This window comes from Cibotium barometz, chromosome 47, assembly GCF_041138505.1.
Source record: "Cibotium barometz isolate CiBa-2024 chromosome 47, ASM4113850v1, whole genome shotgun sequence".
Lineage (NCBI taxonomy): Eukaryota > Viridiplantae > Streptophyta > Polypodiopsida > Cyatheales > Cibotiaceae > Cibotium > Cibotium barometz.
The window spans coordinates 19,716,169-19,783,080 of record NC_141092.1 but is presented as its reverse complement, the minus strand read 5'-3'; the positions used below and the strand labels follow the sequence as shown (position 1 = coordinate 19,783,080).

General features: G+C 42.6%; 2 protein-coding genes across 3 annotated transcripts; both read right to left on the bottom strand.

Moving 5' to 3' along the window:
- Nucleotides 1-22,757: 22,757 nt before the first annotated feature.
- On the bottom strand, nucleotides 22,758-26,555 carry LOC147611480 (pentatricopeptide repeat-containing protein At3g26782, mitochondrial-like). Its single transcript, XM_086784570.1, has 3 exons — nucleotides 26,254-26,555; nucleotides 26,010-26,086; nucleotides 22,758-25,568 (listed from the first exon to the last, which is right to left on the bottom strand). Exons 1-3 carry the CDS (start codon nucleotides 26,351-26,353, stop codon nucleotides 23,265-23,267), a joined length of 2,481 nt encoding a protein of 826 aa, XP_086640696.1. The 5' UTR covers nucleotides 26,354-26,555; the 3' UTR covers nucleotides 22,758-23,264.
- Nucleotides 26,556-30,718: 4,163 nt separating this feature from the next.
- Nucleotides 30,719-57,257, bottom strand: LOC147611479 (pentatricopeptide repeat-containing protein At1g11290, chloroplastic-like). 2 transcript variants are annotated; one of them, XM_086784569.1, is made up of 2 exons: nucleotides 56,833-57,257; nucleotides 30,719-35,737 (listed from the first exon to the last, which is right to left on the bottom strand). In XM_086784569.1, exon 2 carries the CDS (start codon nucleotides 35,568-35,570, stop codon nucleotides 33,447-33,449), a length of 2,124 nt encoding a protein of 707 aa, XP_086640695.1. In that variant the 5' UTR covers nucleotides 35,571-35,737; nucleotides 56,833-57,257; the 3' UTR covers nucleotides 30,719-33,446. The 2 variants fall into 2 exon arrangements, with proteins under 2 accessions (XP_086640695.1, XP_086640694.1); XM_086784568.1 differs by having other exon boundaries at nucleotides 30,719-35,756; nucleotides 56,833-57,178.
- Between the last annotated feature and the right edge of the window lie 9,655 nt (nucleotides 57,258-66,912).

Sequence of the window (66,912 nt, the reverse complement as noted above, 5' to 3'; positions counted from 1 at the left end):
GTTTCTCTAGCTATAGCCAAGTGACCATTGCACCCAAGGATCATCGCACCAAATAGGAAGCCTACAGCTTCTTAGATGGTTTCTCTAGCTATAACCAAGTGTCCATCCCACCCAAGGATTGGCACTAGATCACATTTAAAATAATGGGAGGCACATGTGCCTATCAAGTTAGGCCCTTTGGAAAAACCAATTCCCCCACAACATTGCATTGGCTAATGTGCATAGCTTTCAAGTACTACCTCTATAGAAGTGGTTAAAAGTCTTTATTGACAATTTGTGTGGTCACTGCTATAAGTGGAAAGACCACCTAGCTTACTTAAGTTGATTGTATCGAATATCCTTAAACCCATTAAAATGCCAATTTTGGGTGAATCATGGTGTTAATATTGGGACACATTATGTCTAAAAATGGTATCTCCACAGATGAAAGCAAAGTCAAGTTGATTCCCACCCACTAATGTTGTTCTTCTCCATGCAATGTGTATGGGTGGCTAGGGTAGCTGCATTGCTTGCCTCATGCCATCCTCCTTTTGTTGATCATTATCCTCCTTCTCTAGCAATGTGACTACCCCTATCTCGGTCCTCTTATCATCATAAGTCTTTATAAATTTAGCATAAAGTGGTGCATTTATTATCTTTAGTAATTGTTGTGCATACTAATCCAAGCCAATGTCTTCCAACTTTATAAATTTAGCACAGAGTGATGCATTGATTATCTTTAGGAGGGAACAGTATTGGAATGAGACTTTTCCTTTAGGTGTCGGTACATCCCTATTAATTATGATACCTAGCACATTCCCCAAGTATGGGCCTAAGTGTGTCATCTTCTATGCGCATGAGAGACCTTTTTCATTCCCTTCTTCTTAGTCGGGGTAGTGTTGGTCCCTTTAGAGGCTTTTGGTTTCAAAGATTTGTAATCCGAATCCTCATATTCCTTTGCAAGGGGGATCCATCTTGTAACATTGAAAATTAATTATGTTAGCCTCAGTAGATATGGTAGGGGACTCTTAATTGCCTTGCATGCCTTATGTTTTTTTTGTTAGTGTTTTAATGTTATATGTTGATGTTCCTAGATAATCTAAGCTACTCGTCAGAAATGATTTTTTACAGGCATCATGACCATTTATGAGAACTTTTAGTGACGTGAAAAACCAGTCATTTTTCATAGTTAAGAATATTCACGCCTAAAAAATGTTAGTGATTAATAACGAAAATGTGTCGAGATGATTTAGTCAATCTTGATGAAATCAGAGAAAACGAGTTAGTTTTATTTTTCTGTCCGCCATGAAAAACCAGACTTATTTTCATGGTCGTAAATATCTGGAGATATTTATGCCAAGAAAATGATATCTTTTTGATAAATTTGATGATGAAGTTAATAACTCATGCAGTAATAAATATTTTTTGAGTGTAAAAAACTAGACTAGTTTTCTCACACGTGTTTTTAAGAAAATAATCAAGCCAAGAAGTGTTAGTCATTTTGTGTAAGAAGATGTTAGAGAGAGATGTGTTAGGGTTAGTAGAGATGAGAGATGGCATTATTAAAGAGATGAGAGACATTATTGAAGTTTTCTTTAATGTTCTAGCCATCATGAAAAACTAATTAGGTTTTTCATGGGTGTGGATATCTCGCTGACATTTTTTATTAGAGATAAGGAAATGTCAATAGTGACACTCAGGGGTGTGTTAATGTTTACCTTTTATCATTTTCCCCTTCCTATGATGAGAGAAAAACCAGAGTGGTTTTTCATGGCCCAACCTTAACACACATGCGGTGAACTTATATTTTTATTGTCAGAGAGAGATTTGTAAGACGCACAATAGAGAAGTTCATACTAAAACTGACCCACATTATATATTTTAGGGTTTTGGCAGTGTGTGTCTATATGACCAACCCATACTTTGCGAGGTGCTTTGACACATGAATAGAAGAATAAGATATAGAGGAAGCATAGTATAGTTGTTTGGAAAAGACATGTGGTCATTTTTTGAGAGTTGAAGAAAGGAGGAAGGCATTATGCCACATATGAAATAGGCAGGACAATACTTCAAAGCAAGAAGAAAGAGTACAGAGATAACATTAAAACCATAGGGAGTAAGAAGAATGTGTAGACCACATACCTTACAGTGCTGTGATGACTAAAGTTAGACGACGTAGTAAGTGTGTTGATGATTAGTAATGCATGAGTAACACTTGTTAATTCAATCATCTCTTTAGATTTTCATGGCATGAAAGACAATCTAGTTTTTCACATGTGAAACTTTTCTTCAAATTTTACTCTAGATTGATTTGAAGTTAATGAAAAGGTTGTGGAGGTCTGTGGTCCCATACTTGTTACTCATGGCCCGTATTTAAAATTTCTAGTCCTTTTTTTAGCCTGTCTTTTTGCTTCTCTTCTATCTCGCATGTGTTGGAATTAGGGTTGCAGGAATGCACACACAACTTCAAGAAGATGAGGAAGCTTGAGCACAACACAGTAGTGTATTATGAGTGCCAAAAATGAAAGATAACAAGCCCTAGAAGATAATGGGCGTATATACAATGCACGGGGGAAAAAACCTCCTAGTGAGGGAAAAAGTGCCCCGGCGGTCCTAAGTGTGTTCACACACATCACTACTATAATATGGTAACAAATCCCCCCTGGAGTGATGCGGTGAACAAGAGCTAGCACTCATGTATAGGGAAGTGTCTAGCTATGTGGACGAATCCACAAAAGGGAGTAAGCCCAAAGCTTTGCGAAAAGCTTCGAACTTCTCACGAGGCAGAGCCTTTGTGAAAAGGTCTGCAAGGTTATCCTGTGTTGGCACATAAGCCAAACTGATCTCTCCTGCAGAGAGTCTCTCCCTGACATAATGGTAGTGCACCTCAATGTGCTTCGTACGAGCATGGAACACTGGGTTCCGCGCAACTGCCAATGCGCTCTGACTGTCAGTGAAGATGGTGGTGGCAGATGGCTGCCCAACACCCAAATCAGCCATAAGGCGTCTGAGCCAAACACACTCAACCGTAGCTGTGAAAGCTGCCCTGTACTCAGCTTCACAACTAGAAGTGGCCACAGTAGGCTGCTTCTTGCTCAACCATGATATGCATGAGCTTCCAAGCATGAAGCAAAAACCACTCGTGGACACGCGTGTGTCATAACAACCAGCCCAGTCAGAATCTGAAAAAACATGTAAATCTGGCGGCAATGATCCCCCCTTGGGATAAAACAACCCAAGATGCCGAGTACCACTCAAATAGCGAAAGATACGCTTCACTGCCTGCCAATGCTTAATGCCTGGGCTATGCATAAATCTGCTCACCTGTGAGACTGCAAACTGAATGTCTGGCCTCGTAATGCATACATAAATGAGGCAACCAACAGCTGTCTGATAGAGTGTGACATCAAAGTGATCTCCAGCATCATGAAGACTCAACTTCAAACCTGTCTCCATTGGAGTAGCAATAGGCTTGCAGTTTTCAAGGCCAAATCTCCGCAACAATGTTTCAATATACTTTGTCTGACACAAAGCAATACCTCCATCACACTGCTTAAATTGTATCCCCAAATAATGATGCAAATGCCCCAAATCTGACATCTCAAAAGAGGCATTCAAATCAGCCTTAAAATCAGCAATATGACTCTCATTTGGTCCTGTGAGCAGCATGTCATCGACATAGAGAGCAATGATTAGATGTACACCATCCACACGTTTAACATACAAAGTGCTTTCTGTTGGACTATTCTGAAACCCATGTGCAGTCAAATATGCATGTATTTTTTCATACCAAGCTCGTGGAGCTTGCTTTAAACCATATAAAGCCTTTTTTAACCTGCACACTTTGTTTTCCTGCCCTATTTGAACAAAACCACGAGGCTGCGATACATACACCTCCTCATGCAAATCTCCATTTAAGAACGCAGTCTTTATGTCCAACTGATGTACATGCCAACCATTATGAGCTGCTAATGCACAGATGCTACGAACAGTGGTCATACGACATGTGGGAGCAAAAGTCTCATCAAAATCAATGCCCTTCTCTTGAGCATAACCTTTTGCAACAAGCCTAGCCTTATGGCGATCCACTGTGCCATCAGGCTTACGCTTCAATTTGTATACCCACTTAGTGCCAATGGCCTTCTTGCCAGGGGGCAAGTCACATAAAGACCATGTACCATTCTTCATAATAGCATCGTATTCTGCTTGCATAGCAGCCATCCAATCTTCAGAATTTAATGCATTTCTGGCTGAGCGTGGGATAAAACACCAATGTACAGTGCCGTATACACCACAGCAAAATGGTGTGGCTGAGAGAAAAAACAGGTCTCTCATGGAAATGGCAAGATGTATGGTTAAGAGTCAAAGTCTACCACATGGTTTTTGGCTTGAGGCTGTCATGTGTGCCACTTATGTACTAAACAGGTGTCCCACCAAAGCATTACAGGTTGTCACTCCATATGAGGCTTGGCATAGCCGCAAGCCATCTGTTGGCCATTTACGTGTTTTTGGTTGCCTGGCATATGCATTAGTGCCTGTGCAACATCGCAGAAAATTGGATGACAAAGCTGTCAAATGTATTTTTGTTGGATATAGTGCTGAGAGCAAAGGCTATCGTTTGTATCATCCACAGACAAAGCGCATTTTGGTTAGCCGTGATGTTGTATTTGTGGAAGATGCAGTTCAGCCCTTGGTTTCATGTACTAAGGAGACAGATATCAGCTCACGTGATGTCTATGATACATTGTTGCCTCTTTTCAGTGGTGCACAGTCAAGTGCAATACCTCATGAGGCAGTTTTTCAGCCTATGCAGGTTTTAAATGATGGCACAGATCAGCCTATATCTGATGCAGATGTGCATGATGCACTTGAGGATGAGAGACAAAAGATTGAGGGCTCTAGGAATATGCCTAGATGGCTGGTGCAGACTTTGCGTGACAGCAAGTTGGATGCCCCTTTGTCTAGTCGCACTCGTTCTGGCTCTCATGGTGCCTCTTATGCGTCAGATTGTTATGCATTGGCTGTTTCTAGTATGTGCGATGAAAGTGAGCCTGTTTCATTTGATGATTGATACCAATTGTTGGAATTAGGGTTGCAGGAATGCACACACAACTTCAAGAAGATGAGGAAGCTTGAGCACAACACAGTAGTGTATTATGAGTGCCAAAAATGAAAGATAACAAGCCCTAGAAGATAATGGGCGTATATACAATGCACGGGGGAAAAAACCTCCTAGTGAGGGAAAAAGTGCTCCGGCGGTCCTAAGTGTGTTCACACACATCACTACTATAATATGGTAACAGCATGTTGCTGCTTGCCGCCTATGCCTACAAGCTATCATTGCTTGCTTAAATCATATAACACACAATCACCCAATACAAGTTTTCCATGTCATAGAAAACTACCTTGTATTTTCGATTACTCGGATCTCATCATTTTGTGACATATCTATGTGCTAAATGCATTCTCTAATCATCATAGAGAAGGGTAGCATTAAAAAATGCACTCTCTAATTTATTATAGAGAAGGGGATAATCCAAAAAGAAAAAAGTAACTCAAATTTTTCATGTCGTGAGAAAAGTACACTTCCCAAGGTCTAGTGAGTCATTGCCGCCGGCTAGTACATCATGCCTACCTTGCTTTTGTGTTTTATGCCCTGTTGTTCCTTAATTACTAATTATGGATTTGATTTACATCTTGACTTGTCTTTTACTTTAATTCTCTTTCTCTTTCCAGCATTCTTGTGCACCATCACCTATAGATTAGTGTCACCATCGATATCATCATTGCTAGCACACTATCAAGGACTCGTCATTATCTACATCATCACTTTCTAGTGGCCTAGCTTTTCTAGTTGGATAGAATCGTAACCAAGCTTGTGGTTCTTTTTTTGTTGAATTCTTATTTCCTTGATTGTATACACATCATAAGGGGAGACCCTCCTTATCATTATATAACCCCTCAAATAACTAATAGCTTGTACCATGTAACTAATTGGTTTTTTATGCCACATCAACATCACAAGAAATTCTACTAAGATTGCATACATTGCTAATTGCACCAATTAAAAAAACCGTTACATTTTTGTGATACCCCCACCACTCTAACTATACAATAATATGGCAATGAAAATCACACTAAGGGTAGAGCAACTCGAGGCTTCATACCATAAAATCCTAATGCTTGTCTATTCCATCAGTTCTCTCTAGTCTGACTAGAACAATCCTTATGTAAGGAAAAGTGAATGTCTTCCGGGTGTTTTCCCTTCATAATTCTCAAGAAGATTACATTGAGTGACTCCCTAAGGCTCAACAAGATGTCTTGACTCCTCGATTATGAATGAAGGTAATTTCTCTATCCTTGTTCATGATTGGTGGAATAAATTACTCATCCTAAGTTCTTTGTTCTATAATATAAATTGGTTTTATTTTAGATAGTACCTATAAACTTGCATTCACTTTACCAACAACTTTCCAATTTTGATCCTACTTAACCTAGATCCATAGGCTCAGCCTAGTCCCATCCGATTGTTGAGATATCGAGCTCAACTAGTGCTATGGTGAACATTGATGACCCGTATAGGTGATAGCTTCCGCACTTATGTCACTAGCATGGTTGGTGAGATTATGGTCGATACAGTGGATGATAAGCTGTGTGATAGCCACTTTGGAGTACTAGAGTTATGGCATAGTTATAGCACCAGCTCATATAGTCAAGTTCACATAATAATCGGCAGACCACTTTGTATGTTATAGGAGAGTACTTTCCCTTATGTATATACTCTTATCTTTTAGTTATGTTGTTGTAGAGAAGAGAAGAAGATAGAAGAAAATTAGCCATCCATCTCTCTTATGTCTTGCACTCTTTTGTGTGTGTGTGCGTTTGCTTGCAAGGAACTCAAGCTCTCTCTCTCTCCCCCCCACATTCTCTTTATGGTATCAAAGCTCCGGTTCGTATGAGAGCTAAGGATGCAAGCAAAAGGCAAGAACAAGCAAGCAAGGAAGCAGTACATGGGTAAGAGCATCACCATCTCTTTCCCTTCTTAGTTTAGGTACAACACCCCCCGGTAGCTCCAGAAGCTACACATCTCCGATTGAGCAGTTGTCTTCGTAGGCTTGGAGGTGCATGTGTGGTACACAATACTTTGTACTATAATTTTATGGCTAGATTCGTGTTTCGAGTGTGTTTCGATCTCTGTTTTGTCACTGCAAGGTATTTTTGGCAGTTTTGGAAAGTTCTGGTAGAGAACTGTCATCACCGTTCGAAACCTAGTTATTATTGCAGTGTAGTAGTGCATTTTGGGAGTGCAGACAGAGTTTGCACATGTATTTTTGACATTGGTTGTATATACATATACTCTGGTCAGACATGGTGACCTACAGGTTGTGCTGAAGTAACGTTGCAATAGTCACAGAAGATACTGCTGTGTTACAGGTTGTTGCATACATAAATTATCTATTGCAGTTTTTTTATTGTTGTAGGAAAACATATCTGGTGATGGAATCAATCAACGTTGTCAGTGAAAAGCTAGAAAACAAGAATAATTTCCATGCTTAGAAGTTCAGAGTGAGCAATTTCCATATGGGTAAAGGATTTTGGGACTATGTCGAAGGAGGCAATGAGGAGCCTCCTGAGTTGTCTGAAGAGAATGCCACTCCAACATGCCACTCCAACAGACATAAAGGCATTCAAGGATTGGAACCAGGGTGCAAAAGGGAAGTCATGTATTGGCTTTCTGTTAGTGTCACACACATGATTATAGGACACATATAGGATGCCAACACTCCAGTAGTTGCGTGGCAAAATAGAAGAAAAGTATTTAGGTGAGGAATCTTCTTCACAAAACAAAACGCATCAAAACAAGCCTTCTACTCCAATTGAGGCAGAGGCAGAGGTAGAGGTTGTGGTCGAGACCAAGGTGGTGGCCAATAAGGAAATTAGAATTTTGGACAACAGTCCAATGATTCACAAAGCAATCATACACACATGGAAGAGGCCAGTCTAGAAGCAGGGAGAGCCAAAGAGGCCGGGTAGGTGGTTGGCAAAGATATCAAAATACAAATAGCATAGAGTTCTATTATTGTGGAAAACTAGGGCACATGGCAAGGACTACTAAAAAGAAGAATGACATTAAAAGTGAAAAGTTGGAGCAAGGCAACTATGCATCATCTAGTAAATAGGGAGGTGATGACAAAAGTGAGCAGCTTTTTGTGATGCAGCACATGCTCAATTCTATAACAAGAGATGTGTCAAGATCTCAAGATACATGGTATGTGGATTGTGGTGCCTCTAACCACATGACCAATCATGCTGAGTAATTTAGAGACATGCAGAAAATAGAAAAACCAAGCTATGTAGAAACAAGTAATGATACTGCGCATCCCATTGCGCATGTTGGTAAAGTGCCATTGTCTATGCAGGAATTAAAAATGAAGTACTTGGTAGGCGTACTTCATGTTCCAAACATTACAAAGAACCTGGTTTCTATTGGACAGATGGTTAAGCAGGGTCTGCAAGTGAGGTTTAATCCTCAAGGATGTTTTGTGGACGACTTTAAAAATCAGTGTCGCTCGGTTGCAAAGGGTAACAGAAATGGCAGGATGTTTACTTTGGATATGAGCATGCCTGAAGTAAAGGCAACCATGTTTGCGTATGGAACAGGTGTCATTGCATATATTGACATATGGTACAAGTGCATTGGTCATGTGAATGCAAGCCCAAAATATTGTTACAGGTTTGCCAAAGTTTAAGGCTGATGGTATGCACAAAGTATGTGAAGCATGCCAACTTGGTAAGCAGGCCAAACATGCTTTCCTACATGAAAAGCATGTCAGTGCAAGGAGGCCATGCATTCAGATGTATGGGGACCGACCAAGACTGCAATAATTGCAGGTTGCGAGTACTATGTTACATTCATTGATGACCACACTAGGAAAGTCTGGGTTTACTTCATGAAGGGAAAAAGTGAGGTGTTTGCTCACTTTCAGAGATTTAAATCCTTGGAGGACACATGGCAGTGATCCAGGTGTACACAGGTCTACGAGGGTTAGGTACCCTATTGACAGGTTAAGTATGATGGATATACAACCCATCATTATGCTTACATGGTTAAAGCAATACAAGAATTGGAGCCCACTTGTTTTGAGCAGGCACTTGGAAATAAGAAATGGGAAGATGCCATGAAAATGAGGAGATGGCAACATTGGATACAAATGCAACATGGGAGTTAGTGCCTTTTCCTAAGGAAAAGAAGGCAATTGGATGTAAGTGGGTGTATAAAGTCAAGCATAACGCTGATGGTTCAGTGAGCAAGTATAAGGCAAGATTGGTGGCCAAAGGCTATGCGCAGACTTATGGCATTGACTATGAAGAGACATTCAATCTAGTTGCAAGAATGGCAACTGTGAGAGCTGTCATTGCTATAGCTATAGCAAAGGGTTGGTATTTACATCAAATGGATGTAAAGAATGCCTTGTTGCATGGTGATTTGTAAGAAAAAGTTTACATGATGCAGGCATCAGGTTATGAGAGTGATGCACAACCAGATTTTGTGTGCAGGTTACGCAAAGCCTTGTATGGCTTGTAACAGGCACCCATAGCATGGTCAAACAAGATCAGGGAGTATCTTATTACCATTGGATTTTAGATATCCAATGCAAATTTTTTACTTTATGTAAAAAGATAGAGGGATCATGCTATTAGTTATCTATGTGAATGACTTGATTATCACTGGTGATAATGATGTTGACATACATGATGTCAGGAGGCTTTTGAAGAAAACGTTTGAGATGACGAGTGCTACGGTATTTCTTGGGCCTAGAGGCGGTGAGATCACCTCATGGCATTTTGTTATTACAAAGGCAATATGGCTTGGACATGTTGTCCAAGTATGGTATGATAGGTTATAAGCCTATTTCAGTGCCATTGGAGTAGAACAGAAAGATTTTCACAGATACAGGTGAGCTTTTGGAGGACCCACTACATGCAGGTGCATAGTGGGTAGCTTGATCTACATGACCATCACTAGGCTAGAATTGAGTTATGTTGTTGGACTTGTGAGTCGGTTTATGTAGGCCCCTAGGAAGCCACACTTGGATGCGGCTAGATGGATTCTTAGGTACATAAAGTCCATAGTTGATTATGGACTTTTCTATGAGGCTGGTATAGGAGATAGAGCTACATGGGAAGTAGCAGCCAATAGTTGCCTTGTCGAGTACAGAGCCACAGTACATGGGTGCTACTATGGCAGCTTGTGAGGTAGCTTGGTTTCAAAAGCTATCTGGTGATATGGGTGAGCCCATGGATAGGACAATTGTCATTTATTATGATAACATGAGTAGAATACAGTTGGCCAGTAACCCAATATACCATGCTAGAACGAAGCACATTGAGGTGCACTATCACTTTGTGAGGGAGAAGGGTCTAGCAAGTGTTGTAGATCTGGTATATGTCAACGCAGAGGATCATGTGGCTAACATCTTCATGAAGGAACTGGACGCACAGAGAAGCTCCATATTTTTAGGAGCTTACTTAGAGTGCAGTGTGTGGAGTTGAGCTCGAGGGGAGTGTTGAGATATTGGGCTCAACTAGTGCTACGGTAGACATTGATGTCCCACCTAGGTGATAGCTTCCGCACTTATGTCACTGGCATGGTTGGTGAGATTATGGTCGATATGCTGCCAGTGAATGACAGGCTTTGTGACAGCCCCTTTGGAGTACTAGAGTTATGGTCGATATGCTGCCAGTGAATGACAGGCTTTATGACAGCCACTTTGGAGTACTACAGTTATGGCATAGTTATAGCGCCAGCTCATATAATCAAGTTCACACTATAGACGGACCACTTTGTATGTTATAGGAGAGTACTCTCCCTTTATGTATGTACTCTTATCTTTTAGATATGTTGTTGTAGAGAAGAGAAGAAGATAGAAGAAAATTCAGCCATCCATCTCTCTTGTGTCTTGCACTCTTTTTTTTTGTGTGTGTGTGTGTGTTTGCTTGTAAGGAACTCAAGCTCTCTCTCTCTCTCCCCCACATTCTCTTTATAGATCCCATGGGTCTATCCTTTTGCCCCCACCACCACTAGACCTATAGATCTGGTGAAATTATGTACCTAAATTGAAATTGCCATTTTACTCACACACATTGCTTAAAAAAGCACATGCACTTATTAAATATATGCTTTTTCATAAAACCAAAACATCATACAATTCTTTTCACATATCGTGCATAATTTCTAATTTCTAATCACATATCACAAGGTAACACATCAGTGTCACATCATCAACATAAATCTCCTTGCACCATGATCATAATTCTCACTTGAGAAATGGCACGAAACATTGAGCCCAAATACTCTTGAACCATTATGATGACCAGAGGAGCCCATATGTCTCACATTCAACTCAGCACACGTGCATAATCACATACACAAGGTAACACATCACATCAATGTCACATCGTCAACATAAATCTCCTTGCACCACAACCGTAACACGAGGACGGCACGCAAGGCTAAGCCCAAACACTCCTAGATCATTATGATGACCAAAGGAGCCCATATGTCTCACATTCAGCTCAACACACATGCATAATCCCAAGATCCTCTTTTATCAGTCTCACATTCAGCTCAACACGTGTGTATAATCCCAGGATCTGCTTCTATCAGTCCTCCAGGTACCGACATTAGGAGAGCTATATATGTATAGTACTAGTACGCATACTTAGCCACACTAGGAACTGCCTACTTCTTTCACTTCAGAGTTGCTGTTTGGAAATGGCACACCACCCATGAAGGGTTGCGGCCAACCTGAGGCCACAGGGGCTCTCTCTCCCTCCTATCCCATGTGTCCACTGACACCAAACGTGTGTTGGAGGGATGAGAGAGCCCCAAGGGTATTTTCACCCTTTATCCAAAGGTGTGCAACACCACTTTCAGATATATGGGATAAAGCATGCCACATGTTAGCCGAGGAGGAAATGACCTGGCAACACCCCCATGTCATCCAACACAGCTCCCAGTGTAGAATTTGGACAGAGGCCGCAACACACAAGGATGACTTGGCTCAGAGGCACGATGGCTTAATTTAGAGGTCACGACAATACGCTTTGGAATAGAGGCATGATAGCTTGGCTCAGAGGCACGAACGGCTTAGCTCAAAGGCATGAATGGGCTTGGCTTGACCATACCCTACAGCATGTACACACAGAGGGAGTATAAGAGAGGACACATATAGGTGAAAGATTGAACCGGGCTCTAATACCACTATTGGAAATGATGCACCACCCATGAACAGCAACCACGAAGGGTCGCGGGGACAACCTAAGGCCGGTGGCTCTCTCTCCCTCCTATCCCATGTGTCCACTCACACCAAGGGAAAGGTGTGTTGGAGGGATGAGAGAGCCTCCAAGGGTATTTTGACCCTTTAGACGAAGGTGTGCAACACTGCTTTCATATATATGGGATAAAGCATGCCACATGTCAGCCGAGGAGGAAACGACCTGCCAACAGTTGCTTCCTTATCCATCACACCAATCATGCCACACCCACGTTTGCTCGGCCAAGAGGGGTTAAGGTCTCGATGATCACCTTCGTGTGATACATCCCATGGCATCCACATGGAAATCCATGAACCTGTGTGGTACATTCATGGGCTTCCACAAACAAACAACACATATGCATCACATGAATATAGTCTCCAAATAGCTAGATATAGATTCAAGCAACATTTATCATATTCATATTTAAAATAGTGTAAACCATCACAAGCTTGACGAGACATCATAACTCTCTAATTCAAACCTTAGAGCAAGTCAAATTCCTTCTAGCTATATAAATCCTAGTGAGGTTTTCTCAAGACATTCCTTTTCTAACTCCTTGGAGTCACACCCAAATTCTTTTAAGAGATTATGACTCCTAAGTCATTCATCTCAGCTTTTTAAGTATAATCCTTTGCATACAAAGAGGGTATTTCTCAAGTCATCTATTTATTTCCCTTATCTGGGTTTTATCTTGATGTAAAAAATCTTTAAGAAACTTAAGATTATTCCTAACTCTATGTGCACACTTATGCACATAGAGTTAAGAGTCTGATTTTTGGACTCAATCCCACGCCTTGAGCGATGTTGAACCAAGAGCATCTTCTCAAGATGAATTTCTACATGCTTCACAATCTCTAAGACCTCACAGGAGCCAAGTAACCCTAGAAACTAAGCATTTAAGCAATGTGAGACCATGGTGGTTTGCCAATGGATCGTGAAGAAGAGAGGATAAGTTAGGTGAAGCTTAATCAAAGGGGGGTAGCAGCCTATAGTGATTGCAGCCCCACCCATAATGGTACGAATTGTTTATAGGTCAGGTATCACAGATACACCCAACTATATGACATATTATATGAAGTACTGTAAGAAGGCAACCTCGCAAGAGGATCTAACTACTATCGATCATCATCACACCACTATTGGCACCAGCATGATGTTCCTTGTGTGATTATAGCAATGATACCTAGATGTTCCCCCTTGAGATTGACAGTAAGTGTTGGCGAAGATTTTCCAGATCATTCTGGGAACATTGTAGATCTTCTTCCATCCAATGGATCAAGATAGTCATAGATAAGTCCTTGTGATTCCCATCCCTTGCTCAGGGTAGGGTTTGGTTCTCCTTCCTTTGGAGCAAGTATTGAAAAGTATTTTATGTTTTACTCCAATACTTAATTCTTCTTTGAGATCAGTGTTTTTTTTTCAAGAAGGTTCTTGTGGCTTTTGTCTCTATATATTTTGAGGTTCTTGTGGCTTCTTGTTAGCTATGGGTTGCTTTAGGTCTCCATTTTTTGGTGATAATCTTTCTTCAAGGTTCACTTTTTAAGGTTCTTACGGCTTCTCCATATTTTTGAGGTTCTTGTTAGCGTTATGTCTCCATTCTCTAGTGGTAATCTTTCTTTAAGGTTCACTAGAACAACTCCTCTCTTAGTCTCCCCTTCACTTAGGAATCCAAATATTAGTGACACTTTAATAATAACCTTGAGCTTACTTCCACTTAGGAATCCATATTTAAGTGACACCTTGATAATAGCCTTGAGCTTCTAGAGTTGTCATATTGGCACCCATACTCCTCTTAAGGTCTCCTTAAATGGTGCATGTTATGGTGTCTTTTGTTGTGAATTGGCTATTGATGTTGAGGCTTACCTCGGTTGGTGTTTCCTATGATGTTCTTGACAATTTCCTTCTTGGGTATCCGTATATTCTTCTCCTTTATAATATCCTTGTGGATTGTAGAAGATTTTTTCTAACCCATGTTGTCTACTTTATTAAACCATTCTCTCCTTCCTAATATCCTTGTAATTGTAGGAAGATTTTATCTAACCCATGTTGTAAACTTTATTAAACCATTCTTCTCTCCTTTTCATAATATCCTTGTAATTGTAGAAGATTTTATATAACCCATGTTGTTTACTTGAGGGGGGTGTTGGTGTAATTATGGATTTCTCCTCCTTGGAGCACCTTGTTTGTGGTTGCTCCTATTCTCTTTGACCATCTTATGGGCCAGGAAGAAGAAAACACTAATGTCGATGTAGATCCTTGCATAGGATAGAAGTTGGACACGATATCCTTACACAATGTAGAAGTAGAGCATGATATTTTGTAGCTCTTTAAATAGTCATTGTTCAAATTTGACTCACAAGGATACTCACTTATGCATAGAGTCTTTTGCATAGTATTATGCATAGAGTCAATTGCATAGTCTTATGCATATAGTCCATTACATAGTCTTATGCATAGAGATTATACATAGCCTTATAAGCATTGAGTATATTGCATAGTCTTATGCATAGAGTTTATACATAGCGTTATAAGCATAGAGTATATTGCATAGTCAGTCTTGTGCATAGACTCTATGCTTAGACTCTTATGTATAAAGTCTATTACATAGTCTTCTGTATGAACTTTATTGCATATTCCTTGCTCTATGAGTTCTGGCCATAATGTACATGTGCTTTTTTTAAAGATCTATGGATGGATCCGTTGTCTAGATCACGTAATAATAATCCAAAAGAATACATGTAAGATAAGATCCAAGACTTCTTCAGGATATGCTCTCCCCTAAGTAGTGGGAAGGAAGCCAGTAGAGCTTGGCATACTAGCCCATCATCCGGTACCATAGATACCCAAGCCCCGATAGAAAGAGTTTGAACCATAGGTCTCACCATACATAGACAAGCTAGTTGGCATACCTAGCCCATCACCCCATAATACCATAGATAGCCAAACCCTCACAGAGCGAGTTTGAACCATAGGTCTCACCATAGTAGTAGTAGCAACCATCATAGTGACAAAACAAGTGGCCTGGAACACCCAGTCTATTAAGAGACTAATGTTATGTAAAAGGGGAGGAGAAGGGTGTGTGTGTGTGAATGGACTTATGCTCCACTAGCTCACCTATTTAAAGGTGGAGCTAGAAGGCATTTTATGAGCATGAAGCTTAGTTGTATTTTGAGCAACTTAATAAGCAAGATCTTTTCTTGTATTTTGTGAGTCTCTCTCCTCCACATATTTGATCTAGCATGAGCACCACGAAATTCTAACATGGTATCAGAGCTAGGCAACTTGCAAGGTGTAGAATAGGTCAAAAAAGTGTTTTTTAAAGTGCACCTCATCTACCCCCAGCCAGTGGAGGTCCTCCAGCAGCTTGAGGAGGCCGAATCTCGACGTGATTTCAACTAAGAACTTGAAGATGACCTCCGAGCGCTCAGGTTCGTATAAGCAATTGATGGATTACATCTCTTCTGGCCGTGGCATTTCATCTGGTTCAAATCGGCGTGCCCATTTTTTTGCGTTGCTGTCGTACAGCCATTCGCTATCTGTAGGCGATTATAAGCTATGTAGGCTTAGGACTTTTGAAGCCCATAGTCTCAACTATCTACAGCTCAGATGCTCCACGGTGCGCTAGAGTCAAAAAACCAGGTTGGTCACTTGGTAGCCATTGAAGCTTCCATTAAAGCTTCAAAATCAAGTGTCCTTTTTGCACTAATCCTCTCCTCTTAGCTTCAAATCTCTTAAGTGCTTCTTGAAGTGTTTTACTCCAGATTCTCTGATGTTGTGGACATACATCATGAGGTGTTCATAAGCCTCATTGTTGTCATCAAGCTTCATCAACATCTTCAAGTGCACAAAGCTTCTCAAAGTGGGCTTATAAGCACTAATAGTGTTGATTAACACTAATGAGGCTACTAATCTAGTAAAGGGGAGCCATTCCAAAGTGTTTCTAAACACTAATAGTGTTCTTAAACACTAATGGTGAATCTAATCACCAATGCAAGTGTCATTAGACGCTAGAAATGTGCTCTTAAGCACTAATAGTGTTGCTAAACACTAATGGTGATCTTAATCACCAAACAAAGTGTTCTTTGACACTAATAAAGCTAATCTCCATCACAATTAGTGGTTGGACACAAACCCTAAGTGCTAAACCATAAGCTTCACCATCTTAATCTCCTTTTTTATGCAACATCCTTGGCTTGATTAAGAGTTGTTGCACTCTCATAAGCCTCTCTCTTTCTACTTAAGCCAAAACATCACAAATTTTTGGTTTTTTCTTCTTCATAAAATCAGCCCATTACTCTAGTAATCTCCGTCAATACCCAATGTCAAAGGACAACACCCAAATTAAGAAGTTCTCAGGCTTCCACACTTAGCAAGTCCTTGTCAAGTACAAGATGATGTCCAAAGGTTTTTGGCCATTCACCTCCGGCACTAAGGTTATTGATCGAACTAAGGCTGAAGATATTGAAGATGATGAGAGGGCACAAGCCATCATCATGCTTCATCTTGATGAGGCTCTCATTCACCATGTCGACCAGCGGTGGAGGTGAGCTGGCGTTGAATGCCCTACTCTTGCAAGAACTCGGCAAATTGATGGGAGATAAACACACCACCATTGTCACTACGAGAAATCTCGATCAAGATGCCCATTTGGTTAGTGACTAACTAAACCGACATGGTAAAGTATTGGAAAGCATCTGATTTATGCTTCAAGAAATACACCCACATGTACCTCTCAAATAGTCATCTACAATCAGTATGTAGTAGAGTGACCCGTTCAAGGAGGGGGTTGGGCATTGTCCACTCAAGTCAAAGTGAATCAACTTGAGGATACGTTGAGCACGATGAGTGTTCAATGTTGCTTACCCATTTGACATGGCTGACAGACATCCTTGGTCAATTTGAGGCGGGGTATGCCTTCGACCAACCGGTCCCTAGACAACTCATAGAGTGTGTCATAGGGCAGGTGACCATAGCGATAGTGGCATAGTCATTCAATGTCCGAAGGATCTCTAGTCACTTACGCACAGACCTGGTGAAACTCATAACCCTCGGAAGATGGCTCACATAATAGAAAAGTAGGCATCTGGTATAAGCCATCCTTATGTGCTTGACCTCGGGCAACAACGAGTTGTTGGTGTTGAGGTTGGTACCCTTGTTTTCCCTGGCTTTCATGGCACACTCATCATCAACATGTCCAGACACCTAGCAATGAGTGCAGTATCTATTCTTTTTGGAAATATTGTGCCAGTAGGGAGTGAGTGTCGAGGCAATGTTTTTGGGATCATTGTTGTTGCCTTGTGGTTTGCCTTGATTAATCGGGTTGTTGTTCCCCTTACCCTACCCTTGGACTTCTTGGGGTGAAGGTCATGCAACCTAGCAAAGAGTAGGAGTTGGCATTCACACTCATACAAGTTAGGCGTAGGTTCTAAACTGATGGTCTATGTGACAAAAGTAAAGAGACTAGGTGTGGCAACTTGTTCAATAATGTGATGACCTAGTCTTCCTGTGCTGAGACTTGGCAGAGCCAATGGTGGCGTGCTCCGTGTTAAGGTTCTGGCACTTAGTAACCTTGACTTTCAAATCATCCCCCTCTCTAATAGAGAATTTTTGGATTTGATGCTCAAGATAATGTGACGTGTGCGATCACATGCTACATATCTCTCTCCAAGGTGTGCCCATCTGTCAGAGACATAGGGGAACTGTTGGAGCTGCGAATGAAACTCCAACAGAAGGCCTTGCATGAGCTCCACTATGGCAGTGGCATTCCTAGCTTCCCAATAGCTAATGACTTCAAGAGGTGCTAGTGAGGGGTAAGATTTCGGTTCAAGTTCCTTCACCAGGTTCCAAGAACCTTGGGAAGTGAAAACCTGTTTCATAAGGTTAGCCCAAGTGATGTAATTAGACCCATTGAAACGAGTCTTTTCTGTGAAAGCATTTCTAGACATAGAAACATGGAGAGAAGGAGATGGTAGGGTCCAAGATGGCTAGTACCCATATCCGGAGTGTGAAGGGTTAGGTGGTACTCCATAATAACCACTAATACCTGGCACACAGATGTAGGACCTGGCGAGGGTAATCCATAAGATGGGATATAAGGCTGGACACTCGACACAAGTCGATTGCCTGGCTGAGGCATAGATCCTTGAGTAGGCACATAAGTTGGTACTGGTGTAGTGCCTGTGATGGGCTAGTAAACTACTTGATACCCCGGAATGCTAGGTGGCAACACAATGCTGGTGGGCAGAGTGCCAAGAGATCTCTATGTTGGGTAAAACCCATGCGCAAGTCCATGTGGAGGTGCGACCGGTAATGGCTGCATGCCAACATCAACAGGAAGAAACATGGGTTGGGTGGGAGGGTTCTATGCTTGTGGTTGTGCAGTATTCCATAACACATTAGGAGCAAAAATAGAAGGTGAACCGCAAGAGAAAACAATGTTAACTCCTTGTACACCAGTATTTTGGGAGCGTATTCTAATCCTAGATCCTCCTCTATTCGAGTTCACATTACTCCAAGGATCAAGGGTAGAAGTTGATACCATATGCTAAACCTGTGATGCAGAATTGGACACCCACGTAGTGTTAGGCACTCAATGGTACATACGAACCTGACACGTGAGTTGATGAGACAATGGATCTTCGGATGACCATGGTGGTACCTATCCTCCCTGAGAGAATGACCCAAACCGAAGTCCATGCTATTGACTAGACTGCGCAGCAAGGCTCTCTAGATGAGGTTGGATACCGGGGTCCACTACTAGCACATTGGTTGTAGGCATGTATCCCCCTTTCGAAGCGAAGTCTGATAAGCTCGGAGAGGAAGGTGGAGATGCCAAAGGTGTAGAGGGTGAGTAGGTGTAGACAGGCTGATCGACTCCCAATGTAAGACCTCAAACGGGGCTCCGCAATGAGTAAGAAGTCCCATCCTCCATGTGGTCAAGATCTGAGTAAGAAGAACTTCTCGTGAGACAAAGGCTAGTCCTCCCAAATCATGGGTAGACGATCCATACTGTGTGCTCTCAAGGTCTTCATTCCCTTTGCTCACGATAGCTCTGATACCATGTGAGGGCAAAAGCACAAAAGAACCAGATGTGTGAGAGATCAGAGCAAACTAACATAGCATGAAATGGATGAATGAGTATATGTATAATGGTGAATGTAATCCAGTACAAGAGTGCCTCAATTTGAGGTACTTATGAAGTAACTCTGAGTAGTAGACCGGCAAGGAAGCAAAGACGAAGTTGAAGCAAGAGGCACGGTCGATGACGAAGGCTCACGTCGAAGACAGCAAATGCACTCTATGTGATATCGAGGTCTGTGAACGCAGGACTGCACAAGAGCACTGTGCTGAGCTGGGATCACAAGGAAGGTGGCTGCCAAAACGCAGATATACGTGAGGGCAGAGTGCTGCTATCGATGCTGAAGTAAGGTGCTGCGGAAGCAGGCCGGATGGTGTGTTGATGCGGGCTGTCGCAGAACGCTACTAATCGTAGGTTGATGGAGCGCTGATGATGTGTGTTGGTTGAGCTGACGGCTACTGGTATGCAGCGCTGATTGTCGGGCTACAGTATGCAGGAGGTAGAGCGCCAAATGGTTGATATATATCTTCATAAGGTCAAAAAAATCTGAATAAGGTCAAAAAAATCTGAACTTACAAATTGAGAGATTTGAGAAAGAAATAATAGTGAAGAAGAACAAAGACAAAAACAAAGCATCCGAAAGATCAAAAATAAATAAACTAACAAACCTAGCTACTAAGGAGAGGAAACCAAAAGATAATATCAAACAAAGACTTTTAATTAAGACATTAACAAAAAAAAAACAGGAAACAAGGAAACAAAACAAAACAATTACATGAATGAAAGAAACTTTAAAAAATAAAAAACACACACAAAAGCATACACACACTTCTTCTTAATAAGAACTTAAACCTTTTGAGCTGAGATACTAAACAACAACACAAAATAGCAAAACAGAGAACTTTAAACTCTAGACCTAAAGCGCTTAAGAGCCAAAACCAAACATTAAGCTAAACTTTAAAAAAGACTTCGGCTCAAAAGTGCAACCATTAACTCTAATGTCTGTCCGAACATGAAGTGTAGGTTCATCAACTCTATCATGCATAGCGTGGACAATAAGCTATGACATCCCTACTCACGGCATCAGTGCCCAAGAGTAGGTGCAAGTTTGTATAAGGTTAGTCATGCTTTATAAAACCAGCGAAGTGAGTTTCTATCACTCTCCGGAGGTGATGGGCATACTCAGCCATGATAGAGACTAGCACTCAAGGTCTGCTCTAAGGTATAACAACAAAGAATCACAAAACATAGGAAAGAACCAAACTAAGTCTATATTAAGCTAGAGTGAGAAAGAATTACAAAAAGACTAAACAAGGCCTACTCTAAGTTAAAACAACAAACCTACTCTAAGCTAGAACAAGCCACTTTTACAAAAAAGAGGATTGAATTATGAATTAAGTGGACTTTTCATCTCGCCACTTCTATAAAACTTACTAAGTGGGCTTTCCAACTCCCCACTTCTATAAAACTTACTCCTTATCATTTTAAACATTCCAAAAGCTGGAATACCAAAGATAAACTTACTACGATTCATGAAAGAATGAACCTTTTTCAAAATCTTATTGAAATTATAACCTTTTTCGATAAGCAACAAAATAAGATGGCATGATTGACAGATAAAGGTAAATTTAGTACAGCAAAGACGAGAGAATCTAAAAAGTTGAGAGCAGATAACACCATACTTAGCTATATCAAAAATACTGAAAGAAAAGTGTGGCATCCGAATGATCTTTTAAGAAGATTCTTCCAAAGGTCATGGACACCAGGTAAAATGGCTTTAAAGCATTGACTAAGCCATTTAGAAACATCCATCAAAGATGTATTGCAAGAAGCAGCTATGAACCTGTGCTTTATATGATTCTTATGAAACTTCCAAACTATATACAAAAAAGGCAAAGTAGGGTTACACTTGAAACCAAACGATTTACAAAAATCTTGGTGTTTCAAGATGACGTCTTGAGAAGAAAGTGAACAGGTAGAATAAGTCTGAGAGGAAGAATTCACTTCACTTAACAAACATTCTGAGTAAAACTTTTTACAAGTAAAAACAAAATTGTTAGAACACTTGTCTACGTAAGAAATAATAAAATCTCGATGAAATTTCTCGAGACCAACTAAATCACTAGAAGATAAAGAATTGCCAGCTGGTTGATGATGAAGATCAATGATGAGGCTGATCGATGAGGAGGAGGGGCAGCTATTTATAGTGCTGCCCCCCCCCCCCCCCCCCCCCCCCCAAGCCGACCCAGTCGGCTGGCCCTGTTGGCCAACTTGGCCGACTAGATAAAGTGCCTTTTTAGGCCATTAATTGAAGGCCTTTTGGACCATTTTGGGCTGGTTGTCACACACAATGGCGGTCAAGTCAAGCCAGCATAGGTATCACTCTTTGAAGGCCAATAGTTGCCCTAACTACAGATGTCAGAGTTAGTGGATCTCTCCGAATCACATCACTATATCATACCAACTCAATATCAGTTAAGATTCTACCAAACCGGATCAAGTGAAAAGCAGAAGTCGTACTCGGAGTGAGAGAGAGGGAAGCAACCGTTGAGTGTAATCTTCCCACCATAACATCGCACTTTGGTTAACATCATTCACACAAGATGCGCTGAAAATCATGGATCCCTCCGAATGGCAGCGCCCTTGCCGGCTTTCCTGATGCTCAAAGAGCTCCCACGATGTGGAACGATGCTTCAAGTGCCAATAAAAGTGCCACTCACATGGAGCCAGCTGCTCCACCTTCTCATGGTGCCATCCTCGAGTTGGGAATGGCGAGCAGCTGTTGAGTTAAAATCTAGAAGCCCTTGAGGCAAATGCCTTGCTGGTTGAATCCATATGTGTAGAATGTGCAGCCACCTCATTGCCAAGAGCTGTAAGCTAGTTCACGAGCATTGCAGCCCAGGTGGCCATTTGATCATCTGAAGACATGATGGAAAAAATGGTAAAACCAAAAGAATTCCTAAAATAACCTTTTTCCGAACCCTACTAGGCTCCCCTGATTCTTTCCTTAACAAGGCGGCAATCGTAGGGCTCCCCTGATTCTTTCCTTAACAAGGAGGCAATAGTAGGGCTCCCCTGATTCTATCGTTAACAAGGAGGCAACAAATATGTGACACTAGAAAATAAAATTTTGAAGGAACCGTAGGCTCTGATACCGAAAAAAATTGTGAAAGTGATGAGAGAGAGAGAGAGAGATGCAGCCACGTGGGTCCTACCCAGATGCAGCTTCTGGGATGCCCTGGCCAAACCCATGTCACTGCCCAGCCAGTACTCTGTGGAGGTGGGTCACAAACTCTCTATATACATCCATGCAACCTACCATCCATCAACACATACATACATGCATGGATGCATGTGTACACACATTCAAAAACTGATGTAGGCCTAAAAAGAACCCCTCTGTTATTTTGAAATAAGGAAATTGGTATTACAACAAGCAAGTCAGCTAACTGGAGAACACTCTTTTGCTTGGGTCACATGGAGCTGAAGTTGGATACCTCTCAAGTGGGGAGAAAGTAATGATCCAGATACTTAAGTAACAGCTCCTGCATCTTTAGGACCAGTCAGGGCAGAGGGGGTATATGGATGTGCAAGGCTGAAAGAGCATAGTAAACCAAAAGCAAAATGGGCTGGGCAGGAGGGCCATGATGGCACAGAAAAGTTGGTTGCCTGCAGACTAGGAGCAAATGCAGAACAGAGACAAGTCCAGAGGACCTATGCATGGCAATCCTGGGCACACTGGGTGCATGTGGCACCGCCTAGCTAGTAGTACGGGACCATTCAGCTAGCTCAGACAGCCTACAGCAGGAACAAAAGGCCTGGATTCTTCACAATATATGTGTATGTTTGGCATGGTCCTCCCAAAACCCTTACAAGAGACACGAGATTAGCACAAGTCTCCACAAGAACAAAACCCGTCCTTAAAATGGTGAACTCGATATGCCTCCCGAACAATGATTTCCCGCCTTTCAATTCTAGATATAGTCTTAGATGTATGGTGGCAGTCGTTGCACATTCTAAGATTTTTGGTCACCCGCAACGTCTGTCCTTGTGGCGTGTTGAGAAGCCCAAATGCTATGGCCATCTTTTCTACATGTAAGCACAATGTTGCTCCCTTCTCTTCATCAGGGACAGGTCTCAAAACCTGATCTAGATTGGGGACATGCCCACCCTCTTCAATGCGGGCATTCATGATTTCTAGCATTTCGGAAATTTCCTTGGTATGGTCATCACCCACCACAAACTCCTTCACCTTCTTGTTCACTTCTATTAGAGCAATTGCAGGCTTCTTCTTCGCTCCCGCACTCTTCCTCAGGTATTCTATCCTGTATGCATCATCCTGCCTTCCAGCACTTGCGTATATACTTGCCATGAGCATATATGCAGTAGAGCATTCTGGATCCATTTGGACAAGCTGCTGAAAGCATCTAAACCCTAGCTCTACTTCAGAACAGCTTTTGCAAGCACTCAGCAAAGCTATCCACATATCTTTGGATCGAGAACCTGTTATAGTTTCAAGGAACTTCTCTGCCTCACACAAATGTCCAGATCGTGCAAGAAGATCGACCAAGCAAGTAAAGTGATCTATTGTTGGCACAATGCCATATTTCATGGTCATCAGCTTGAAAAACTCCCGACCTTTGTGCACAAGGTTAGCATGGCTGCATGCACTTAGGAGACAAGTGAATGTGATAGCATCTGGTGTCACACCCTGTTCTTGCATGCACTCAAAATACTTTACAGCCATGGTGCCCTCATGGTTTGTGCCGTATCCTTTGATCATTGCATTCCATGACACGACATCTCTAACTCGGAGCTTGTCAAAGACTTTCCGCGCCTCTGCAAGTGAGCCACATTTGGCATACATGTCGACCAAGGTGTTGCCAAGGAAAAGATCATTCTCATAACTCTTCAGTGTAATCTCTGTATGCACATCTAGTCCCTTGTCTATGGCCCCCATGTTGCCACAAGCTTTCAAGACACAAACAAGCGTGAAAGCATCCTGAGAAACGCCCTTAGTTTGCATTCGTTCAAAGCAATTCAGTGCTTCGTGGCCAGGCCCATGTTCCACGTATCCTGCAATAAGTGCATTCCATGACACAACATCCTGAACCAGCAGCCTGTTGAATACTTCCCGAGCCTCTAAAAGTGAGCCACATTTGGCATACATGTCAACCAAAGTGCTGCCAATGAAAAGATCTTTGAAAAATCCCTTTTGCACAATCTCTGTGTGCACTTCTCGACCCTTGTCTAGGGCTCTCAGGGCACCGCAAGCTTTCAGAATGCAAACAAGTGTGACATCATTTGAAGACAAACCCTGCACCTGCATCCGTTCATAGCAGTTCAGTGCTTCCTGGCCAGACCCACATTCTGCATATCCTGCAATTAAGGCAGTCCACGACACGACATTCTGAACCGGCAGCTTGTCAAAAACGTCTCGCGCCTCTGATAGTGCCCCATGTTTTGCATATGCATCAACCAAGGCACTGCCAACAAACATGTCTCTTTCAAAACCCTTATCTGCAATCTCGAGATGAGTCTCCCGCACTTCCTTCAAACTGGCACAAGCCTTCAATAGGGCCACAAGAGTGTAGCTGCTAGGATCTACACAGCTCTCCTGCATCCTCCTATACAGATTCCGAGCATGTTGAGATTGCCCACATTGAACATACCCGGACATAAGAGAGGTCCATGAGTGTGCATTCCGATAAACCAACTTGTCGAAGACCTCCTGAGCGCTCGAAACGCTTCCACATTCTACAAACATGGGAACAATGTGATTCCCGAGAGATTTATGAGCTTCAAGCCCATTAGTACGGATGTGTTCAAGCAAGCGGTTGGCATATGCTAGATCTTTCTTTTTCCTACACTTCTGCACGATGCGTATGAAGTTGTCCACTGAAAGCACGTCAGCCATCTGGTCCAGGTTACTGAATGCCTCCTCTAGAGTAAGCATCTCCCAGTAAGTGGCATTTTGTGGTAATGAGCATGCTTTATGGTCATGGTCTTGCACTCTTAAGATAAAGCTGGACTTGCTCATGTCATGAGAACATGCTAGATCCTCTACCAAACCAAAAACATGCCGTTGCATTGGACACTCACCACGTGCTTCAACAATGTGGCTGGCCCCCCTTTTAGCGTCATTCAAGCAATCTATCCATTGCAACTCCTTGGTGCTTTTGTCTGGAGCCTGTATTCATCATAACCCCAGTATAATGCCAGTTAAAGACTCTAAATGGTCAAACTCTGCAAATCATCTAACCCTGATCCATACATATATGTATGCATGCATCCATACATCCCATCCATGCATCACACACGCGCGCGCACATACATAGATACTATACTCACATACATGGATGCATGTGTGTGTGCACGCAAGTACATGCACACATGCAAGCGCAAAATAACAGATGCATGCAATATTTTGTGTACGTCTAGCTATATTGGTACTCTAAACAAGGTTACCAATCCAAAGCAGTCAAAATCTTATCGAAAAGGTTGACGGATACAGTAAGAATTAAAAAAATAAAGTAAATGGAAGAAATTGCCAAGAAAAAAAAAAGTGAAGATAAACAAATAACAATTTGTGAGAAAATGGTATTAATATGCAAACATATGGAGCACTTACTTGGTTGCTACCATAATCCCAGGCACCAGTGGCATGCTGCTGCCATGGTGGATCTGCAAGAAATGTTGGTTGCAAATCTGCAGGAATTATTTATTTAAAAAATTTTAAAGAACTGGAAGGTTAGGCACACCAATACTGATGTGGGGTGTGTGTGTGTGTGTGTGTGAAGGGAAGACTAATTGCTCATAGAAGGTCGATTAAGCACTAGTAAACCGGATAGTTATGATTTGATTTGAGAACTGACCATGGATTAGAGCATTCGAAAACTCGTGATTGTTGCTTCTTGAAGCACAGTTGAATCGAGAGACCGGCACCTGGCTGATCACACGGTACTTGGAAGCCATACGCACGCAGTTCTGAGACGCATAAATGTATACTTGGTCCTTTCTGCGACAGATCCTCTTAATATTTGCTTAGACAGCAAACAGCTCAAATAATTATTTGAAATACCCAACCAAAAAAAAAAAAGAGCAAGATTTAAAAGAGAGCAAATGAAAAACCTCTCTCTCTCTCTCTCTCTCTCTCGCGTGTCAAGTGTCATAATATAATAATATTACATTTTTTCTAAAATATATATAATATAATCAATGTGATTTGTAAATATATATATAACATAATAATAATCACGTTTTTTCTAATATATATATATATATATAATATATGAAATCCAAAATCCATATTGTATTTATAAAAAAATCAAAAACAATAATTTAGCTTGTTTTCAAAAGCCTCTCTCTCTCTCTCTCTCTCTCTCTCTCTCTCTCTCACACACACACACACACATTCCTATGGTGTGGTATACTTACGATTGATAATTTGCTATCTATACACACACACACACACACACACACATATGTATATACTTTGCATTATAAGGTTGGGTACAAATGTCCATCACAATCTTCTTTGCCTAGCCATAATTTGCTATCTATACACACACACACACATATGTATATACTTTGCATTATAAGGTTGGGTACAAATGTCCATCACAATCTTCTTTGCCTAGCCATAACACATACTCATAGCATGGGTGTGTCTTATGAACTAAATAAGTTTTAAATTTGTAAGTAACCACTCACCCTTTACACACATGGAAGTGTACTCAAAAAAGAGTGGAGCTTGGGAATAAAGTGAAGCCTTGTGTCAAGAGTACAAGCCCAAGTGAGAGAAAGTAGGCAAGCACAAAGCATCTGAACCTTAAATTGGTCACCATAGTAAATAGGGCCTTTTTTGTATTTGTCACCCTTGATTATCAACACTTGCACATCTTGTACATCTAGAAACCTCCCAATTCCATACATCTTACTTGTATATTGTCTTTGTACCTCGGCTCAGCTTCTGAACATTAAACTGCATTTGAGAAGTTCATAACCAATCCTTTGTCTACTTCCCAAACACTTCCACCCCCTAGGACATCCCAATAGGACCATCTCAAGTGTCTAAATACCTACCCCTTATTAAAAGCATTGCACCAATATGAAGGAACTTGTTTCTTGTCTTTTTCTTACATTGACTTATGTATCAATATGAAAGTACAAAGGTAGAAGTGCTTCAATGGTTGTGATAGGTCTTTCAATTTAGTAATAAATAAAGGAACAATATCCAAAAGTTTAAGAAGAAACAAGAAGAAAAGAATATGTACATATGCCCTTGTTATAGTAAAAGGCCAAAAAGCTTCACACCAAAAAACACGTGTCTCTAGTTTAAATGGAGCCTCCTCTTGTGTATCTTCATCTCCACAATCTACCTATTTCTTGTCCTCCACAGACATCAAGTTTTAGTACTACTTCCTCTTCATTTCATCTTTAACATCCAAGTATCATCTCCACAATCTACCTATTTCTTGTCCTCATTGGGGTGTTGGGGTGAGTGAGGACATCAAGTTTTAGTACTACTTCCTCTTCATTTCGTCTTTAGCATCCAAGTCATCATCATCTCACAAAATCTACCTATTTCTTGTCCTCCTTGGGGTGTTGGGGTGAGTAAGGACATCAAGTTTTAGTACTACTTCACTTCATCTTTAATCTCCAGAGGTCATCATTGTCAATGGCCATCACCTATAGTCTTTCACCTTCCTCAAGACCCCATCAACACTTGCAACTTCAAGCAACTAAACATTTATGGAGGTAGAATCTCTTCATGGTCTATGTTTTACATGAACTTCTTTGCATAATCTTCCACTAATATAAATTGCAATAGTAATGTAAATACAATATCTAATATGACAATGATCTCGTTAAATGGAACAAGAGTTCTCAAAGGCATCAACTTCACTAGGTACAAGTCAGAAGTATTGAATAAGTAGGTCCAAGGGTAGCACCTTGTGTGCATCCCCTCTCCATTAGGAACCTCTTTATAAGCAATGCCTGGTTGTTATCTCGATTAAGATAGGTTTAACTAGGAAAAACAAAACCATCGATTGATCAAGGTAGGTCTAATTAGCAAAAAAAAGCATTGACAAATCCAATGTAAGTACATAGTTAATGCCATATTTATAATGAGAGAGAGAGAGAAGGTGACATGCTGGTAAGATTAGAGTGGAGATGGCATAGTGAGAGAGTCTTTGACTCAGAATTGGTGAGCTTGTCATCTCACACATACAACCCCCTTTTATGGTGGAGAAATAAATGATGATGATTGAGAAGGAGTGGCTAGAGCTAAGTTGATCAAGAGCTTTCTTATTTATAGATTATAAAGAGTACTAGTATTGCACCCGCGTATTGCTGTGGCCGACCAAGGTTCCAGAAAAGAACTATTCCCTCTCTACAACCATCTCTCTCTCTCTCTCTCTCTCTCTCTCTCACACATGCACATGCACATGACCCTCTCCCTCTCTCTATCACGTACACACACTCTCAAATGTTGAAACTCTCTCTCTCTCTCTCTCTCTCTCTCTCTCTCACACACACACACACACACATGCACACACTCCCTCTCTCTTCTTACACTCTCCCACACATAGAAGCGCTCTCTCTCTCTCTCTCACTTACTCTCTCTCTCTCTCTCTCTCTCTCTCTCTCTCTCACGCACACATACACATATGTAAATATATAGTATATACAATATTATGTTTTAGATACATAAACCTATACATAGACACATATACTTATCCATATATACATGTATTTAAAAATATAAATACAAACATCGACATAATTTAATTAATTTTGATTAAATTTTAATGTGCGGAGATGGGTGATAAGTTGTGGTCACTTTTAAATATATAGATAGATATATCATACACACATCTAAACACACACACCCACACACACACAAACATATATATATATATATATATATACACACACACACACACACATACATATACATACATACATACATACATACATACATACATATATATATATATACATACATACATACATACATACATACATATGTATGTATGTATGTATATATACATTCTTAAAGAAAGAGAGAATCTTGCTCTTACATAACTAAATCAACAAAATTAATAAAAGATAAAATGCTCAAGAAAAAAATTTCCATTCTTATTTGATCTTGAGGGTATAAGTTTCTCATGAAAGCTCAATCCATTGCATTGCTCCAATTCATTGAATCAATACATTTAACAAAAGAAACAAAATAACAATTAGTGTTCTCAAAGAGAAGAGTATCTTATAATCTCAAAATCCTATTTACTTGACTTAATCTTAAAAGGATACTGCTAAAAGAAAAATTATCTTTTAATTTAAAGAAGAAGAAAGAGTTTTAAAAAATGTATAGAAGCGACAGCTTGCCTTTATTTAGACTTGGTCACAAGCTCACAAGAACATCATTAGTGATATACATGAATCTATAAATAGAATAAGAATCAAACTATTATTGAATAAGTGAATAGTGTGACTTAATTGTTACAAGTTTTTCTTGAAGAAAATATAGATTTGGACTTGTTTCAGTCAACCCCACTCATAGCAGATATAAACAAATAATACTTGCTTTGACCTTTGCTTTTTCAATCTGGCAATCATTCCTTGCTCACATGAAACAAAGGGTTGCATTTCTTTAATTACCCAAAGCAAGCTACTCATCAAAAAAAAATAGAAACTATGATGAAAAAATATAGATTATTGAGGTAAACAAGGCTCCAATGCCAAATTTAAAAGCATGCTGCAAAGCTCAATACTGAAGACTCAAGTTGGAAGATGATGCAAACAAGTTGGAAGGTAGTGCAAAAACTACGTGCCAAGTTCCGATAACCCTAAATCAAGTGATAAACAAACACATGATTTTTCAAAGTCAAAGCTACATAAGGGAATTGTTGAAACTTCACCATTAAACATACCCTAAGGCCTTTTCCTTTTGCAACTTATGAAGCTCGTATCTTTTAAAACATAGCTGCCGTTGGGCTGTAAACACTTTAATTGCACAAGTAATCAAACATTTATTGTTGATGATTAATACATACAAGATGTGTAAAAACATATGAGACTTAGAAGAATACATGTCAACATTGGCAACATACTACGTAGATCCCTGAGTATACAATGTAGTACGCAGAAACATAAATCTCGTGTGTGCATGCGTGCGTGCTTGTGTGTGTGTGTGTGTGTGTGTGTGAGAGAGAGAGAGAGAGAGAGAGAGAGAGAGAGAGAGAGTTTTCACTTGGGACTGCTTGTTAATAAGATTCAGATCTTAAATTGGAGTATTTTCTGAAAGACAATCAGTCAAGCATGTTTGCTCCATGTCTTAACTACCTCCTCCATTCACAATTGCCATCCCCTTAAAAGGGGTCCTAGATCAGTACACCCTTCCTAATTTCTTCATGACTTTTGAAATGTCAATACCGCCGCAGCACCCCCAGCAACGGAGTCTTGCAGGCTAGTGGTATGGGCAGCAGCGGTCACATGCATCCTGTATCTTCTACATAGGACACACTAAAGGCAAAATGTCTGGATCATCGAAATGGAAAACCGTCCTTGGGGGGCATGTGTCTCTCTATATGGCTCAATTAACTTCTGCAACTTTACCTCCCCTTTGAGCAAAATTGTTTCCTCAACTCGACCATAGCATGCATATAAGGTTACTTCCCAAGGGGAAATGTCTGCTTGCTCATGACTCCTAAACCTGGCCTTTACCTCACCTCTCAAAGGTGGCTGGCAAACAAAACATGCATCTCCAGATGCTCAGAGAATATGCTGCAACCCCCTGCAGAAGTCAAAGAAAATCTCCTATATACACCTGCCAAATGTGAGAGGGGAGAGAGACCATTATTGTTCCTTTTGGAAACAAAGTAACAGGCAAAGACCCAAAAGAAAAGGCACACATCGTACTTTTTTGTACTGTCCTGTTTCCCACTTTCAAAATGCCTCTTGGGCTCATTTTCCCAATCTTCACGTCTATTCAGCCGATTTCCACGTTGCGTGTGTCATTGCTGATTTTTCCTGCTATGATGCATACAGCAGCCATGTGTTGTGTCTGCTTCAAATTTAGATGCCAACAAAGATATGAGAAAAATAACCATAAACAAGGTCAAAACACAGCACTAAGCCGGAACGGCTGGCCCCTGTAGGATCTGCTTTACTCCAATGAATAAAAAGGTTACAACCAAAACAAGGTGTGGGTGCCAAAACTGCACCGGATTTTCTACAAAGCTCCACAAAACAATTGCTCAAGAACTAGGCACCAATCAGTGCAAATCAGCCTCGAAATCTGTGCCAAAACGGTCCCTTGTTCATAGCCTGTTACTGCTCGAGGAAACTCAGTGGATGATTATCCACAGCCTGTGCACAATCACCTGAATAAAGAGACACTTGCACTAGCTAGTTTCTACCACAACACCATGGGGGAGAACTTCTTTGCCTGTTGTCAGCCTATAGAAGAGAGCACAACTGCTGTGAACAACTAGCTCAAAGACAGCCAGTAAAAACCGTAGCACCACCGTTGTCGACCAATGGGGAGAGAAAACAACTGCACAGCGGTTATACAGCCAGATCAAAGGCGAGAACAGAGAGGGAATAAGCTGCTAAAGTCAGCCTGTTACTGTATGGCCAGCACACCACTGCAACCATCAATCAAACAAGAGAAGGAGAGAGATACAGAAAAACTGTCGGCCTGCTCAAGACTTGGTGAAGAGGGAGCAAACAGGCCCTGTACGGCCAGCACTGTAGAAAGAGAGTCCAATCAGCGTCTGCCGGCTGAAGGTCTAAATGCACGAGAGAGAGAAATGAAATGAAATGTTATATTAACGTCTTCAAAAGGCCATAATGACCTATGAGACCAAAAAGTTACATCATGGTGGATCTGATACAATGCTGGATAAAAAACCAGAAAATGAAAAATAAAGATGATACTACTGGCACCTAGAAAATGAAACTGGAACTGGAAGGTAAACAGAAACCCTTATAGGGTGTGAATATAGTGAGAGGGGGGGTACGCTATGGAGGTGAGTGGAGTACAGTGAGGGGATACAATATCATGTGGGACGGGGGGGTACACTATGGAGGTGCTTCCATCTCATAATATGTGCCGCATCGGACGCTGGCGGATCTCCACAAGAGAGAGAGAGAGAGAGAGAGAAAACGCCGTCTGCTGCTGGAGGTCGTGTACGGCCAGCGAACTGCTGTCCCCTTTCTGTATGGATGTGCATCCCTTCCCCTCCTTTTCATACACTCGACCTCCTCTATTTCAAGCGTATGCTTGCTTTTTCCATCGCTAAAAGTGGTAGCCTCTCCATAAATACCATAAACTCCTCTTTTGGGAGTTAAAAACAGCCGCCATATATATATATAAAAGTTTGCAATATCCTTGCAAAGCTAGGCGCCCACTTGAAGTGTTCACACACATAGCTTAAAAATTCAGGTCCACCTCATGTATATGCTCCTTGTCCAAATCCCCATATGTCCACCCACTTATAAATAAGTGTGAACAAGTATCCTTATAAACCATATAAGTGAGTAAAATCCTGTAGACTCATGTCCTATAATCCACCTTCAGATAGAGACATGCCAGATAAGCCTTCACACAAGTTCTGCGACAAGACTTGGCTTTACACAGGCGTCTTCCATCCTGTGACTTCTCTGCTTCTGTGGAAAAATCCCCGTTCACACCTTGGTTCCAAACAATGTGTGAAACACTATTCAAGACTGGTGAGAGGACCAAATTGGTGACACCATGGATGAGCAATTCCCAATCATGTGCCATGCTGAGTGACACCCCATCTCCAAATACGAATAGAGGCAGCTGACACGAGCTCATATAATCCATTCTGAGACGAAAAACAAATGGCCCATCTCCAATTGCAAATAGAGGCAGCTGACACGAGCTCATATAATCCATTCTAAGATGAAAAACATATTGCCCATGATCAGGGGGCAATCCGGAACCCTCGCACCCTCCCCAGCATGGGAGAAAGCCCCTAACATGCCCTCCAAAGTCCGTAATCCGAAAAGAACATCCAAGTGGAGTAACACATCAGGACTTATCTCCACAAGAACACAAACCATCCTTAAAATGATGGACTTGGTAGACCTCTCGAACAATGATCTCTCGTCTCTCCATCCTCGATATGGCCTTCGATGTATTGTGGCAGTCACTGCACATCCTCATGTTCTTAGTAACACGCAGAGTCTGTCCTTGTGGTGTGTTGAGGAGCCCAAAGGCTATGGCCAACTTTTCTGCATGATCACATAACGCAGCTTCCTTAGCATCATCAGAAAGAAGTCCCAAAACCAGATCTAAATTAGGCACACACCCTTCCTCCTCCATGCGAGATTTCAAGGTTTCAAGAATTGCAGAGACTTCCTTATTCTCATTCTCACCAACCACAAACTCATACACCTTCTTATTCACTTCTATCAAAGCACTTGCAGGCTTCTTCTTTGCCCCTGCATGTTTCCTCAGCTCCTCTATTCTATATGCGTCTTCCCACCTTCCAGCACTTGCATAAATGTTCCCCATGAGCACATATGGAACAGCCCATTCTGAGTTCATCTGCACAAGCTGCTGAAAGCATCTAAACCCTAAGTCTGCCTCTGCATAGATTTTGCAAGCACTAAGCAAAGCTGTCCACATGTCACTAGATGGGGAGCATGGCATAGACTCAATGAATCTATTCGCCTCATATATACACCCTGCTCGTGAGAGTATATCAACCATGCAATTATAATGGTCTATTGTTGGAATGATGCCATATACCTTTGTCATCACCTTGAACATCTCCTGACCTTTGAGTACCAGGCGGGCATGGCTGCATGCACTCAAGAGACATGTAAACGTAACAGCATCTGGCTTTACACCCTGTTTTTGCATATCCTCAAAATACCGAATAGCAGTTTTGCCCTCGTGGTTCATGCCACATCCTTTTATGATTGCATTCCATGATACAACATCTCGAACCGACAGCTTGTCAAAAACTTGCCGTGTCTCTGCAATCAAGCCACATTTGGCATACATGTCAACCAAAGTGCTGCCAACAAAGGAATCTCTTTCTAAACCCTTTTGTGTAATTTCTATGTGCAGTTCCCACCCTTTCTCTATGGCGCCCATACTGCCACAAGCTTTCAAAGCATAGACAAGTGTGACAGCATCAAGGAAGATCCCCTCTGATTGCATTTGTTCAAGGCATTTCAGCACTTCCTGACCAGGCCCATGCTCTGCATAACCTGCAATCAGCGCATTCCATGACACTATATCTCGAACCAGTAGGTTGTCAAGAGTTTTACGTGCCTCTGATAGTGAGCCACATTTAGCATACATGTCCACCAAGGAACTGCCCACGACACAGTCTTCTCCAAATCCCTTCTGGATGATCTCCGATTGTACCATTCTGCCATCACCGAGAGCTTTTAAGCTGCCGCAAGCTTTCAGGATGCACATATATGTGACATCGTTTGGAGCAATCCCCTGCAGTCTCATTTGTTCAAAGCATTTAAGTGCTTCCCTACCAGGTCCATGTTCGGCATACCCTGCAATTAGAGCCGTCCATGACACAATATTCCGTCCTGGCAGCTTATTGAAGACTGCGTGTGCCTCCAAGACTGCACCATACTTAGCATATACGTCAATCAAAGAGCTGCCAACAAAGAGATCTCTTTCAAATCCCTTTTCTGCAACCTCAACATGAATCCCTTGAACATCTTCCAATCTAGTACAAGTCTTTAGGAGAGCCACGAGTGTATAACTGCTAGGATATACATTATCCTCCTGCATTTTTTGGTACAGGTTGACAGCATGCTGTGGTTGCCCACATTGAATATACCCTGATATAAGAGAAGTCCACGAGTGGACATTGCGATGCGCCAACTTGTCAAAGACCTGCTGAGCATCGAACACGCTTCCACATTCCACAAACATGGGCACAAGGTAGTTCCCAACATCTCTATGACCTTCCAGCCCATTATTGCGAGTGTGAGAATGTACACGCTTTGCAGACATCAAGCTTTTCTTTTTTCTGCATTTTTGCAGGATGTGAATGAAGTCGTCAACTGAAGGAAGCTCAGCCATCCTGTCCAAGCTCATGAGTGCCTCATCTAAGCTAACTGTCTCCCAACTTCTGCTCTCTGATGGTGATTGAGATTTCAATTCATTTCCTTGCATGTCAAACTCAAAGCTGGCCTTGCATACGTGGCCAGACCGCAGTAGAGCATTCAAGGCTTCCTGTTGTTGCTTGGCGTCACTTCTCTGCTTCTCAGCCTCTTTGACAGAACCAGAGTTGCACCAGTTGTCTATCCACAGTGACTTGCTTTGAAATTTATGTGTTATGCCTGTAGCCGTACTATTGTTCTGTTATAAGAACCCACAGACTTAATCAAAGACTCACAACAAGTTTTAGTAAAAAAACTTTACTATTGTCTGATTAACAATTTTTTTCCCTTGTCCTTGCCACAAATGCTTACAGCTTGGGGACCCTTAGGCTTCTAGCCCTTCCTTCACCGTAGGCAAGGGCAGCATCATTAGGCATTACCTGTCCCCGTTGTGGCTATCACCCCCCCAAAAAAAAAGGTGGGGAAAGAATATGACTTTGTTGGATTGGTAATTGCTGCAATTAGTCTATATTACGCATCAAATCTGCCAGGTGAACACGGGGCGCATACTGGGCAGCTCCTGGGCTATGCAGGAGAGGTGGTATGCTTTTCACACTTGGAGCCCTGGCCCTTTCTTGACCATAGGCAAGGGCAGCATCATTAGGCATTACTTGTCCCCGTTTTCACACTTGGAGCCGAAGACATGGACGGACTTCAAGACTATGTTCAACAAGAAGTTTCTACGCACAAACTTTGAAGCAAATGTGTAGAAAGAATGGGATGAGGTAAAACAGAAAGTTGGTGAGAATGTGACAACTTAGCTCAACAAATTTTCAATTGTTTCATTGAAGTTTACTTCTTATACTCCTTGAAACCGGCCTTCAGAAATTTGACAGGCAATGAAACAAACACTCGCACACAAAACACTTCAACACCTTTGGGGACCTGGAAAAGGAGAGCAAAAACAGGGGGAGCTAGAGTGCCCCTGCAAACATTAAACGGACACCGATTGGCCCCAAAACGCAGTGGCGCCCCTTGCGGTATTTCTTTACTTGATCAAATTTGAGTACAAAGTACAACTTGTAGAATCCTCCACGAATAGGATCCCTTATAGTTTCACCCAGGACTTCCACACGAGTGCTTAGCAAGCCTTACCCCACATGTCTTCTTCATCAAGAGCTATTCACAAAGCCTTAACCCTTGATCTTTGTCTTCAAAAAGCCTTCAAGCTAAGTGTTCGAGGACCTCATACACACTCAAGGCTCAAGACTCGCTAGCCGGCACCTCTCGTGGCACCCTCGCTCTCTTGCAAGTCTACCTTGGTTATGTCCCATGATCCAAGTCCTACCACTTGCTAGCCAAGACACTTTTCATAGCACCCTTGCTCTCTTCGTAAGGAGATGAAATCAGCTTTCAAACAGCTTCCATCGTGGCCTTCCCATGGAGTGTTTTCCGAACCAAACACTGTAGCACTCCAGACGAACAGATTTTTGTCTCCATAAAGGCTCATGCTGTCAGAAAACGCAGCGAAGATGATGACCAGATCTGGGAACACAAAAGCAAAACCCAATGCAGAAAAATAACAGCACAAGAGATAGAGAGGTAGAGGCGTGTAACTCTGCTCTATATACACAAAAGAATCCCGGAAATGATACAATAGTGACAAGGGGGCTGGGGGCCATTTTATATGGCCCCCCAACAGCAATCAGCCTACTGTAGGGCAGCCGACAGGATCATGTCCACACCACGACTGGTAATAAACCAGTCGGCCAGCACCAAAAAGGTGTCCACACAGTCGGCCAGCACCAAGGTGTCCACACAGTTGGCCAGCATCAGTAAACTAATGCAGCAGCAGTCGGCTATAGACAAGGACATCCTGCCACCTCAGGGCTGCCACCCAAGCCACAGAAAAATAGGGAAAAATACGGGGAGTGAGGAAAAATGATAAGACACCTACAGAGGGCAGGCACACCCACAACAGAGGACCTGGTGTATATATATAGACAGGAGATGACTTCTAACACCCCCTCTCAGCTCCTGGATGTGAAACCAACCACAGGGAGCTGGGGTGCCGCCTGAGCAAATCCTGAGATAGCGACTTCGTGAAGAGGTCCACCGTACTATCCTCCGTCGAACAGAACTCTAGCAGCAAGATGTCATCAGCAACGATCTGTTCACGAACAAAGTGCCTCTGGATGACCATGGGTTCCTCCAGTGGAAGCCCAATCCTGCAATGCAACCTCTACAGCCTCACCACCTCACAAGCAGCCCAGTACCCTGCCTCTGTTCGTCGACAAGGCAAAAGATGACTGCCTCTTACTGCTCCAAAAAACTGCTCCTGGACCTGAAGTAGATCTCCTCGTGTCCGGATCTCCTCCCCAAACTGAGTCACTCCAACCGTGGAGTCGGACTCCATCAATCAATCCCCCTCCTGTGTACAAGAGTCCATGATCCTTCACATGCCGCAAAAACCACAAGAAACGCGATCCTACCTCCCAAAGAGTCATCCGCAACCATGAGCTCAACTGCCTCATCAAGAAGCTCCCGTCCAATCTGGTGTCCATCAACCAGATCAATGAACCATTCTGCTTCTGAAAAGAGGCATCACACTGCTCACAAGGATCAACACCTATTACGATGCAAAACCAAGTCCTGGAAACCTGCTGAAGACCATGCAAGGCCTTCTGAAACCTGTCAACCACCCCCTCTGAATCCGGAACCACAAAGCCTGGAGAATGCACCTCCTTCTGCAAGTAATCAACTGCCACCTGCCTAGATTTCCGAAAGGTCCCCGTGGAAAGAACATCCTCATCTACAGGAGGTTCTTTGTCCCGAATACTACGAGACATCAGAGCATAAGTTACCTGTTCAGTTTCCTCTAACTGACAAACACAAGAACTACCAACATCAGTACTGGAGAGTTCCTGCCAACTGCTGCCATCTATTGGCAAGCTATCCACCATCTGGTCCCTGAAAACCTGCACCTGCAGCGTATCCACACTTAAGTGGCCATTACCAGACAGCCACTCATCACAAACCTAAGGACCTAGGAGAGAGAGTGCTGAAAGCTTGTAAACTCCATTCTCCACTCCACCTTCCCAAACCACCTGGCCTGTTGCTTTGTCCCGGAGAGCAACAAAATGCTCATCAAACTCCACCCGTACGCCAGTCTTGCAAACCTGATTCTAGTTTTTTGGGAATACGTGCAAGCTGCAAGCATGGAGAAGGAGAAGAGTCGACTGCTGTTTTGCTGCTGGTTTTTGGCTGCTGGCTTCCGTACAAAACAGGCCATACAATCCACGTGTTGCAGGCCGTACAGCACAGGTGGAGTTTGCCCGTACAGAACTGCTGCTGCAGGTACAGGCGGCGCTAGTTCAGGCGACTGCTGCTCTGTGGCTGGCTGGTGCAGGTGAAGCCGTCAGGGAACTGTACAGCAGGTACAGGTGGCTGTACGTCAGCTGACACAGGCGGCTGGTTGCAGGTGCAGAATTGTACCAGCTGGTAGAGTCGGGTACAGCAGGCGAACAGGCAGACTCAAGCACCGGTAGCACAGTCCGTACAGCTCTGTACGGACAGATTTAGTCAGGTGTGGTAGACCTGTACGGACAGGTGCAGGTTGTCAAGGGATGTTCTGCCCAGCAGGTACAGGTGGTAGCAGCTGTGCAGGCGTAGAGACTATACAAATAGTTGCAGGCAGTGCTTTACCAGAGCTTATTTGGGGCATCAGACAAGCGGTTGCAAGGAGGTAAGTACAGACTGGTACGATTGGCCTCACGAGTGCAGAACCACGTGCTGATTTGGTAAGCTCCGAACTTGTTCATCTTTCTTTCTTTCCATTGGCTTATGTCTGCTGCAGAGCTGTGTTATCTGGCCCCTTGTGAGAGGAGGGGTATGGCAGATTGAAAGGGTGGAAACAGAGATTGGACAGTGGATGTATGTTTGTGCTGAGTTGTGGAGCCATGTACTTGGGATATGCCAGATGTGTGCTCAAGGCTGCCCTGCTGAATGGTCTTGGCTGATCAGAGGGAAACACAGAGTGTTGCTTTTGTGGGACACAGATCTGTGTGTGAATCCTCTGTGCTAAGAGGTCTTGTGGGCTGCCAGATTGGACATACAGGTGTATTCTCCTGGCTCGTTTTGTTGTACTCAGCTTTACATCTTTTTGAATTTGAATAAAGAAATACCGAAAGGGGCGCCAAGCTTTGGGGCCAACAGGTGTCGATTTCATTTCAGATTTGGGGCACTCTAGCTCCAATTAAATTTGTTTTTATATTTGGACTACAAGTGGAAGGGTGACTGCTAGTCTACCGCACTTTGGTTTCTACCAGAGGCCGGTTTCAAGGTTCCGTTTGCCAGGACCCATCATCAACTTTCTTAAGGGGGTGAGCTCGTGGTTGACTCGAGGAAAGTCATCGCTGAAAAATTCAGCAACATGTCTGATACAGAAGACGAATATTTTTATCAAGAAGAGGAAGAGCAAGAGACCTCTCCTGAGAGAAATGAATCCGAGGATATTCATGCAAGAGAACACGCTGCAGATGATGAGCAATATGAGGATGTATCACAGCCAGAAGATGTGCCTAGTAAAGAGGAAGATGATGCTCAGTTTAAAAATCGTTTGGCCGGTGTTATGGATGTGTTTATGCAGCTCACACAGAGTGAGAAGTTTGCTGAATTTATGAGATCCCGTACAGAGCCTGAAAAGAAGAAGAAGAAGGTGCGTTCTAAGAACCTTCCTCAGGGGGTCATAGTGGTGCCTTCCCACAAGATCCATCTCTTGGACAATTTCCGAACACGCAACATGCTTTTGGTGCTAACTCACAGAGTTCCTTCTTTGGACAGCCATCTATTCCTCAGCTGACTATGCATCCAGGTTATTTTGGTGGTGGCTCTGTGTTCCAATCCATGACTGGGGGTTATCCTCAGGGAGGCATGGGTATGCCAGGGACTTTTGGAGCAAATTTTCAGCCTGGAATGCAGGGGAATATGTATGGTGGTATGCAGTCCGGAATGCAAGGAAACATGTTTGGGGGCATGCAACCTGGAATGCAAGCAAATATGTATGGGGGCATGCAGCCCGGTATGCATAATGGTATGTTTGGAAACATGGCTGGAATGTATGGCATGCCAGGTGTGGGAATGGGTAATGTTGACCCTATGATGGGCATGAATGCTGGGGGTAGTAATCTTGTGAAGCCACTTCCTTACGATAATCTTACGCCTATGGGTAAGGCGAAGGATTTTAAGGAAGGGGGAGCTGCTGTGAAATTTGATACATTCAGTGGAGCCAAAGATAAATTAAAAGCACTTACCTTTGTACAGCAATTTGATGCTGCTTTTTCTAGGGGTAATTACACTGAGTCCTCAAAGGTGAGAAAAGCTGCGACTTTTCTCAAAGGCAGTGCATTGCAGTGGTGGTCTACTCTTCTTCTGCAGGGCATAGCACCAACTACTTGGGTACAATTTAAACAGGTGTTCTCTTCCGTATGGCTCACATCTACTTTTGAGGTGGATGTAATGACAGCATGGCACAAGTTGGATGCATCAAAGTGTGACAATCTTGAAGATTACAACAAGAAGTTTTGGGAAGCTTTACTTCCAGTTACTTCTTACCGTGCGGTGCCTTTGTCTGAGCAGGTGGAGAAGTATTGTTGTGGGCTGCCCAAGGAAGTGCGTGACTATTGCATCAAGACTCGAGTAACAAACATGTCACAGATGATAGAGAATGCTATGACAGCTAATGCGTTACTCACTAGAGTCTCATCTGGATTTAAAGGCAGTAAGAACTCGAGCAAGAAATCTGAAAGGTCAGGGCATGCTTCGCGTGATGCAAAAGGGTCTACAGAGGCACAGTATAAGAAGTTGCCGATGCCCAAGAGAACTTCTAAGGAGAGACAGGCTTTGAGGGATGCTCGGAAATGTTTTTACTGTACAGAAGAGAGACATATGCCTTTTAATTGTCCCAAGAGAAAGTCTCAAAAGGACTCTGACAATAAAGGAGAGCCCAAGTCAAAGAAACCAAAACCTTCTGCAGGGTTAGTTCCTGATCTTGTTGGGGAACAACCAGGTGGTGAAGAGACAGAGTTGTGCAGGGCATGGGGCAAAGTGAGAGATCAAAATGCCTTGATATTCTTTGACACAGGTGCTAGAGCCAACTTTATTTCACCGGATTTGGCTGGCCGATTGGGGATTCGTGCAGAGGAGATGGGGCCGTTATATGAGGCTAACATGGCTTGACCTGGGTATGCAGAACCCGTCACTCCTATTATTGGGAAGCTTAGGCTTCATTTGCAGGGTTATGTGGACAGCGAAGAGTTTTTCATCATGCCACTTGATGGATGTGATGTTTTGTTGGGTATGCCATGGTGCCACAGAGTACATGCGGTGGTGGATACATACAATAGGAAGATCACTTTGACTCATAGAGGGAAAGAACATGTTTTGGATGTAAAACTTAAAGGGGAATCTGTTCCTATTGTATCAGCTTCGGCAATTTCATCCGTAATGAAAAAGCATCTTTCCGCGTACTTGATTTATGTAAAGGATGCAAAAGATGATGAGTCTAAGTCTAATTTGTCTATGTTAGATAAGGACAGGACTGATTTCTTATGTGGGTTCAAAGATTGCTTTTCCGAGTCATTGCCAGGGGAACTTCCTCCGGAGAGGCCAGAAGATCATGCCATTGATCTAATTCCTGGTAGTAGTCCACCAAATAGACCGCCGTACCGTGTTAGTGCAGCCCAACAAGAAGAAATTATGAGTCAGGTACAGGAGCTTTTGAATAAAGGGTTGATACAGCCTAGCTCATCACCCTTTTGCTCACCTGTACTCTTAGTGCAAAAGAAGGATGGTTCTTGGCGCATGTGTGTTGACTACAGGGCGCTGAACAAGAATACCACCAAGAATCGATTCCCCATTCCGAGGATCGATGACATTTTGGACCGCTTACAGGGCTCCACAGTTTTTAGTCGGATTGACTTGAAAAGCGGGTATCATCAGATACGTATTAGACCCGAGGATGTGCATAAGACAGCATTTCGAACCACGTTTGGGTTGTATGAGTTTTTGGTTATGCCTTTGGTTTGACAAATGCACCTGCCACATTTAACAGAATGATGGACAGGATTTTCAGGCCTCATAGAGCATTTGTGGGCACATTCTTTGATGATATGATTGTGCATTCACAAACTGAGAAAGAGCATAGAAGGCATTTGGCCATTGTGTTTGCAAAACTCCGGAACCATAGGCTGGTTATTAATGGCAAGAAGAGTGAGTTTTTCTTGCAAGAGATACACTTCTTGGGGCATATTGTGTCTAAGCATGAGTCCGTATGGATCCAGCGAAGGTGGAAGCAATTCTTAATTGGCCAGATTTGAGGACTGTGCATGATGTACGCAGCTTTTTGGGATTGTGTTCCTATTACAGGCGGTACATACGGTATTTTGCTGAAATTGCTTCGCCCCTTCATGCCTTGACAAAGAAGGCAACTCCGTTTAGATGGGCTGATTGGGAAATTACAGCCTTCAAAAAGCTTAAAGAAAAGCTTACTTCGGATCCAGTATTGGTATTACCGGATCTCCGAAAGGCTTTTGTTGTCCAGTGTGATGCATGTGGAAGTAGCATTGGGGTAGTTCTCATGCAGGAAGGACATGTGATAGCCTATGAGAGTAGAATATTGCAAGATGCCGAGAAGCATTTACAAGTTTATGAGAAAGAGATGTTGGCTGTAATTCATGCTCTTTCTACATGGAAACATTATTTGCTTGGGACTGATTTCACTGTGCAGACGGATCATCAGACTTTGCGTTATTTCCTCACGCAAACTAAGCTTTCAGAGAAGCATATGCGATGGGCAAACTTTTCGTCTATGTTTCACTTCCAGATTGTGCATGTGGAAGGCAAAAAGAATGTTGTGGCAGATGCTTTGTCATGCAAGCCACAAGTCTCAACAATTTCACTTGCTTATCATCATGAGCTTGATGAAATGAAAGAGCAGTATGCCCATGATGAGGACTTTGAAAGGTTGTATGATCAGACATCTGAGGGTCAGCGGCATGAGCATTATACTCTCAAAGATGGGTTTTTATTGATGCATGGCAGACTGTGTGTTACCAGGCCATTGCGACTCAAGGTTATGATTGAAAGTTATGCTCCACCGTATGCAGGTCATAGAGGTATTGACGCCACGGTAAAAGCAGTGGAGACTTTCTTTTATTGGCCAACCTTGAGAAGAGATGTTGATGCCTTTGTTAGGCAATGCATCGTTTGTCAGAAGGTAAAGTTTGACCGTCAAAAGACACCAGGGTTATTACAGCCTTTACCTATTCCAGATAGACCTTGGGAGAGCATTGCCATGGATTTTATATTTGATCTTCCACGGACAAAAACGAGCAATGATGGCATTTGGACTATCATATGCAGGTTCAGTAAGCACGCTGTGCCAGGCTCATTTCATTCCCGTGCGTAAGACGATCAAAGTGGATCATATGGTGAAGTTGTTCATGGCGAACATCTTCAAGTATCATGGCTTGCCTACGTCTATCATTAGTGACCGTGATCTACGGATGACGAGTTTATTCTGGAGAGGGTTGTTTGACAACATGGGTACAACTCTCAAGTTTTCATCTTCATTTCATCCACAAACAGATGGTCAATCGGAAGAGGCTAACTCTACACTGTTAGATCTTCTCAAATGTTGTGTGTCAGAGCACAAGCAACAATGGGAAAAGTATCTTCCTTTGGTGGAGTTTGCATATAAGAACACTGTCCATACCTCGACGGGCAAGGCGCCTTTTGAGATTGTGGAAGGAGCGAAGAAGGTACCACCCATTTTGCGCACAAAGGATAAGATCTTTGAGGCTGATCAGTATGTGGAAAACATGGATGAAGCTTATCGGAGAGTTAAGTTGGCACTCCAGAAAACTCAGCAGAAGCAAAAGAAAGCCGCAAACCGTCACAGACGTGCATTAGAGTTTGCATTGGGTGATTGGGTTCTTTTGCGATTTGAAAAGGCTAGACTCAAGAAGATGAAGGGTAAAGAGCGCTTATTCCCTAAGTTGAGCATGCGTTACTATGGGCCTTTTCAGGTATTGGAAAAGATTGGTGAGGTGGCCTATCGCTTGAAGCTACCAGATCACTGAAGGATTCACAATGCTTTTCACGTGAGTCTCCTTAGACCTTTCCGTGGGGATGTGCCTGAGGATGTATCAGATGAGGCTCAGCCGGAAGTTGAGGAACTTGATGAGGTTCTTATTCCAGAGCAGATATTGGCACATAAGGAAAGAAAGGTACGAGGTAAAGTTTCCCGTCGCTATCTTGTGAAGTTCAAGAACTATGCACCGATGGATGCGAAGTGGATGGAGGAAGGTGACTTAACAGATTCACCTCAGGTTTTGCAGCTTTATCTCGATACCTTTGAGTTGGAGCCGACTCTTGTTACAGCTCATTCAAGTTCAGCAGAGCATGGGTCTGGAGCATTGCCTGATGCTCAAGAGGGGGGTAGCACCTCCACTCCCTTGATACAGACAGGCTCAGATGACATCTAGAGGTCGCTTGATGCAGTTTTTGTCTCACCCGAAGGTACTGATGGCTGACAGTACATCTGTTTAAGGGACTTCTATGATATATGTGTACTAGTCACATTGGATATTGTGGTTGTGTATGGTTCACAGTGGTATACAACTTGGACTACTACTACACCATTGGTTTGCAGTGAATGATGTTACATGTGCATGGCTTAGAGAGATTGGGACGCTGATCGTGCCATATTGTATATTTCACTTTAGATATTTTGCTGTATCACCAGAATGCAATCGAGGACGCTAGCCATTTTTCAAGAGGGGGGTATGTCATGACCCTGTGAAAATGGACCAGCACAAGTGTGGGCATGGTGGTTGCTGAGCAAAAATATTAAATGATTCACATTTGGGGTGCCCGGACAAAGAGAATGATGTGTGGACATCTCCAGGTGTGAAGGGGCACCAATAACATTAATATTTTTAATGTTTTATTCATGGGTGGCCCTTAGGCCTTAGTGGCCCCTAGGGAACTTTAATAAATATTAAAGTTGGGGCCCTAGGACAATTTTGGAGAGAGGCCACTCCACTTTTGGAGTTACACGCCTCTCTCATCTCTCTCTCTCTAGTTTTTTGGGAATACGTGCAAGCTGCAAGCGTGGAGAAGGAGAAGAGTCGACTACTGTTTTGCTGCTGGTTTTTGGCTGCTGGCTTCCGTACAAAACACGCCGTACAGTCCACGTGTTGCAGGCCGTACAGCACAGGTGGAGTTTACCCGTACAGAACTGCTGCTGCAGGTACATGCGGCGCTGGTTCAGGCGACTGCTGCTCTGTGGCTGGCTGGTGCAGGTGAAGCCGTCAGGGAACCGTACAACAGGTACAGGCGGCTGTACGTCAGTTGACACAGGCAGCTGGTTGCAGGTGCAGAACTGTACCAACTGGTACAATCGGGTACAGCAGGCGAACAAGCAGACTCAGGCGCCGGCAGCACAGTCCGTACAGCTCTGTACGGACAGATTCAGTCAGGTGTGGTAGACCTGTACGGACAGGTGCAGGTTGTCAAGGGCTATTCTGTCCAGCAAGTACAGGTGGCAGCAGCTGCAGGCATAGAGACTGTACAAACAATTGCAGGTAGTGCTTTACCAGAGCTTATTTGGGGCATCAATCAAGTGGTTGCAGGGAGGCAAGTACAGACTGGTACGATTGGCCTCACGAGTGCAGAACCACGTGCTGATTTGGTAAGCTCCGAACTTGTTTATCTTTCTTTCTTTCCATTGGCTTATGTCTGCTCCTGCAGAGCTGTGTTATCTGGCCCCTTGTGAGAGGAGGGGTATGGCAGATTGAAAGGGTGGAAACAGAGATTGGACAGTGGATGTATGTTTGTGCTGAGTTGTGGAACCATGTACTTGGGATATGCCAGATGTGTGCTCAAGGTTGCCCTGCTGAATGGTCTTGGCTGATCAGAGGGAAACACAGAGTGTTGCTTTTGTGGGACACAGATCTGTGTGTGAATCCTCTGTGCTAAGAGGTCTTGTGGGCTGCCAGATTGTGACATACAGGTGTATTCTCCTGGCTGGTTTTGTTGTACTCAGCTTTACATCTTTTTGAATTTGAATAAAGAAATACCGAAAGGGGCGCCAAGCTTTGGGGCCAACAAGTGTCGGTTTCATTTCAGATTTGGGGCACTCTAGCTCCAATTAAATTTGTTTTTATATTTGGACTATAAGTGGAAGGGTGACTGCTAGTCTACCGCACTTTGGTTTCTACCAGAGGCCGGTTTCAGCAGAGATCCTGTAAATCAGAACGAAAAGGAGTCATGTGCCTGCTCTGGAAGCACCACTGTCTAGAATCCACTTCCGAGTATTCGTTGCGGAGAATCCTCCAACCTCCTCCCTGCCTGAAGAAAATGAAACATCGATGTCCATCACCTCCACGTGCACAAAAGCCGGAGTCTTCATGATTGCTACTGAGGAATCTTCACCCTTCTCGGTCTTTCGCTTGGGACACTGCCTCCAATAGTGGCCTTTCTCGCCACAATCATTACAGGTCCTCTCTGCCTTTAGTTTCTCACGGTCAGTAACGGACTTCTTCTCAGAAGACTTCTCCGATGAAGCCTTCCCTTTGCCCGTGTTATGGCCTTTCGACCGTTAGCCAGTTAAGGCCTACGAACCTCCACCCTGAGGAGGGTTCGTGAATCGTTCCTCCTGGTCCAAGACTATGGGCACAAGCTCCTCCCACGTGATGGTGCTAAGCCTACCACTGGTAATCAAAGACGAGTAGAAAGCGGAATACTGAGCAGGCAAGTGGGACAGCAAAGTAATGGCCATATCTTCTGATGATATCTCCTTCCCAGCCTGGAGAACTTCCTGCTGAAGAGCCTGCAGCTTGTTAATATGCTTCCGCATCGTCGACGACTTTGCAGGGCTCATAACCCGCATCTGTACTTCCAAGGAAATCCTCTTCATGGGCGATACCCTGTTGTAAAGAGAGGCCAAATGCTGCCATATACCTCTGGCCAGCGTCATATGCTTTACATGATTGATTACCTGCAGTGTGCAGTTGAGGAAGATAAACGAACGGACCCTAGCGTTGACACGATCCCACATCTGTCTCAGCCTCCCGGTCCGTTCGGATCGACGGTAACTCCCCTTCCTCTACTTCCGGCCGTGGAACCCCAACAACGACAAAATCAGCGAGGTCGTAAGACTCCAAAACAGATTCCATCATAACCTTCCATATGCCGTAGTTGTTCCCGTCCAACTGATGGTCCACCGGGAACGTGGGGAGTGTCGGGATCTTCACATGCCTCTCGGCCATCTCAAACAGATCTGCCATTGCGGGGATGTACTCTGAAAAGGGTGGGTGGGTGGGAACAAAGAAGAACTAACACCTGCAAGTGGCTGTCCAGCAAATCAGCCCGCCGTCCTCTTGCTTCTCCTCTTCCCAAACAGTCCCCAACAGTCCACCAATCAGCAACACAACAGTCCCAGCAGTAGTCACTATATAATTGACTCGTGGGTTATTGAGATTCATTCAGTCATACTTGGCTTATGGTCGACCGGATTCCCACCATGGCCATGGTGGTTCACAAGCACAAGATGACAGTATTACCTTTGATGCCACTACATATGCTCAGGCTGTTGGGTGCCTTATTTACTTGTGTACTACACGGCCAGATATTCAGTATGCCGTATCTCCCTCTTGCTCACACAAATCCCAAGAACTATCTAGAGCCTAAGCTCTGATTACCATGTCAGAATACGCAGCGGAGATGATGACCAGATCTGGGAACACGAGCAAAACGCAATGCAGAAAAATAACAGCACAAGAGATAGAGAGGTAGAGGCGTGTAACTCTGCTCTGTATACACAAAAGAATCCCAGAAATGATACAATAGTGACAAGGGGGCTGGGGGGCATTTTATATGGCCCCCCAACAGCAGTCGGCCTGCTGTAGGGCAGCCGACAGGATCATGTCCACACCACGACTGGTAATAAACCAGTCGGCCAACACCAAAAAGGTGTCCACACAGTCGGCCAGCAAACAGTCGGCCAGCATCAGTAAACTAATGCAGCAGCAGTCGGCTATAGACAAGGACATCCTACCACCTCAGGGCTGCCACCCAAGCCACAGAAAAATAGGGAAAAATGGGGGAAAAATACGGGGAGTGAGGAAAAATGATAAGACACCTACAGAGGGCGGGCACACCCACAACAGAGGCCCTGGTGTATATATATAGACAAGAGATGACTTCTAACACATGCTGCAGCCCTCTGTGCGTCTGACCATGAAAGGACTCTGTAGTCTACCTCTTAGCCACATCTCGCCTTCTCAGTCACAGTCCCGAGAGCATAGATCCAGAGAGCGCCGAGCAGCCTCTCAAGCTCACGAGGCCAGGTGCAACTCTAGCACAAGGTATACATGAAAGCGCATGTGAAAGGGGGGGGGGGGGGGCGAAGGTGATGATGACGATGCCGGTCTGTTTCACGCTGCAGAAAACCGCCCGCCTGGCTGCTTCCACACATGCAGCCACCAGCAGCATGCGGCCTGCTCCACGTCCGCCAGCACCCGGCTGGTTCGCTACTGTGCGCCCATCCCCTGCACCGCCTACCTTGACTTGCTTTTTGGCGACTGGTTGCTGCCGTGCACCCCCACCTGCGATGCCTTCTCTCAGCCCTCTCGCGACTGGCTACTGTCGTGCAGCCCCGGCCAATGCCTTGCTTTTTACCATGCTACTTCTCTCTTCTCACCGGCGCCAACACCAATCGCCTGTGCTTCTCTAGCGACCAACTGTCCAAGGAGAAGCAACCACACGCCTCGTCGAACTCCGCCACCCTTCTTTATAAGGAGGCGCCTCAACCTGCTTTTCTCCAAAAACTAAAAGCAATAGTTTAAAAAAAAAACTCATCCTTTATTGTTTTAAATCATCCAAGGTTTTAAAACCTTATAAACTTTAAATCCTTTTGTCCTCTTCACACTTGGGCTGGCCACACATGGGTTTCTTCTCGATTTCAAGTTGATGCCGTTCACACTGTCCATCCCGTGCCCGTGCCCACCTGCTTACTGTCCAAAGAAAAACACAGGGTCGTAACACTCCTATTCCACTGCTAATGGAAATGCGTAAGTTCGTGAATGGACTTCAACCAAAGCTCATGCAAGCTGTCACCATTTGGTCCATCTCCATGTTTAGAGCCACTCTTCTGGGATTGTTACTCCATAGAGCGGCCACATTTGTGCCATGTTCACATGGGGCCACGCCAGTGTCCCATGTGAAAGGTCCAGTCTTTTGGTGTCACATGGATGGGAGCCAGATTTGTGCCACCCATGTGTGACCAATACTGCGTCACATGGATGGGAACCAGTTTTGTGCCATTTTGGCCCTTCTAAAGTGTAAAATTCATAAACATTAGTTAACTTTAATGTTTATAAGTAAATGTGTTCACACATTTAAAATTTGGTCCGGACACTTTCTAGTGTGGATGCCCATGAGCTAACCTTTGATTAAAGTTTGATAATAATCAAAGTATCTATTGTACGAGCAACTTCTCTTTCCCCACACGTGCAAGATATGGAGAGGGGGTAGTTGATGAATGGTAGGCAACTACAAAAGCTGAGGAAGAGTTGATTTTTGGGCCTGTTGTACATCTGTTGTACCCACCTGCTGTTGCCTTGTACCCAGCTGCCTGCCACCCTTGGTACCCGCCTGTGTACCTACCCTGTACACGCCTACAGCTGCTGTACGTCTGTTGTACTTGCCTAAAACTAGCACCCAACTATTGTACCTACACCCGATTGTTGTACCTGCACCCAACTGTTGTACCTACTGTACGTGTGCTGTACCTGCCCTGTACACGCCTGCAGTTGCCATACCCGTGCTATACCTGCCTGCAAACAGTACCCGACTGATGTACCTACCCTGTACCCGATTTGTTGCGTTGTACCAAGCTTGTACTTGCTATACCAGGATCTGTACTTACTGTACCGACTGCATGATAAAAGGAATGCATCTCCATTGACTCCTGCTACAAGCTATACCAAGTGCCTAGTATTTCTTATTTGTGTAAAATTAACATTTTCTAAATTAAGTTCAAAGATTTCTTTAAGTTTTGTGCAGAGCAGGAACAAAGCATGTTTATGCTAACCATACTCAAGAAACTTTCCTAGTTTGGTTTGTTTTTCCCTGAGTGGTAGTGCTAACCGCGCCCTCAAAATTCTGAGAGGAGCCAGTGAAGGTTAGAAACACTAGGGAGTCCGAGACCAAAGCTTATCTAGGAGAACCAGTCAATGTTCCCTCCGTGGTGTACCCCTTTGCCTGTGCTAGTACAGGTGTGCCTGTTGGTGCACGGTCCCGGAAGACCAGTGAAAGGCAGGTGTGCACCCAGTGAAGGTGGGAGTGTGCCTGTGACTTGGGACTTCTTCGACCCAAGACTTCATCGACAAGTACCTAATTGTTTGAGTTGTATTCACTCCATGTGAGGAGAAATCTGGCCTATTGACCCATGACACTTGTACATATAAATACTTCAAGAAATACAAATGTATTAGGGGGGGGCCGGTCCTTTCCAGCCCCAGTGTTGGTGTCAAGTGTTATTGGTCATTTACAGTTTTAATGTTGTTGATAATGTCCATTATTGGTATTAGTTAAGTGATCTAAAAATGTGTATTTTGTCTTCCGATTTGTAGGCCTCCTGAAGGGAGCGGTTACACAAGCATTGTACATGACTGATCCGAAAACTTTGGAAGAAGCTCAAGACAAAGCTTTGCAAGCTGAGGCTTTGTATATGCCTTGGATGGACGGCAAGACAAAGAACGACAATCGGGATCCACCTCAAAAGAAGTTTAAAGACCGATCCCCATCAAGAGCCGAGTCTCAAGAGGAGAAGGATGGGAGTGGGGACAAACCTCCACTCTTTCAAAGAAAATTGCCCCTCAAGCAACGTGAGGAATACGCCAAAGTGATGAAAGAGTGCCATGCTCTAGAATGTTTGGTTTGTCACAAGGTCGAGTTTGATCGACAAAAAGTAGCATGATTATTGCACCCATTGAATATTCTATGGGAGAGTATTGCTATGGATCTTATCTTTGGATTGCCAAAGTCAAGGAATGATGGTATATGGACCTTTTCAGATTACAAAGAAGATCAATGATGTATACTATCGATTGGACCTTCTAGATCATTGGAGGATACATAAATGCCTTCCATGCCAGTTTATTGACACCAAATACGGGACTACCCCTAGACGAGCCTGTATAGGAGAATCCACCACAAGTGGAAGAGCCAGAACAGATTATTCGAGAAATATTCGCTATTGGATGCGAAATAGATACCAGAAGAGTACTTCAAGGACTATCCAAATATACTTCAAGCTTATGAGGAAGTGGTTCGTCCAGATGTATTTGAAGTACAGACAGACGTCTCTTGCGATCAAGACAGATTCAAGAGTGAGGAATTATACCTCTAGCCTTCTTCATTGTATATATATATCGGAATGGAATTGATCATTATCTTGCTTATATAATGGTCACTTGGACATACTCTAGTTTGGGTGACAACGATGCCAGATAGCCCAAGGAGCAAGATTTATATTTGAGTGGCAACAATGCCAGAAAACCCAATGAACGAAATTTGTATTTGCGAGGCAACGATGCCAGATGACCCATTGGACGGCCTTTGTGCCAGATATCTTGGACTTCATAGTTGGGCGGCTATTGCAACCAGATAGACCAGATGACTATTGATGGACGGCCTTTGTGCCAGATATCTTGGATTTCATAGTCGGGCGGTCATTGCGACCAGATAGCCCAGATGACTATTGATGAACAATTGGGAGATCATTGCGACCAGATAGCTCAGATGACTGTGTTGGATTTAATATTCAGGCGATCCTCGTGACCAGATGACCCCAATGAATAGTCAGGCGGTCATTGTGACTAGATAGCCCAGATGACTGTATTGGATTTCATAGTCGGGCGGTCAATGCGACTAGATAGCCCAGATGACTCTTGATGAACTCTCGGGCGGTTCTAGTGACCAGATGGCCTTAAGGATTGACTGAGCGGTTTCCTTTGGGAGCCAGACAGCTCAGCACCAGTTTTCGATGAAACCAGACACGACAATCTATGAACAAGAGGATCATTACGTGTGCACTACATACTAATGTATGTTTGAATTTCTTTGACTTTGTGTGTTGTTTTTGATGTGTGGACGATGCTTGGATTTATGGCATGTGATAGTCCACTGGGCTCCAGACTTCCTGGCTAGTACTTGGAATACCCAATAGACACGAATGATGCATACATGTTTGTTGACTAGCTTCTGTCTAGTTTTTGCAGGAGGTAAGTATGCATTTATTTTACCTAACACATGTGACACACACTGAAGAAGTACCATCAAGAACAAAGCTATTGGTCAAAAATAAGGCATAGAGATGTTGCCAGATGAGCAGATGACACCAAAGATATGGGGAAAGACCACATTCACAAGCTTACCGGACAAGGCTAGTATTGGGAACATATGGATGTACTTGAAACATATGTATACACTTGGAACATATGAATGTACTTGGAACACTTGTATTCCGCAGTTGAGAACAACTGCGGAATAAGAGGAAGGGAATGTAACTATTTGGCCCTCCTAGCTCTTTTCACATGATGGTACCTGTGCCTGGATACTCGATATGTAGATGAAAGCATGCGAACAGGGACCATGAAGTTTGCACATGGTGAAGTGTCAGCCTTGGTCAAAAAGTAGAGAAAAGCAAAAAGTCAAACTGGGTTGACCACAAGCCAGGAGCACCACTGGCAAGAGGAGACTGAGCCAAACTAAAAAGCTAAAAGCCGCTTGTTCAAAAAGCAGCTCTAGGGCCAAAAAGCAAGGCCCTAAAGCCAAAAAAGAAAAACAAAAGAATTTTGACAAAAGATGAGTAATATTTTATTATTAAAAAGTCAAAAAGACAAAAGCACAGTGAAAAAGGGGAAAACAAAGCAAAAGCATAGCTTTCTGGCAAACAGCAAGGCTCTCCTCAGGTATAAAACTAGCATGAGTCTCTCTCTACTAATCATGAACAAGAACATTGAAGCATGGCAACCATCATTAAAGCTTGGGGTTCATCTTCTTCTTCATCAACATCATCATTGAAACGCGAGTCTTCAGCATTGCTGCCCCTGTTGTTTTGAATCATACAACTGCTGCCTAGCTGCACCGCCACCACCGACTGGAGTCACCTGCTGGCCGTAGTCACCAACACTGCCACCAGTGCTTGTCTGATAGCACCGCCGCCTATCTACTGTGCATCGCCCGGCCACCATACATGTGCACTTGGCCGTTACCACCTGCGCGCCACTTGCGGCCAGCGTTGCCCCCTGCTTGGCTGTGTCACCTGTACTATTGGAAAGCGCCGTCTATTGGCCGTTGCCACCTGGCCGCCACCATCTACAGTTGGCTGCCGCCCGTTGAACAGCGCTAACTGCACCTGGCTGCCGACACTAACTGGCTGCTGCCACCAGCCGCCACCTGATCCACGCCAATTGAAGACAGCCGTACAAGCCATTCTGCGCCGTAACCTACTGCCGCTGACTGGACCGTCCTATGTGGCCTCCTGTATTTGATCCGATTCATACTCCCCTGTTTGGTCTTGGTGAGCTGCTTCTACTCTGGATTGGGCACTGAACTTACTACTGAACATCAAACACTTCATCTGCACACATCTCCTGTGTACCTCATGTCCGAGCTTGGAGACTATTTCGACTTGGATTTGGACTTGGATCTGAATATTGGATCTGGTACTAGCCCGGTGAGAGATTCTTGTGGGTCATCCCCATGGTGTGCTTGGTATCAGAAATCTCGTGCCTCGACATCGGCTTTGACTTTGTTTCTACATCGGCATATTTGTTTGCTTTTGTATTCATTGATGGATTGATCCTAGCTAGCGAGCCCATGGATTGTTCATGAATAAATTCCTGAAAGGGGGCGGGGCCTGTTCCCCGCTCAATGTGTGTGTACTGTGCAAAGTTCCGTAAACCCTTCTCTCTCTCCCTCTCTATATATTTTTATCTCTTGGATACGTGGTGGAATGTCACGGCACACCCCACTTGGCTTACACCAAACCCTAACATGTTCCATCTCGGCTAGTCGCTAGACAACTCTGGTGCCATCCGAGGGAGCCTGTCTCTGTCCAAGGCATAGATGCAGTATATGAAGGTCACATCCATTTACTTTCCAGGATTATAAAGGCAAAAAGGATGCACATGTAGTACGATTATTTTTCTCGGGAGAAATTCTGAGAGAAGGACAAAGTCAAGTGTGCGAGTAATTACCAAGCGGGTTGCTCCAAACTCTGCGAGAGAGAGAGAGAGTACTGTACACTAGATGGGTCCCAAATACCCACTAAAGGCCACCCCTCCCAAAGGAGTATTTTCTTTGCTTGCTGCAGTGAAGAATGAGTACAAGAACAGGGCTGAATCTGCCCAGAAACCAGACTGAACTGTGTTAGCTGCATTGATCTTACAGGGCAGAAGATGGCGGCCAAAGATCTCCCATCACACCTTGTAGTTGGAAGACCTTCTACAATATATCGATCTCCTTGTGGGCTACCGGTATGGCTGCCACAGATGACCAACCAGGGCTTATGGGCTGCCCATTGGCTGTCCATGGGCCACTGGTATGGCTGCCACAGATGACCGACTAGGCCTTATGGGCCCAAAGGCCCTTGAGCTTGGGCATGGGCATTGTGTGGGCTGCCCATCTACAGCCCCTTTGCTCATGTATATGGCCCATCCACTGCCCAAAGATCCTGCATAGCCTTTTATGAGCCTATGCTTCCCATACACCACCTGGTTATTGCTAGTACCTAGTCACGTAACAATAGACTCTTGTCTATTCACCTAGACAAAGACTTAGTTCCCGAGACACGTGACATACCTCTAGTAAGTGTCCAGGTAACTCGTACATCATCCATACTACCAGTGGGTTACAAAGACAGTGCTGGACAGGGACAGCAAGATGGTGTGGGATACACACGACCCAAACAATGCAAATAACCACCCTTGGCAGTACACCAGCAACTTGCCCCTAGACAAGGGCTCACAAAACGCTTGGTGTCCGGCCTTAGGTCTACATTTGTCCTGATCAGTCATGTCCATGTGACATCCAAGTGCGGGATGCATGTGGCATCCCCTCCTCCTTAACTTGTTGATGGATCTGAATTGCCTCCCAATAGTCTGTCAACAATGCCGGATATTCAATGAAGAAGAACTCGTCAAACCAAATGGCTTCATGTGTGTCTCTATCCTGAAACTTCGTGAGATATAGCTGTTTTTTTATGGCCAGAGTGGTGTTTTAAGCAATGGAAGACTAGTTGTTCCGGAAGCAGTGTCTTTGCCTCATTGATGACCTCCGGTTTGGGCTCATCAAGAAGCTGCGAAGGACTAGGACCTACAAACAACTTTAGCCAACTTACATGGAAAACATTATCATGGGTAAAAATGTTGCGTAAATGCATGTAAGGTAATACTCTCTTCTAATTTGAATAGTAGAAATATCATATATGCATTGAAAACAATTATGTATAGATGATATACACGCTGCATGGAAAAGCATGGATGAGGCATAGGGGCTGCCTAAAAAGGTCTAGAATGAATAGGACCTTCTAAATTTTTACAGAAGCTTGTGCATTTTGTATGGCACTCAGAACATTTTATACCATACATGAGCAATACCATGCAAATCATGGGCTTGAGTACGAGTCCCGAATGCAGCCATGATGTGGTGCATCTCTTTTTCCCATTTAAACTAGCATCTTCTATGAGCTTGCCATGATGTGTGAACATGCCATGGCATTTTCATTTCTTTTTCCTAAGCCATTTTGAAATGTTCCTTGCGTTTTGATAATTATGTTGGAGGCTTTGAGTTCCAACTTCCTATCACTTTGACCTTTGGATCAGTCACAATCTTCATAGCCAACATAGCTACATAGTATGCTTGGAAGGCCTTATGCTGACATACCATCACGGCAACACCACATCCATAACTAAGTGTGTTTGTATGGTCAGACCCTAAAAGGCTATGATACGTGAAAATTTACATTCGGTTGAGTAGTGTAGAGCTTGCTTCCCCACACACACACCCCATCCCCCCCCCCCCCCCCCCCAAAAAAACACACCAAAAAATAATAATAATAAATACAATAGTCATCACCACATCACTGGGCACTCGATTTGATCAGGCTATGCTGCACGCCCATCAAAACTAGTTTAACGGTTCTGATCTATTGAGAATAGAACAATAATCAGAAAAGCTCCGATTTCAGCAGAAATACTCACTTTGTTGATGCCACGATTCGATGGAAAATCCACGTTATTAACTGTTGAAGCAACATTCAAGTCTGCAATTGGGACATGGGGCCGCCCACATGATGGTGCAGCAGAGGTGCTGGCCAGCCTCCATGATGAAGGTAGCCTTCGGTTCATTCTGTTCATGACGAATACAAGTTTTTGCACATAGGAATGCTCATTAGCCGTGGCCATTCCACATTACATTGCGTAACACAAGGGATTCGATGCGCTTAAAAGCTACAATTTCGGGAAAATGTCATGTTTCTCTCAACCCGGGCGTTGATGCAGTATGTAAAAGACATTAAGAAGCAAATAGCAGGAATGAATTGAAGCTGGAATACAAGGGGTCAAATTGAAGGGATTTTTTCCTCTTGTTTTTTAGAAATTCTGGATTTCTTTTTTCTCTCCTCTTCTTGTGCCTTGGTTGTCCATGGTTATATATGTAATAGATAAGCCTCAAAAATCCTTTTTTTTTACTAATTACTTACGCTCATATTTTACACCTAAGTGTCTCTAAAGTTTGGGGTGGTGAAAATAGCCCCAGCAATAGAGCCTACGTTCCGAAAGCTCAAGTCGCGAGTTCAAAACTCAGCTCTCCCCCCGGGTGGGTAAAAAATTGTCACTAAAAAGAAAGGTTAGAAAGGTTGAGTGAACTAAAGTTCGAGCAACAAAGTGATGCCACGTGCTTTATGGCCCTTGTCTTCCGTTCATCTCCTTTTCTTGTATAGACAGTTAAATTAACTACGTTGTTTGTTTCTTCTACCAAGATGGCTCTTCTCGTTAATTAAACAAGACAAAAGGAAAGAAGGCTGAGTCAGGCACTTTAGTTCAAAACACTGCTTTTTGTCATTGAAGACAAGCCCCCACTTTCCAGAAAAAAACCCAAACTCTTAGAGGTTTCAATAGAGGTTTCAATGGAAGTAGGTTTTGGTAATGGGGATATTGATCTCTCTTTTTGGGAGCCTATAAAGGAGTTTATGAGAATGGAGTGCAACAAGGGTCTTTTCTCCTTTCCTCACTCTATCTCTATCTTTCTAAACACTCTCTTTCTCTCTCTCTCTCTCTCTCTCTCTCTCTCTCTCTCTCTCTCTCTCTCTCTCTCTCTCTCTATATATATATATATATATATATATATACATATATATATATATACATGCATGTATATATATATATATATATATATATATATATATATATATATATATATATGCATGTATATATATATATATATATGCTGCATATATATATATATATATATATATTATATACATACATATATATATATATATTATTCTCGTTTTAACTTAATCTCATCACCCTTAAGTAAATAAAATACATGTACTTGCACACTAAGCATGGCTTGTTATTTTGTAGTCTTTTCTCGAAATCTAGGCAATTGTAATGTGGGTGGGTTTTGATGTGAATTTCATAACTCGTCGCTTCAAAAGTTGCTTCTAAAGTCTATACAAAAAAATCTCATGCACCCCAAGAATAATCACCTTCTCTTTTGTGACAATTGCATTCCCTTTAAGTGCTTTTTGAATTCTTTTTATAGCTTCCTTTGAAATGCTTGGTTGATATCAAGGAATTTTGTTGGTTGACCCTTCCCAAAAAATCTAGACATGAGCATGATGGATGCATTTTGATATGCACATCATAACTTCCCACATGAGACCCTTCTCCAAAAGTCTCAATGGTGAAAGCCTCATGTTTGGAATATTAAAACACCTGCACTTATGTAACTTGTACATTTATGTCTAGTGCTTTCTTTGCAGCAGCTTCTTCTGAAATGCCTGTTCTGTATCTCATGACATGTCATTTTTTAATGTGTTTCTCTCTCCTCTATGCACTTTTGGTTGACTTGAGCTCAATGGAGTTTATTGCTCCCTTCCCAATGGCTTACTTTGTAAGTTATACCCTGCCAAGCACCAATGCATTTACGTCCTCAACTATCAGATTTGTGCCTTCATATAATAGGCACATTGTGTGGGGGATGGTCAATGTTCTTGTCCACAACCCATGTATGCATGATGTCATTATTGCAAAACCACATCATTAGTTTTCCCAGCATCATGGGACCTTGTTGAAAAAAAAGATAGTGTGGGTACTCCTTTTGCACATCCTACAATCATGCGACCACACTTACTACTACGTATATAACCCAAACACTTTACTCTGCTGCCCTTTGGAGTTCTCCTAATTGCCCAAAATGTCTTGTGTATGGGTGCTTCCTTTATGTTATTTTTTTTTTAAAAAATAGTGATAAGCCAGTGGTACTACCTTAGATCATAAACGTGACAAGCCATTGTTACCCAATCCATGATGCGTCTAGTGTGGTCAAATTGGGTCCAAGCTCTTCTTAGATCACCATTCCCTGAATGCCTCATTCTATTGAGGAGTACGACACCTCCTGAGGCTGGTCCCTTAGTAGACATCTTGAAAACAAAACAACGTTCAATTTCATTCCCTTGACCTGGAAATCGGCTCCCATGGAAGGAGTCATAATTGCAATCAACATTCAATTTCATTCCCTTGACCTGGAAATCAGCACCCATGGAAGAAGTCATAATTGCAATCCCTCTTCAAACGTAGCAAGTCATCATAGCCAAATGATGACTTAGGTGGTCCTTGGTGTCATTTTGTATATATGGCCTTAACAAATGCTTCTATAATTTAACTCACCACTTGTTCTCAACTAGCAGGCCGAGTTCTTCTAGCACATTATTGAATTCTTTATCGCCAAGCTCATGTCCTTGATCTCCTTCTCGGACTAATGAAGTTAACACCAACTCCTTGGCAACACACATCTGCATCTTCCTTGGACCAGCACCTTGCATCTACTGTAATTACTCTTTGAACCATTGCTTTAGTCTTATCAAGCAATGCTTTTGATGTTCCGGCCTGGACACCATGTGAATGAGTTCCAGTGTGTATTAGGAGCCGTGTTAGGCTATCATCAATAGGCATGACATAATACACATAGCACGCACACGATTCCTTGCAAGTTGCTTGCTTGCTTTTTGCAATAGTGATAATTGAGCTTTCCATCATTAATGGCTAGGACACTAACTGCACAAGTTTTCTTTATGCACCCTTTGAAACTAATGTCATTAGGGAAGCCATTATTCAAATACCAAGGGCATGTGGTGTGCAAACAATGAATTTCACCAATGTAATGGCTTATCCTACACACCCCTCGAATGTTGACATTCGATGTATCTGCCTTTGTCCACATGTAGCCATTGTACTTATGATCCAACCATCCATGCCTGCTCTGTAGAACCCATGGTGGCAGGAAACTCAAATATTAAATCCCCGTCATAGAACCTAGGAAGCTCATTCACCTTAAACACCCATGGTATACACCTCACCAACTTTGTCAAAGTGTGCTCTTTCCTCATGCTCAATAAGAACTCTACAGTGCTTTTGGATTTCAAGGGTGAAATTGTTTCATGGTTGGGTAACTGGGTGTATAGAGGCACATTATCATCAGAATTTGTTAAACTTTCAATATTCACATAATTAGAGGTACCAATTGATGTATTGGCTTTTGAGCTTACACATACCTCATATGTAAGAGATATCAGGTCATCAAGGTGGTAGAGCTCCTTATCTTCTATATCTTGAAGTGGAACAAGGGCAGCACATGTCTCTGTTTCTGTGATTGTGATCACCTCTAAACCCTTGAACTGTGAAGGTAAACATTTTTGAAAAAGAAATTCTTTGTTCACAAAGCCTTTACCATTGCTCGAAGGCACCATCATCTCACATGTACCATTGTTGGGAAAAATAAGCAAAGCCTCCATAATAGAGATAGAGAGAGAGATAGTGAGGGGTGTATGCATGTGTGAGAGAGAGAAGCACTAGGAGGCCCTAAATAAATAATTACCAAATATCATACCAAATAAGCAGAGCCTCCATAATAGAGATAGAGAGAGAGACGTGTGTGTGAGAGAGAGATAGTGAGGGGTGTGTGTATGTGAGAGAGAGAGAGAGAGAGAGAGAGAGAGAGAGAGAGAGAAGCACTAGTTAGAAGGTCCAAAATAAATAATTACCAAATATCATGTACGTTACCAATTTTATTAGGGTTAGGATTAGGGTTAGGGTTAGTGTTAATGTTAACCATTTTAACTTCAGTGTTAAAAAAGTAAAAAAGTAAAAATTTAAATTTTCACTAAAAAAATGTTTTTACATTTTTTATTATTCTTTTGTTTCACTTTGCCCGTGAGCATGGTAACTGATGTTGTAAACATAATGAAACAAAAGAGAGAGAATATGTTTCCTTGGATCCTATACCTATGGTGGAGTAAGAACTTGCATTACTTCTTTCCTGAGATCCTTTACCTATGGTGGAGTAAGAATTTGCTAGATTTATGTGATAAATTCTTACTAGATGTCTTTGTGGACTTCATTTGGAGTATTCTATTTTCCTCCCTGCAATGTTTATTATGGCTTATAAATGTCACCTCAATGTGGCTTATAGGCGAGGAAACATAAGCCATTGCTAAAACATTGGAAATAAATGCCCCTAAGTCATCTCGTTGTAGTGTAGTCCTATGTAAAAGAAATTCTTTAAGTCAAGAATATGTTTTTTTTTCTTTATAACAAGTGTACTTAGTGAGGAAATATTGCTTACCTAAAGATTCTATGGATGCCATGAAACTGCTTGCATTTTTTAACAAAGGGAGGACTTTTCTAGTTAAGCCTTGGGAAGAATTGTAGGATATAGCTAATCATCGAGATAACATAGGGGAGGCCCTGAGTAAGTTTTCTTACCCCAATAGAATAGACGAGGATATTGATGGGGTGGGGGTCTTACAATTGGCATGAGAGCATTGATTTTATTTTGACCAAGGAAATTAATTTTCTTGTACTGATGACCTGAAACATAAACATCTTGGATACATAGAATGGTTACATTTGAAGGATATGTATCCTCAAGTTCGGTGTCGCGTCATTTCCTTCACAAAGGAAGAAGGGGCAGAGTTACTAAATGAACCTTGCAAACCTCTCAATAGGTATATAAATATTCCACAATACGGATGTTCAATGTCTTATATACAAGTATTCTCTTTGAAGCTATTAATTGTTATTTTGTTTATCAGGGTGACGTGTGCATGTACCACACACATCGGGCCATGATATTTTTCTGATGCAACGTTTCGGTCTAGTAAACGCGAATACTCTGCTCTACAGAAGCTAACAAACGATGAACGGAAGTGGGCAACCATAATAGTTGCTCACAATAATAAAAAAGTGGGTAAACCAAGTTGGTATAGTGTCCCAATGGCACTCTTTTCCCAATTTGTTTTTCAGGTAATATTTGTGCATGCGTGTAACATTTAATTCAAAGACGTAACTTCTTTAGCTCAGGTTTTCTTAAAGTTTTCCATCTTGATTTATAAGAACATGATGACTTCAAGAAGATGATTCAAACAAAAATGAGAGGATTGCCTAAGGAAGGGGAAAACACGGAAGATGAGGAGGAGGAGTACCAGAATTACTTGAAGGAAATAAAGATGATTTTCACGAAAAAGGAGTACACATTCGCAGCCAGGTGGTGGGTTTTGATGAGGGACATAGTTTCTTTCCCCGAGCTTCGTCATCCCACAGATGAGTGGGTGTTGAGTGAGGTTGAGGAAAATGGCATATATCCGAAAATCTAGATAAAAGAACTTGTCGAAAAAAAGGTATGGAGTTTGTGCCCATGGTGGTTAGATTATCCCAATGGGACATACCCCCCTTACAAGGAGGCCTTGTGGAAAGGTATTATCCATGCCCAGTGCCATGTGATATATTCCATATTGTTTGACGTAATTATGTGAAGCAAATCTACATCAGCCTAAGCGGTATGGAGCTGAGGGATCCAAGCAACCTACAGGCCATGGCAAGAAAGGCGTAACCAGGGCAAGCAGTGGGGAAGCATTGCCTACAAATGTCAAAAAAGATGCAAGTGGGCGAGGCAAAGGTGTCACTAATCTTGGCACCAAAAAAAAAGGGTGGTAAGTCAAATGTGGAAAGAATTGGTCCCTACTAAAAAAGGAAGAAAGTAAAAACGAAAAGACAGGTTGTAAGCGAAGATGAGGAGGATGATGATGATTCAGAGGAGGACGATCACACAAAAGATGAGGAGGTGATGGATGACGAAGACAATGACACGAATGCTTCAGACACTCCAACGAGTAATGGAAACTAACCTTATTTTATAGCTGTTCAATCGTTTCCTTTAAAGCATGTGTTTAATTGTGTAACCATGTTTGGTTTTTCATATACAAGTGTTCCGAAATATATAAGTGAAGCACATGAATATTTTGGGAAACATCACTGAAATAGCCGCTAATATAATTGGGAGAAACATCTCATAGGTAAGTGCATGAAAACCCCAACTTGTATTTTGAACATAAGTATTTGTAGTTCCAACAGGGTTCTAATATAAACTTGGCTCCCATGCATTACAATGGGTTGGCAAAGTTTGTTGGGGACTTGAACAAGTTTGGAAATATAGGAACCCAGCCCTCATCTTTGGGAGGATGTTCAATGGCGTAGGCACATTTTCCCACAGGGTTGCCTATAGATAAGGACACTCCGCTAGTCCCTCATTGGAACATTTGGAATAAAGAACTTGTTTAGGCTACGTGTGTTCTTGGCAATGAGTTCTTAAGAGAGGTTGGACCTTTGTAAGCACTTGCATCGGTGATCATTTTGGTGATGTGGTGGAGACAACCAGAGTCCATGATCTTGCTCTACAATGCACTTTGAATCTTGAGTTGCAAGAGAGCTACCGTCGCTATGATGAGATAGATTTTGAAGAGGTATGAACCACAACTTTCTTTTCTTCTAGTATTAGGAAGTTAAAAGAAAACTGTAAATTATTATTTAAAAAAATGAGGTGTATGTCATGACTGTGTAAGTAGCAATGTTGATTGTTGGGGTATTTGTTCGACACCCACCAAGCGTTTGATCTCCAACATATATGAGAGTGAACGGTAAGGATGCATCTGCTACAACCTCTAGGTTTACACACTACAATGACCTCCTAAGTGAGTCACTCTACCTAAAAGGAAGGCGTGTAACTCATATTAGGGGGATAGATAATCAACCACTATGGGGTGCAATTGAGAGACCCGTTGAGACTGCAAGGTATAGAATAAATATTACTTGTTTTTTATTGGTAATGATTCGATACGATATAAGACATTGATATTAAGTTTTTCTTCATTTTGGTAGGGGGCTCCTTTTGGTACTTTCACAATGGAAGGGGAATTAGTACTGGATTGCTTTTTGCAGGGGACTGGTGTCATGGCTAAGGCATGCAAGGAGCTTCATTGACATTGTATAAGCATAGAAAATGATTGGATGTGCTATAATCAGGAGTTGGCTCCTTTGCAAGATGTGCTCATATACCTGGGTTCCACTTGGTTTCAAGGTAAAGAATCCAAGAAAATTATTTAAGCAAGCATGCAACCTCAAATTTCATTGGAGGAACCTTGGCGTGGACAACCCCAATGGTTTGCCAGGGTATGCTTCATATGTACCATGTGGTGCTACTTCTACATCTCGTCAACTTTCTTACTATCCACCACCACCATGAGTACAAATGATGCCATACACTTATGGTATACCACATCCTAACATAACCAACCCATATCAGTATCCACATTGGGGGGGCCTACACTACCCAACATAAACCAGCAAGATCATACAACTTCAAGTAGTGCTGGTGCTTCACATAGAATATGAGTCATAGAGATGACCATGTCATTGGTTTCCAAAAATGTTTATTGTTGTTTTCCATGGATTTTGTATTCACGTCTCATGTATGGAAGTGACATTTATCAATATCTTGCAAAAGTTTGAAATGTGTCAATATCGAGAGAGAGAGAGAGAGAGAGAGAGAGAGAGAGAGAGAGAGAGAGAGAGAGAGAGAGAGAGAGAGAGAAATGTCCTATACGTTACATGTGAAATATCTTGCAAATGTGTGAAATGTGTTGGTGTGTAAATGCGTTAATATTGAGAGAGAGAGAGAGAGAGAGAGAGAGAGAGAGAGAGAGAGAGAGAGAGAGTAGGGAACAAGATATGGCTTTAGAAGATAGTGCCCATGTGTTATGACTTCAACCGCTCTTTGCCAGTTTTGCAAGAGTGGTCGCCCGTAATTTCTCACAAAAAAAAGCACCCCATCAGTTGAAACAAATATCCATGGATGGGATATCACTAGTTCTTACATTGCCCCTACACCACCATTATCATATGAGGTGACCTTGTCCTAGTGTAGCATCCTTAGTTTATACCACATTGTCCTTAACAACGTAGGTTACTATGTGACATAACATCCACAAGTTGCTATGCAAGTATTTCTTACAATAGTGACAAACCATTTTTCCAACTATGTTAGCTTGTAACTATTTTTCCAACTATGTTAGCTTGTAAACCAATATATGTCAGCAATAACAAACCATTTTCCCACTATGTTTTCTTATAAACCCAATGCACAAACTTTCTTCAAGCTACCTCAAAAACTAGTTTGGTTGTGAGAACCAAAGTTCACATATGAAGGACATGTTTTATGGAGACATTCTAACACACTAATGGAAAGTTAATATTAGATGTTGTTGGCTTGTTCCATCTATGTTTGCTTGTAAACCCAATGTACAAACTTTCTTGAAGCTACCTCAAAAACTAGTCTCAATCTGAGAACCAGAGTTCACATACGAAGCACATGTTTTATGGAGACATTCTAACACACAAATATATGACACACACCTAGAAAGTTCATATTAGATGTTGTTGGCTTGGTCCACAAATACCCATCATACTTGTGGTGAATTCCATCCATTCTAGATATCAAACCTCATGCTAGTGGAAACTCAAATATTAATATTACATCACCATCATAGTTTTTTGGAAGCTCTATCACTTAAAAAATTGTTGAGATCCTCCTCACTAACTTTGTTAATGTATTCTCTTTCCTTTGACCATTGGTATAATCTATGATACTTTTTGCTTCCAAGGTTTAAGACACTTACACCTTTAGGTTCTCTAAAGAAATTGGCTTAACGTCAATGATTATAGTATTCCTCAATGCCTTTATCCATATTGGACTTTCCAAATGCACAAAATTATTTCTTGGAGATCTTTGTCAATATGTGGAGCAAGACGTGTCTCACAAGTTTCAGAGATAATGAGTGCTTTAATGGACCTAAAACTCAAGGCTCTAGCTAACATTCAAGAAAATCTTGGTTAACAATTACTTTGCCATTGCTCAAAGGAATTCTAAGAGACTCCTTATCATTCCTTATTTAGAAAGAGAAGTGTTACCTTCATTACAAATATAGGGAGTACAATAAACAAGAGTGACTAAATAAAAAAGATTGCTCAAATTTCTTAAGCAGCTATTTATATCTATCTTTTAAGGCTAAATTAGTTAGGGATAAGATTAGAGTTTTGGATTAGCCAAGGGTTAGATCATGGGTTAGATCTATCTTTTAAGGCTAAATTAGTTAGGGTTAGGTTGATGGTTAGATCTATCTTTTGAGGCTAAATTAGTTAGGGTTAGGGTTTTAGGTTAACCAAGGATTAGATCATGGGTTAGGGTTATATCAATGAGTTGGATCAACCAAGGGTTAGGGTTTTAGATTAACCAAGGGGGTTAGATCATGGGGTTAGGTTAACAAAGGGTTAGGGTTAAGTTAACAAAGGGTTAGGGTTTTAGATTAACCAAGGGGGTTAGATCATGGGGTTAGGGTTTTAGATTGATGGGTTAGATCATGGGTTAGGGTTAGATCAACCAAGGGTTAGGGTTAACAAAGGGTTAATTCAAAATTTGATAGAGAAAAATTAGAAGAGGGAGAAATTGGATCTATGGGTGTGTTTTAAAGAGAGAGAGAGAGAGAGTAATAATAGAGAGGCACCTATGGTTTTGAAACCGTTCTAAAGACTCACTCACATTGAGCCAAAACTGACATGTAGATTCATGGGGAAGAAGAACCTGCAAAATGGGAGGGGTTAGCAAACGAAGGGTGTCTACATAGAGAATGTCAACAATTAAATCTTGCTTGTCCTTTTTCACAT

Bases quoted from the DNA above. Each gene is read 5' to 3' on its own strand.
- LOC147611480 (XM_086784570.1), bottom strand. From the start codon at position 26,353: ATGGCTTCCAAGTACCGTGTGATCAGCCAGGTGCCGGTCTCTCGATTC. The intron at 26,087-26,253 runs GTCAGTTCTCAA...TAATTCCTGCAG, and splicing joins TTCGAATGCTCTAATCCATG to ATTTGCAACCAACATTTCTT. The intron at 25,569-26,009 runs GTAAGTGCTCCA...TGATGAATACAG, and splicing joins GGGATTATGGTAGCAACCAA to GCTCCAGACAAAAGCACCAA.
- LOC147611479 (XM_086784568.1), bottom strand. From the start codon at position 57,036: ATGGCCACGGCTAATGAGCATTCCTATGTGCAAAAACTTGTATTCGTC. The intron at 35,757-56,832 runs GTGAGTATTTCT...TTCTTATAACAG, and splicing joins CGAATCGTGGCATCAACAAA to AACAATAGTACGGCTACAGG.